We start from the raw sequence: 57,387 nt of genomic DNA on the forward strand, positions 1-57,387 counted from the left end.
TTTTTTTAAACAGCTATTGCATTGCATTTTGCCCCAAACCATACAGCAATTTTTCTGATGGGTTGGTTGAGGGTTTTTCGGAGAGCAGGGGGCAGGCGTGGCACACAGTGGTGCAGGGAATGTCCCTCCCTGCTCACGCAGCCCAAATCCAATCTGGTGACACCATTCTTGGCAGCAAGGTGGCCAGCAGGCTGGCTTGCTTGTAGGGCAATTTGCAACCACACCTGCAGAAAGGCCAGAAGAATTCCTGTTAAAGGGGGTTTTGCACCCCCTGAGGACGAGGAGGGGACAGAGAGGGGGAGCTGGCCAGGGGGCTGCAAGGAATGGTTCTCTACAAGCAAGGTGTCTGCCTTGGCAAAGGCAGCCCAGGGCAGGTCCCTCTGCTGAGCTGTGCCTTCCTCACCTCCCCGACATGAGCGTGGTCAGGGCGGTGGCAGTGCTCCCAGGTCCCTGCCCAGCCCCGCCACAGGCGAGTGTCACCGGGGACCCTGCGTCAGGACGAGCTGCTGCAGCCAGTGCTGGAGACATGGAGCCACCCCCAGCCCAGAGCAGCCTCTCTCCACACCCTGCCTGCTCTGAGGCCTTTGCCTGGGGCTGTCCCTGCCCTGCACCCCTGGGCAGAGCCTGCCCGTGGTCCACTGGGCCCATGCTGCTTGGTGTAAATGTCTGTATCACCAGCCCTCGAGAATGGGGGATGTGGGGATGCTGTTCTGCCCACCAGCCAGGGAAAAGGTGCAGAGAAAAACCCCCTTCTTGGAAACACAGTGCCCCTGGGGCTCATGCTCAGGGCTGGTACAGTGCACAAATGGTGTTCGGCCAATGAGACTGAACCAAGGGGCTGGTTACTGCACCATGAGCCAAAAAATCCCCCTCCCTACCAAGCCCCCGCACTGGTCTCAGCCCTATCCGCAGACCCCAGTGGGGTCCCATTACCCCAAGCATCCCTCCAAGGGCACCCCTGGCCCCAGCCCAGTGCAGCCCTGTGTATATACGTGGCCATAGGTTTGGGCAGTGCCCAGAAAACCTGTGCTGACTTTATCCTTTTTCTGACAGAGCTATAAATAACCCAGCTGGGCAGCGGGATGCAAAACTCTGCCGGGGCCAAAATAAGCTGAGTTGGGTCGCTGAGGAATTACAATTACCTGCTCAAGAGACTCCAAGTGCATCAGGAACTGCCCAGGCGTGAGGCCCCGCTGGCCAGACTCTAAAAAAACCTCAAATAATATTAGGGACCAAGCAAGCCAGAGACACCCGTGGGTGCCCACATCACCGGTGACACCAGGAGTGGGTATTATTAGCCCCTGTCCCAAGACGGGCTGTTTGGGGGCAGAGACTGCCACGCTTCTGTGCCCACAGCTCTAGGCACTCAGCCCTGCCCAGGCAGCCAAAAAGACTGTGGAAAATTGAGTTTCCTTTTTTTTTTTTTCCTTTTCCTTAAAACAAGAAAAACAAGTTGAAAATAAGCTCACTCCTGGCAAGCTCCAGACTCCCTGCAGCCCAGGGAAGGACTGAGCCCAGGGGCCAGCAGCATCCTGCTGGGATGCAGGGCTGGACCACTGCCCCAGGGCTGCAGCTGGAGTTTGGTGGCCAGATTAGGGGTGCTGGGTCAGTGCTGGACATGGGTCCCCGCAGCCAGCCCCATGCTGCAGCGCTGCTGGGGGGTCTGGGGAGCACAGCTAGCAGGGGCAGGATGGAGGGAGCTGGCAATCTGCTTTCATCCCACTCTCAAAAGAAACACACGGATAGTTTTCTCAGGGTTCACTGAGGAAGGAAAATAGATTTTTAAAAAGCTTAAATAAACAACTGAACTTGAAAAACACAGGCCTGATTTCCATGCACCGTTGCTGTAATTAGGCATGCAAACCAGGCAGACAGTTATGGATCAGCACTGAGAAAGAAATGACTGGGTGCAGCTCCCTCCCCACGAGCCCAGCAAGGACTCAGTGTCTGTGGAGCCGCCGGCGGAGGAGCTGAGCTGCACCCCTGGGTGCTCATCCACAGCCCCAGGGCTGTTGGGCTCGGGGTACCCCGGTGTGGCTTTGCCCAGAGCACCGCGGGGAGGGAGCAGGTGGCACCGTGCACGGGGCGTGCTGGCACCCTGGCTGCACGGTCACGCTGGCTGCAAGCACCCTCGTGTGCCCTGACCTGTTAAATCTGTTAAATCTGGCCTCCTGCCCTGCCTGGTTTGGGCTGGGACAGCTTGGGAATGAAGCCCCAAACTCCCCCATCAGTGCCCCTCACCTCTGCACCAGGCCTGGCCAGGACAGCCCGCTGAGGCTGGTCTCTGCGAAGGGACTGGGATGTGGGGATGGGCACCAGGCTCTGCCAGGACAGCAGCTGGAAGGAGAAGCAGCATCTGGAGGGCTTCGCCCCGCAGCGATGTGTCCTTGCTCCCTGCAACCAGAACGGAGACCTGGCCCCACAGCACTGGGATTTCAGGGTGCGAGCTGAGCAGCGGACACAGGCTGGCAACAAAAGAAGACAGAGGGAATGAATTGCTACGGCTTTGATTTGTGAGCACAGCTCAGGCCAGCACAAACCCATTCCCAGAGAGGCCCTGGGAACCTCCCGGAGGAGTGGGGCTGGGAGCTGCCTGCCTGTCCCTGCCTGAGCCAGTCCCTGCGGGAGGGGCTCAGCCCTGCCAGAGCCAGGCAAGGGTGCAGGGGAGCAGCGCGGGGGCTTTAGCCCTTCGCACACCCACTCTGCACAGGGATGCTCAGCATGGGCCTCGCCTGCCAGACCCGTGTGGGGCTGATGTGAGGCCCCTGGCACACCGTTTGTGGGGGACTGTCCATCCCAGCCCTGCACACAGGGGCTGCCAGGAGTTGCCTGCCTGACTGGGAGCAAAGGGAGCAGCCCTCGCCACTGCCCCCCCCGCTGAGCCCCAAACCAGCACCCAGCAAGGGAGCTCACAGGGTCTCCCACACACAGGATGAGGCACCACAGGGGCAGAAGAAAAGATACTTCATTAAAGCCACTCCAGCATATGGATTTGCTTTTTGCCCTGGGGTGCACAACCAGGAGCGTGGCTCCGGGAGAGGAGTCCGTCCCCCCCGACCATGGCTCCCAGGGAAGCTGGGGACGCAGCCAGGGTTTGTCCCCCCACCACCGCCCAGCGTCACCAGCGCCCCGGGCTGCCTTTGCGGGTGTGCATGGTCACCATCCCCTCACACCCCACTGACAGCTGACACGTGTGCGTGCACGCAGCCCCCCGGGGGGAGTGGGCAGGTTTGAAGGGCTCTTTGTTCCCTCGTGTAATTATACCCGAGCGGGGGAATAGAAACGTGCTGAAAACCCCTCGCTGGACCTTTCTGACAGGAGCCGGGGCGCTCGGCTGCACAGTGGCCCCATTGTTCCCTCCCGCATGCCTGGGGCAGCCGGCCCACCTCCCACCTCCTGCACCCCCCGCTTCCCCAAAATAACCAGCCTGTGATTAAAAACCGGGTCTTTTCCCTCTGCAACATCAATACTGGGCAAAACGCCCCGAGGGTCCCCCCTGCCCAGGGCCGGCAGGGCGAGCTGGCAGCAAGGGCAGTGCCCGCAGGTGAGCTGGTGCCTTTGGGCACTGGGGGCACCCCCAGCACCCCAGGCCCTCACGCCAGCCTGGCTGGGCAGAGCCATGGGGACATCTGCACTTGTGTCCATCCCTGCCCGTGCCAAACCCCATGGAGATCTGGGGACACCCAGTCCTTGCCCTGCCCCTTGCAGAAACGCTCCCGCCCTCAGGATGCAGAGCAGCAATGGACTTGTGGCTGCAGCAAACTGGTTTCCAACAATGAACTGGGTGTTGGTGGTATGGCTGCTCACCGGGGCAGTGGCAGGGGACAGCATGCCAGCCTGCTCCTCATGCTGGTCCTGGCAGGTTGCCTTTCAAATTTAGGCAGCCCCAAGCTCTCGCTCTGCTTTCAGGCTGTGCTTCTCCCCAAGCCTGCTGCAAGGAGATGTGCTCAAAGGGGGCCCGGCCATCATCTTCCTGGTAGCCCCAGGAAAGGATCAAGGAGAGGACCAGGGTTTTGGATCACCTTTGCCAAGGATGGATTGCAAAACAAACCTGCAATGAGTCCAACAGCTTCAGTAGCCTTGGTGGCCAGATCTTGCACAAGCATTGCCCAGGCTAAGGACAGGCAGGGACTGGCTGCTGGCAGATGCTCAGCATCCTGCACATCTCGCTGTCTTGGCCACACAGGCGAGCACCTGGGACAAGGGGCCACCAGACACAGGGGAGCATCCCATCCCTGCAGCCAAATGGAGATGCACCCACAGGGCTCAGGAGAGCCCCACTCGGCTTCCCTCCCGTGGCAAAGCACACACCGGGGAGGCTGAGCCGAGCCACCATCCCTGCCCCGGAGATCCCCAGGAGTTGGGGCTCCACACCGAGCCACCACCGCCCCCTGCCCTGAGGCTGGGGGTGCTACTGGGAGCCAGGCTGGCTCCACCACACCCTCTGCGATGCTCAGAGCAGCTCTCGCAGGTCCGGGCTTGCCAGTGACTCTGGGGACACGGCACCCAGAGCTGCGAATGCAACAGCTCATCGCAGTGTGCTGGTACCAGGCCAGGACAAGCGGGGGGGGGCTGGGGGAGCTGCGGGGGCTGCCAGCACCCACTGCCCCACAGCCCAGCGGGACCCCCATGCTGGGTGGTGGGTTCCTCCATGAAGCAGGCTGGCTGGACCCCCAAGTCCCTCTCTGAGCAGGGCAGCCCTGGCCGCCCCGTGCTCGGCACAGCCGTGGGTGGATTTTCTCGGCTGAGCTCCCAGACGGGCAGGAGCTGCTCCCCCCTTCCCCACCATCGAGCTCTGCCTCCTCTCACTGCATCAGTCAGGCACACCTTTGCCGCAGTGACCCCGTGTTATTAAGTTTAATCTGTTCCCAAGACAAATGCATCGTTACAGCTTTTCCCACCCACACTTTTCCCAAGCCACCAATATTTTAGCATGGCAGGAGAAATTCCTGCCCCTTCTGATTTCCATACAGGGACAGGGGATCTGCATCTTCATCTGCTCTGCTGGGGAAAGAGAGAAGGGAAGGGCCCATCCCCGTGGCGCTGGGGCAGGAGGGGGGTGCTGGTGACCCGGGTCTCTCCCTGCGTGGGCTGCAGTGTGAAGGCACAGCATGGTCTGATCATCTCCAGACGCAAAACGAAGCGGATCCTTACATCGGGGTGCAAGGCGGGTGCTGTCAGGGAGCTGAAGCCTTTCCCAGCCCTGCTCACCCACCGTGGCTCAGGGGTGACTTGGGCACTGGGTGAGCTCCTGGGACGCAGCCCTGGGCTCCTGAAACACACAGCCCACAGGCACGTGGGGAAAACCAGGTGAGCACCTCGCCAGCCCTTGCTCAGCCTGAGCACCTCCTGCCACACAGGCACTCTGGGGGTCCCCCTTCCCCCGGGGCTCATGCTGCACCCCCCACCCTCCCCAGCTAACCAGCCGCTATGGGTGACCGTCCTTGGTCTGCTGCAGTGTCCAGCCATGTGCTGCTCCTCCCCATGGCAAAGCCTCACAAAGGCTCTTTTAATGCCTTTTGCAGGGAAATGGTATTTCCCTGTGGGTCCCAGATGCCTTTCAGAGCCCAGGCCACCTCTATAAAGCTGCCCATGAGCTTTGGCTGCAAGGAAAAGTGACATAGCTAATGCTTCTATAATGCTTTCTCTGAATCCTCCATGAAAGGAGCACAAACCTCGGCTGGGGAGCACCCCGGGGAAGCACTTGCTCCTGTCTGAGGGTTCAGGAGCTGGTGGCACCTCCAGGTGAAAAGCTGTGTTGGTCCCTCCTCCCTGAGCCCTTAGCTGCATTGAGGGAGGGGAGAGGGGAGGGGAGGGGAGAGGGGAGAGGGCAAAGGGGGGGGGAAATAAGGAAAAAGAAAAAAAAAAGACCGTTAGCGGCCGGCTGGGTTTCCTAACACTATTAGCATGGCTGCAATTCACAGCCCTGTGTCCGAGAGCGCTGCTTGCCGAGGAATTCCCACCCGCGGCGGGGTGCCACGGCCGGGCAGCCTGTACTTAGCAGAGACAGACACCCCCCACCCCCCCACCCCCCACCCCCCGCCCGAAGAATCCGCTGCCCGGTGGGAGCCGCGGGGGGGCGAGGGCAGAGCACGGGCAGCGGGCGGGGCCCGGCCGTGCCGGGAGGGGCTCGCCCAGGAGGTGGCAGTAGACACAAGGCGAGCGGGCGAGGACGGGCCCCGGAGCAGTGCGGGGCGGGGGGGATGTCACGCGTGGGCCGGGGGTGCTCGGCCGCGGGGCTCTGCGAGGGCTGGGGACAGGCAGGGGAGCATGGGCAGGGAGACCAGGCAGGCAGCGGCAGTGCAGAGCTGGCAGGGAACTCCCAGGACAGCGCTGCTACACCCAAAAGTGCCAGTGCTGGTCAGAAAAGCCCCCCTCCTCATCCGCGGGTGGTGGCTGCCAGCCTGCGCGGGCGATGCGGCTCCACCACACAGCCGGGAGCATCCCAGCCCTCCTGTTCCTCCGAGTCTGTCCAAAACCCAACCCCGAAGGAGGCACTTCGGTACACGCGACAGGCTTGGCCCCCCCAAAAGCACCAGAACTTTGGGCAGCACCACCTGCTCCGGAGCTGGCACGGAGCAAAATGGGACAGAGCAGGGCGAAGGAGCAGCCGAGAGGTTTGAGCCCCAACGAGAGGAACATCCCTGCAGCGATGGGTCAGCTGTGCCCAGCAATGTTAGCACCCGGCAGGGCCCAGCCCCAGGGACAAGCCGCCCCGTCACCTCCTGCACAGCCTCAGCTCCTCTGGGCAACTGGGGCCCCCCCATCCCCTGGGCTCTCCCTGCTCGCCCTGTCTGCAGCCTTGGGCACCCCACTCAGGACCCGGGGGCTGGGGGATGCTCATGAGAAATGCCGTGTCTCCAGGGAGCAGGGTGGGTGTCCTGCCCGGAGAGGCGGGTACCCTGTGCCCCTCCAGAGGGTTAGGTGTGGTGGGGACAGGCACCACTACCCCCACCACTATTGCACACCATCACCATGGCCTATTTCAGCACCTCTCTGGCACGCAGCACAGCACCCACGCCAGTGCCACGGCTCACCCTGCAAGACAAGGGACCCAAACACCCATGAACTCCATCTCAAAGCCCTCCTGGAAGCCATAAAATAAAGTGGAGCAGCTTCTTCTTCCAGCTCCTCCACTCATTCCCCAGAGCCCCTCCTGCCAGGGAGCACTGGGGAAGGGCAGACCTGCCCCTGGCCGCTCGGTCACATCAGTCCCTGGGAGGGTTCCAGCTATTTTCAAGCCAGGTAAAGCAGATCCTCAGGGTTTTGGTTTTAAAACCAGAGCAGTGCAAGAGGAGAAACAACCAAGTATCATCTCTGGGGTCAGAGCTGAAGACCAGGAATTCAGGAGGTGTTACTGCGAGTTGCCCCTCAGCTAACAGCAGATACAGGCGGGCTGGCCGGGGAGGGCAGAGGGAATGGTGACAAACCCATCCCAGGCACCGCAGCTCTGCAAGGACGGGCAGGCAGCCAGGCTTGTGCTCCGGGGATTCGCAGAGTACATTTGCAAAAACAAGGCGCTTTTACGCCGAGGGCGGTTTTGGAAAGTACACAGGATTCTTCCAACCGAGAGATGAAGCCCAGGAGAGAAAGAAAAAAAAAAACCAACCAAAAAAGACAAACATACGTTGTTCCAAGAAGCGTGTCCAAGAACCTGTCACAGCTGCACGAGGCACAAGAACATGAGGATCACAGACATACGTCACCAATTTACCGACAAACAGCGGCTCCCATGAAGGGAAGGGTCAGCCCTGGGAGCACATGGCTCCGCTTTGCTCAGTACTAGAAGCAGATTCTCAGAGGACCTTTGAGAGCACACAGTGACAGAGCAGGCAACAAAAAGGAGACCAAGTGTTTGCTACTCCCTCACCCCTGAGGGAGACTGTGTACTAGTCCCAATTTTTTCCTCCATCCCTGCTAATCTTAGCCACCTGGAGTAGCAGTTCCCACCAGGGAGAAGGGAATTAGATTTTCCTGAGGACAACAATCCATTTAAATACAGCACTTCCAAGGAGACTCAGCACTTTTCCCAGGGAGCAGTCCTGCTCTGCACACAGCCCACCCTCTCCCACATGCCCGGGGAGACAAGAGATGGGTTCTGTCCCTCAAGAGCACCAAACTGTCAGAGCAGAGGGGCTTGGAGAAGCAGCAGCTTCCTCCATGTCTTACTTAAGAGCTGCTTTAGTCCAAAACAGCATGAAATCACCTGTGGACTTGCTCCCAGGGAAGCTGAAACAGCTCTACCCCCACTTGAAGGTCCACCCCAGTTAAACAGGTTGGCTTGAAACTTGGTCGAGTGACTCTCTGCACGTTGCTCTCCTGAGGGCACACAAACGTGCTGCTGCCATCAGGGGACATGCACGAGCCCATCTCTACCTCCTTCCGACCAAAGGGCTGCAAGGGGCCAGCCCGTGCCAAGTGCTGTCACAAAACGGATCACCAGAAAAGGGGTGGACTCACCTCATTGTGCCATGCTGCACTTGCTTTACTTGCCTGAAGGAGCTTCAGTAGCTCCACAAACCCAGTGACGCTGGTCCTACAGGAGTCACTTGTGGGTCAGATGCTGAAGACAGCTCAGGAGGCGCTGACAAAGCCCCTTTGACAGGCCACCGCCAAGCCAGATCCCAGCACGCCTCCCCCGTAGGTAAACCAAGAAGTTACACAAACACAAGCTCCCTGTTACCCAGCTCTCAAAAGTAATTTCAGATCAGAAACAGTCCAAAAGCCAATTTTAGAAAGTACCAGTTTATTTGAGGGAAAAAAAAAAAATCAGTAACAGTGGAAAATCCCCAAGAGCAATTACACAAGAGAATCTAAATAACCCGAGAAGCAGACACAGCTCCTGCCTTCCTGGTAGTGCTGTCCACAGGCAGTGAAATCCTCCCTCTCCTTCCCAGTCCAGTGAACTCTGCGCAGTTTTTACAGCCTCCCAGCGCCTGCAGTTTCCCCGAACACGCTTGTACTGGGACAAAGTGAGTGAGTCAACCTGGAGGAGGACCCTTGGGAAGAGCTCTCTCGCAGCGATGGCTCCATACACAGCTCCCCTGCGTTCCCCACTTCGCCTGCCCGGCTCCCAGGAGCAGCTGCCGCTGGCTGAGGCTGAAGTTTTTTCTATCGCCTCAAGCCTACAACAACGCCTCAGTAAGGAGGTTTTGGGAGCCGAGGAGGTTTCTGAACAGCCTTCGCAACCGTCTAGTTTTGTGCTGCCTACCCAGTTACTCAGTTTGAGGACCCACACTCAGATTTTGTCTTAAACCACACCAGACTCCAAGAGCTGCAGGAGGACACGACTTGCACAAAGTATTCTGTCACCTTCCTGAAACAGAGGCGTGGGACACACACGTTACCCTTGGCTCTAGGAGCGCTGGGGGAATCGGTCTGAGTCTCAGCAGAGGTAGGAGCTATGCACATGGTATATTAAGACAGACCCACCGCAGGAGGGTCAGAGCTAGCCATCTATGTAAGCTCAGGGCTCCCAGCTGGGAGATGCCGCCGTGGCAGACTTGGAGCTACCAAAGCCAGCCTTCCGCAAGAGGCAGGTACTCGGCACCGTACCGCAGGGGACTGCAGCACAGCCAGCCCCCAAAACTAAAAGTTCTTTTCTCCATACTGCGAGCTTCCAGTGCTTGCTTCAAACAGCAACCGCAGACGGGGATCTCTGCTCCGGCTCAGACATCAAACACAGCACATCACCGACCACAGCCTGCTTCCAGGCTCGGCCCGGGACACGGCGACAGAGCCCCCGGGCTCCGGCTGCCCCCAGCTGCCTTCCCACACCCAAGCCCACTGGTGCTCCAGACACGGCACTGGACAAACAGCAGACAAACGAGACCAGGTCTCTTACACACAGTGAGGCTGCTGGAGAATTAACTCCAGCCCTTTCACTCTTAACTGTATACCTCTCCATAAAATATATAATATATAGCTCTATATGATTATAATATATTACAGTGAATATATTATATTACAGGCTAGAAATACTCTCTTCTTTTCCCTACTTCAATCATACTATGAATCCAATTTTGCATACAGATTAATCCTAGAAGTTATTGCCTTGAATTTTTAATTAAAATTCACAGAATAAAGCTTAAATAGTTTTCACAGAGACGCATTATATTAGTGTTTTACATAAAAAGGATAAAAGTTACCAAATGAGAAGAGCAGCCATTTCAGAAACTATAAATAATTCTATTTTTTGAAAAACAAAAAAAATCAAATCCTAAAAAAGTTACGGGAAAACCATAAATATCTTCACCCTCTACAGTAGCTGCTATAGAACTAGAAGAAACCTGTAACACGCTGTAGCTAACTGCTTCAGTTCAGAATATGAATCATATAAAACAAACATCTCCAGAGAAATGCCTGGCCAAAGGAAACACAAAGGGATTGAAAAAATAAATCTGAGGAAATTAAAAAAGTAGATTTTTTTTTATTATTTCAAAACAGTTTCTACAAACTTTATATAAACATTAGGTTATTTTCTTTAAAGTTTTGTTATAAAAAAGTCCTACAAGCAATTGTTAAAAAAGGTAAGAGACTGAAGGCAAGGAAAGGGTGTCATCATAGCCAAACAAAACTGGCTGTCCTGATTTCATGGACTAATGACCCTTGCCCAGGGCAACAGGAAGAGACAGAAATCTCCTGGGGAAGACATTCCCATAGGCCCTTTATGGCATTCAGGGATTTTGAGCCTCTATGGGCCTTTTACTCCCTGATAAGGCAACATCATCTGTAGTGTAAGAGATTCATAAATAGTTCTCCACAAAAATGCTTCACACATCAACAGCCTGCTGCAAGACATTTATCAGCAAGGTTTATAAAAAAGCCATCTTCCATAGAAGCAGCCAATCTGAGCACAGCACACTGGATGCAAACACATGGTGTTTGCTTCTGTACAGTCTGTTTTGTGTTTATATACCCTCTACGAAACCAAGCAGAGAATTTGGCATCTTTATTCTTTTTACACTAGCTTTAGAAAAATACACTGAGGTTTTTTTTTCAGACTCTTTGTATTTCATTGGGCCCTTGTTAGCTGAGTGGGATGGGAAGGGTCATGTAGGAAGTTTGTTTTTTCTCTAAATCGCTTTGAAATTCAATCCAAAAAAAGCATTTGTTCAGCACATCTCATCTGAGGGCACAGTGTTTCCATACAGTCTGTTTGTCCCTTGATGGGCACAAGGTGCTGCTGAACTTTAAGCATAGAACTCATTTGTAGGGGCTTTCTTGTAGATCGGTTTCTTCCCAAGGTCATAACTGCCTTCGTCCTTTTTCTTCATGCGATAGACTAAGAGGAGGATCAGGAAGACAGCAAACAGGAGCCCCACTGCTCCTCCTGCAATGAGAGCTGGGGAGGAAAAGAAGAGCACGGAATAAGGCTAAACTCCTGGACAACTCCAAACCATCAGCTGCATCTCAAAACCTGCTTCAGGAGCACCAGCCCCAGAACTGCCTCCAGAGTCAGTGTTGTCCACATGCCTGTCACCATACGTGCTGGCATTTGCAGCAACAGCAGATGTTGCTGGGAAAGGCCAGAAGTTGCTTTCAACCCAACCACAGAATAATCACATGTTCCACGTTAACCAGTTTGTGTTAATCTTCCGGTTTAGTGCAAGAAAAAAAAAATTTGACAAAAACCATCCTCCTTTTGTGGAGACAAAACAAAAAACCCACCCAAAAAGCCCCACCACAACCCACAAACAGCATCAACTCCAGGAAAATGGTATAGCTCCGCTTTGAAGGTTTTGCTGACTACTTGTGTGAGCACACTCTGGGGACTCTGTATTTCAATTAAACAGCAACACCGCATCACCCCCACCACCTCCCTCCAAAAAACACCCCAACAACCAAAAACCACAAACCCACAGAAAAACACTAATATTTTCCTCTCTCCTCACACCAAGGGTGGCCATAAGACTTCAGTGAAGTTTATCCTTCACTGTGACACCTATTCATTGCACTAAATCTTTGTTAGGTGGCTTTGCAATTCACTCTTCCAGTCACTCCTCTGCAGATCAGCAAGATGTGCCGAGGTTTGTACTCAAGACCATCAGGCCAAGTGCTTGATGAAGCATGCCTTGAGACAGACCCATCCCACATGCTGAGGGGAAGCCAGTCACTTGGTTTTGCTCTAGACAGAGGTACTTAGATTCACAACACTTGACTAAGTGTTCAGATCCCTTAGAGGGGTTGTTTGGTTCCTGTCAAGGCTCAGAAAAGGCAGGACTTGGGCAGAGGTTAGAAGGGAAACACCTGCATTTGATATGAAAGCCTATGATGTCACTGATTTATGGCTAGATATGCCTCTTGTTGAGGTAGTATCTGGGTGCAGAGCAGCTGCCACATGACTTGTGTGGCACTTAAGCCAACAGTCAGCTGGCAGGCTCAAAACCAAGCTGTTTACTACCCCAGCAAGGCAAGCAGTAGGTTCTTCTGCTGTTTAAGGACCCGAAGGCAGAAGTGACCCTGCTACAGGCAGTCACAGAGGTAATGCTTCTCACTCCTGTTGCCAGCAGGGAACTGCTCCCCAGAGAAACAGGGAACACAAGTCATTTTTATTTACAGTATTAATGATTTATCAGGACAAGGTGAGTATTACCTGTAAGGACTTCTGTTCTTTCAAAGATGCTGCTGTTGGCTGTGCTTGCCATGGAGATCTTGTTGGACAGGTTCTCTTCAACAGGTACAGCTTTGTCTGGAATGATTTCATTGTCCACCATTGTGTTTTTCTTCTCACCTTCTATCTTTCTCTCAGTATCTCCAGGGATATAGTTGTCAGATATCTACAGAATATAGACAAACCACACCCATTAGTAAAGTAGCACCCAGCCTACCTACAATTGAAAGCAGGAGGGTGTGCAGGGAAAAGAAAGTTTGCTTAGTGCATTACGAGTACACTGTTCCTGCTCATGCAGGTAGATTCCTCTTGATGCCATGTCTTGCAGGGGGAAGGGTATTTAGAAAGCTTAACAGGCAGACCAGAGTAGCTACGTGTTACTTAAAACATGCAGAGGTAACACCTACCAAAGGAGTATCCATGGTGGTCAGATACATGGCATCTTCAGAGTCTGAGTAGTCTGCAGAGAGAAGAAAAAAAAAAAAGTAAAAAAAGTAGAAGAGGACACTAAGTTTTCCTCTTATTACACGTCATTTTTCCAGAACTCAAACACTTCCCGCAATACCAGCAACTGCGGTCAAACTAGGACTCTCGTTTTCTGCTGACTACAATTTCTTCTTATCTACTAGTATTTTCGCCACTTCATGGTTTTGATTGCACAAGCCCATGAGATGTAATCTTAAAACCAACACCCCTCGCATGGGAGGGGTCTTCAGCTGGATCCATTGGCCCCTGCTGCCGATCATCAGGAGCTGCCCTGCAGAGCAGGTCTGCTACAGCTTGCTAAACTAATGCCAACGGAGGGCAATGCTCTCACCACCCATCCCTAAAGGATAGTTCGCCAACCCTCTGGTTACCAGATCTGCCCAAACATGTCAGGCACCGATTTCAGCACTTGTTCTTTCCCTTTTAGAGAACAAATGTTCACATAAAGGGGACATGGAGCTACAGAAACTGGTTTGGGCAGGGAGCTTTGCATGTCACAGTTCACCTGAACACCAGTTAGTCCTTTACCTTGTTTGGCCTCAGCTGAGATACTAACTTTAAGACTTTTAACACTACCTCAGCAATAGATTTTTTTTTAAATTATTATTTTTATTTAAGTTTCTCAGTTCTTTGGAGTTCAACGGGGAAGAGATCCAGCCAGTGCAATGCCTTTTCACTTGCAGCAAGACAAGCTTGGCTGGACTCCGTCTGTCCTGCCAAGTGATTCAACATCACAGTACAACCACTTTCACTGTTCTTATCTGTGAGTGACTACGATTCACACGGCTTTCTCATCTCCACCTGACACTGCAGTTCCCCCCGGAGCTCTGGCTGTGCACTTAGCCCATCACTCATGGGCTGGTGCTGGAAGAAATTTCACAGCATCAACTGAGGGAGATACATTTTTCCCCTTCCCTAACTTACCTCCAGACCCAGATGCATCATCTACATCTAACCCATCAGAAGTAACATGAGGCCTGAATTCGCCAATGTCTTCATCATCTGGCAAGGCTCCAGAGGCAGGGTAGTCAAGCCATCGAGCGTCCATGGTCTCGGTTTCTCTCACCTGTAAACGGGGGTGGAGAAGCGTTAAGTATCAGGCAACTCCTCAAAAACATTTCATAAAAGGTCAGGAGTTCAGAGCCTGTGCTCAGCACATTGCTTCCATCAGAAGAATATTAAATGCTGAACTTCCTCTCTACCAAAAGCATTATCTTCATCAGCCTGGAAATAGCTGAATTCCCCTAGAATTTCTCAGAACAGAAGTGAGCCAGCCTGGGAGGGGAATTTCCTGAGGGCTACAGATTCAGGAGGTTCACTTGAACCCACAGGGTGAAAATAACACCACAGGATCTTGGTCAGGGGTTTGTAGCAAAAGCATTCGGAAAAGCAATACCTTCAGTCTGTGATAAGGGGGGATTTGGAAGGACTTGCTGTTCCCAGAGAAAAAGCCTAGCACCTATAGGTCAGTTTTTAGCATAGCACCAAAGCCTCACGCCAAGGCAATTTGTTGCCGCTTGTATTGAGAACAAACCTATTTTATCACCCAAGGGTGAAAAACTGGTATGTCAGTTCAGCTGAACTGCAGTGCAATATAGCGCGATGTTCAAGAGCACTTGCTATCAGTAATGACTCGCCTGGAGGAAGAGCTTCCCCTGCCTCACCTCTTTAAACACACGTAAACAAACAAGTCAGTAAAATGAAGTCCTCGATCCTATAGCCGGATGACTGCACTTACAGACACATTAGCAAAATGGCAGAAGAGCCTCCCAGAGAATCAGCTGTTTGGCCACAATGGCAATTTACACACCAGAGCTCGTTTGCACTTGGACCTTCAAGGAGTCACAAGCCCAAACCTCCTGCCCTCACCAAGGTTATGCCATTTTTCCAGAACTATTTCGCCTCACGCCACAGCCCTGGGGCCAGCCCCGGCGAGGGTACCACAGGTATGAGCTCTTGGGTTGCTCAACACCAGCCCACAGATTCCAGCAGCTCCAGATGCTTCCACAGCCATGAAGTCATCACATGGCGGGGGACTTGACCCCTTCCCCCTATGGCCAGAAGCACAATGTAGATGGATGGGTCCCATAGCCAGGGGCTAAGCTGTCAACATTTTTTCATACTGTCCCCACAGCAGTCTTTCTGAAGGTTTATCTACCCAGGAAAGCATTTTTAAAACACCCCTTTACTCCACAGTCCTGCACATCTGAGGGCTCTTCTTGATGTACAGGTTTTCCACAAGCTACACCCTCACAGGGGGTGAAGATCAGAGATTGGTGGGGACAGTGAGAGCTGGGTGGCACCACCTGAGCCCCAGGACTTGCTGCTTCATCGGGGCAGCAGCAAGAGCCCAGGCAGCTGGGATCAGCCTTCCTGCACACCCAGGCAAGGCCCATCCTACAGCCTGGTGGTGACACCAGCTGATGAATTACATCCGCTATTGATCTCAGAAGTGAAGGCCAACAATCAGCCACAAGCCATGTGTCAGCTTCCTCTGCCCACAGCCACAGCCCTGCTTCCAGCCCAGACTTCCCTGCCCATTAGCATACTGGTTTTGCCACAAACAAGGCCTTGTGGTCAGGACAAGATGTTTCTCATTTTGCATAAGAAGCAGTGGCTACTAGATGTGCTTTTCATTAGCTTATTGAGGCATCTTTGGTTTCCCCAGCAACTCTGCTGGAGGACAACCAAATGAACAGCCTAGCACGAAGTGCTGAGGCCAGCTCTCCTCCTAGACCCTCCGTCTCTGCTCTGCCCAAGCCTGGCATTAGGTGATGGGAAGGGGGCTGGGGAGGAAGGCCAGCTGGGAAGAAATCCCATCCCGGCCTGGAACCAGGCATTCCTAACGATATGGATCACTCGCTGCAAGGCAAATTCATTTCAAGATACGTGAAACTCCAAAGCCAGACCTGCAATGGAAACTGCTGCCAGCGTGCAGTAGCTGTTCCCAGAACAGCTTCTGGCCATTTCATGAAGGGGCAGGAAGAGCCCAATCCTGCCTGAGCTAGGGCACCAGGGCTGGGGGGCACGTTCGCTGCAGATCTGTGTAACCCGGCTGCTGTGCCAGGGCAGATCAATGCTGGCAAGAGCCCTGTGCCGAGCCGCACCCCTGTGCCAGCTCACGCCGTACTTCATTATGAATCATGGCCAGCTAATGTCCTAATGAGGGCAGCTCAAGAAAACCTGTGCTTAAACCACTGAGTGGCTGGACAGCAGGCTGGCCTTATCAGATCAGCCCAGCCGTGAGCAAAGCAGTGGCAGCCAGCCACAGTGATTAGTACATACTGTGGAACGCACCAGGTTTAGCTATCAGAAAACCCTATTTAAATCAGGACAGACAGTGTTTACAAGCCAGAGGACATAACAAGGAAATTACTGACTCACAAGCGTAAATAAGATTATATGGGAGCGTTCCCTGAACTCACTCTGCATCATCCTCTTGAGCAAGGACAGGGAAGTTCCTGGAAGCCACGAGAGCTGCTCAGAACCATATGGGAAAACTTTTCTTGGGGGCAGCAAGCCTCATTTTACAGATTCACCTGCCAGGGAACTTAGAGGGCTGCAGGGCACCTCCACACTTGCCCTCCAGGTTTCAAGCCATGTTCTCCTAGGGAGCAAGCTCCTACTGGGAGCTGGGGCATGGGCAGCCCGGGAAGAGTTAACACTGGAGTGCTCACAGGGCAGGTCTGGAGCAGGCACATTCCTCACATACACACCTTTAAGAGGGCACACAGGCACTTTCACAGAATTAAAAGCAAGGGCTTTAGGCTTCCCAAGTGCCACATACAGAGCTCGTGGAGTACTGCTTAAAGAATACATCCCTTTCCAAGAGGATTCAGTCCTCCCTACAGCTCCACTGCCAGGCGAAGAGGCACCACGGAAGATGCCTGGGCTTCCTCTCAGCTTGCAGGCTGCAGCCAAGAGGAAAAAGCCAGGAGACTGCTGCAGGACAACGCACAGCCCTTGCCAAGTCGTCTCTGGCCACATTCAGCTTAACACCTTCTGCAACTGCCAACTGGAGAAGGGCACCAGCACTGCTCGGAGTCTGCTTTCCACCACCTGTTATCCCAGCACTGGAGCCAGGCCAGGGACTTGCTGGGAGAGTTGGACTGGGCGGCTGCACAACCCCACCTCGCCTCGGCAGCTGAAGTCGAACCCTGCTATTAATATGTTCCTCTCTAGGAGAGGTCTGTATGGAAATCAACCTTTTCTGCAGGGGTCTAGTTCCAGGGTTTCTTCCTCATGTTAAGCAGCTTTATCCCCAGTAAGCAGCAAGGGAGATTAACCAAAGTGCTGGGCACCAGAAGCTTTTCCTGCCTGCCAGTGGCAAAAAAAATAAGTTTATTCCCTGCCAGACAACCAGCACGTCAGGCACGTGAACTATGAGCGTCATTCCTGGAAAAGCCGGGCACAGAGGTCTCGTGTTTGAGCCTGAGACAGGCTGCACTGCTGGATGAAGCCAGACACTGTTTGCTCAGTTCAGGCACAGGAATCGCACCCCAGGCAGGGGCTGGCAGCCCTGCTGTGCTCCATCCCTAGCCCACACCACTCCATTTTGTGCTTCTGGGGCCTTCACTTACAGGCCCAGCATACCACTAGTCTCTTCTCAAAGCAAGAACATTTATTTGTTGAGGCACCAAGCAAAGTTTCTGTCCAATGTGTGAATTTCCCCAGCCGCTGGCTAGTTCCGGGAAATAACAAACCCAGGCAGCTTGCCTGCCCCAGCCCACACGTCCTCACCACAGCCTTTGCAAACCCTTTCAAAAAAACCCCAAATGGTGTTTTGGGGCAGAGACAAAGTTTTCCAGACATGGAACTGGCTTTTACGGCTGTCCCTTGTCTCTGATCAAACACACCAGAGTTCATCAAAAGCTTCTTTGAAGGGTCACAGCCAACAAGCTGCAGAGGGAGTCAGACCTGCAGAGACTTGGGCATCCAAAGCGCAGGGAGCTCTTTATCAAGTTTATAACTTTGGCATGGAGACCCAACACTCGTTCCTGCCCCTGTGTCTCCCTCCCCAGCACTGTGTACACAAATCTAGGAGTAAACAGGAACAAGGTGAAAGTCAATCTTTCCTAGACAAAAGCACATGGAGCTGGGCCAGCCTGGGAGGTGGCAGAAGAGAGGGAAGAGGTGCAGACATATTAACTCTTTGTAGGTGGCATGAACAGATACAATGCACATCTAGATCAGCTTAACAAGAAAGGGCTCCTGGCCTCAGAGCCTGGTTATTAAGAGATCATTCTTGCAAAACCACCAGCCTGGCCCTTGCACTGTCCTGCATCATGAACCGAAGAGCACCAGATCCAAGGGGGCCTTTCCATTGCGAGGATGCCAAGCTCTCTAAACCACCCAGCCCAAGACAGGGGATTTCCATACAGTTCACTTCCACCAAGCTCTTGCACAAGCACACAAATCAGGAAGGTTTTAAAGCTCATACAAAGCATGCAAAGAGCGGGGGTTAGGAGCTGAGCTCACCCCCTCGAAGCACGCTAGCCCCCCAAAAGCAGGAAAGCAGAGGAGCCATGCAGTGCTGGAAACAGGCCGGCTCAGATCAGTGCGAGTCAGCCAAATGGAGCTGACCTCCAAGGGAGGTAGGCGTGCAGCAAGGTAATAGGCAAAGACAGCTCAGCTCTATCTTCCCATCTTAATAAGCATTAGAAGAAAGTTATTGGAAGTGACATGAGCTTCCGGCAGAGGCAGATCCTGCCAAACTATTAAGGGAAGGGTCTATATTTCCCCCCCAAAACACCCTTTACTTGCTCCCCTCCCTCCATGCTCCAGCTCTGTGTAGGGGAAAAAAAAAAAAGTCACTTTTGCCCTGAGAGCAAAACAAATAGCAGTATTCCAAACTATGTCACACCTAACTCCTTCAACACATCAGCCACAGTTAAAGAAAAAAATCCACTTGTGCCAGCTCCTTGTGCCCACACTTGGAGGGTACCGTTCTACCTCTCATTCCTGGTCAGTCTGTCCCACATAATTCGCAGCACACATGGCCTGCACTGGCCTCTGTGCCGAGGGACAGAAGTTAAGCAGCTCCCATCCAGGCACATGTGTGTACTCAGTTGCATGACAGGCTCACCCCAAGGCTTCCAGACATGGTTAAACACTACTGTGCCTTTGCTCAACACTCTTCAAGCAGTCCTAGAGCAGGACCACAGGCACAATGGCTTTGGGCAAAGCCAGCCTTGCCCATCTCCTCTGACAGCCACCATACAAGTGCACTCCCATCACAGAGAGCCACAAAGGTAAATCTGTAACACCTCTGAGGACTAAGGCGGAAATCAGAGACAGAAGTACAGGCCAGGGCTGGCAAGTAGCTCCTGGCTTGCAGCAGGGGATAGCGCTGCATCTCCAGTACCCCAGATCAGTTATTGCATGCTATCTCTTTGTGCCTCTTACCAAAGGGGGGGGAAAAAAAATTATTTTTTTTTTTGAACTGTGCTCAGTAATACTGGCAAGTCTTGCTTAATAAGATAGAGCCAGAGCAACACATAGGCTGACAAACTGTTCAGCTAGTAAAAGTGTCACTCATTCAAGGTGACTTAAGAGAAGCATCCCCAGTCCCTGTCCAACCAGGCATCTGTCTCCCTGCAGCCACATAACCAGTCCTGTGTGCTCACACTCAGCAGCCCACACGCTACGTGGGGGCAGAGGTGCAGCAATGCACGTCCAGCACTAACACAGCCTCGGCCTGGGTCACTCCCCCACCTGCCCCCACTCCCTGTGTGATTCTTTAAACTGTGTCGCCGCAAGCAGCTCTCCTGGGGGCTCATGCAGCAGCAGAGGCATAATCCCAGTGACAAACTGTAATCCTGGGCTCTGGAGAGCAACCCGCTGTCACCGGTGCCTCTGCTGCAGTAGGCATGAATCCTCCCAGGCTCTGCTTGCTCAAAATAGGCTTCCCTACACTTGCAAAGTCAAACCTCAGTTACCTTTTAACTTGCATGCGTTTGCTTACACACAGCCTGCTCTCTTCAGACCACACCGTATACGCGTGCCTTTCAGGCTTTGCCTTAGAAGCAAGCAGGAGGAGGACGGAGAGATTACAAAGGAATGAATTCTTGTTTGACTGCTCTTGCCTGATTATCAACCAAGAGCAAAGCCACAAAGATCGAGTCCTTTGCCACACAGGCACATGCTGGGATCTGTTTACTGCAACGGTGGCAAAATAGCTGCTCTAAATACTCAATGCCCAGCTCCAGAGACCTACAGAGATGAGTGGGAAGGAGAGGACTGCTCCCCCCTCCAGCTAGAGATAAAGCTCAGCAGGCAGCTGCAGATGGCTGTGTGTCAATCACTTGCCCTGAAGCAAATAAAGATAAGGTTTAGAGGAAAACTGCAGGAGGGAAAAGCAGGAGTTCTCATGTGACTCCAGAGGAAAACAACTGCTATAGAGACATTTCACACCCCTGAAAGGTTCTCCCGGACACGGGCAGTGATACACACCTAGTTCATAAAAAGACTCTATTTTTTATGGTATTTACAAACCTGATCACAGGCATTTTATACACTTCACTGCCCAGGGCTCAGTTCAGAAGTTGGAGAAATCTATGCAAGGTTCAAAAAGGAATTCAGTTTTTCCGGCTCATGACTCAGAGTTGCCCTACTCTATATCAGAAGGCTCCTATTGCATCCTTGTCTGGGGAAGAAAAAAAAAAAAGATATAAAGGCCCCAGCAAAGCAGCTTTTCCATCAAGGCTGATTTCTCATGCTAATACTTCAGGCTTGGGATATTTCACATATCGTATTTCCCCATCATGCCGGGGAGCGGCCTGCCCTCACTGCCCTCTCCTAGAATACAGCTACACCCCAGTACTTCCCTGGACACGCACACAAACAGAATTTCCAGCAAGAAACATGTGACATGCATTTTCGGGATCTTTATGCTCCCTCATGCCAGACTGTTAGCAAAATTAAGCCAGGCAGACACCCAACTTCAAAGGGTGCCTTTCCTAGCTGGCTCACCATGCAGCTAATCTCAGCTTGTTTGTACAGTCAAGATTCCCAACGCTGCGCCCTACAAATGCTTCCCTTCCCACAATCCACTTTAATCTAATCAGCAGTAGTAGCCCAAAGATTTAGGTTTAGCCCAGGCGGTAGAGCTCTGCCAGCACAGTTATGCTATTTAAAGTTTTGCTCTGTTGGCAAAGCTACCAGCAAAAAATTGTAGAAGAGGAAGTTATCAGCACAAAAGCACTCAAGACAGCATGGCTGTACCACTCTGCTATCAGGCTATACCCGTGTAAGCATTTATACAAACAAACATTTCAACAGCAGGGATTTTCCTAGTTCACTACAGCAGCAGAGGCTGGGCTTTCGGTGCATGGGGGGGGGGGGTTGGCTTTGGTTTTTAATAAGAGATATTCCCGACTTGTGCAGAGGTTGCCTTGGCTTGAGCCCAGAAAGCAGCAGACCCAGCATGTGCTATCGGGGATAACGCAGCTGTACTTTAGGAAACCTGTCACTCCCAGGAGCATTTTCCTCTCTCGAAGAGCTCCAGACTCCCAGCCAGGCTTCCTCCTCTCTCCAAGCAGGGAGTGAACAGCTGGCAGCAGTCTTCCAGCCATCCCTGACCACATCTCTGCACCCACACTGTCACAGCCAGGAGCAGGGGGACCCAGCTATTGGTTTGGTCACTCCTTCCTTGGCTCTGCAGAGCCTGCACTCAGCTGGACTAGCAAGTCGTTTAGTAACCAACACGCAAGACCAGGTCCTCGCACTCAGCCTCGGGAGATTCAGAAGTAGTGCCAAGAACAGCCCTCACATAAATAGTCTCCTGCAAGATCCTGGCTTCAGGGTCTGCTCTGCTGCACACTGTGGATTTGTAACAAATATTTATCTTGCTGGGGAACAGAGTCTTCCAAGCAAAAGCTCCTGACATCAGTAAGGACTATATTTCCATTTGGGGGAGAGTAGAAGTTTCTCTGTTTTTAAGGGGGGACACTAGTCCACAAAAGACGCTTCTGCCACCCTCCTAGCACCACACTGGCCAGGATCCGTCCCTCCACCTACAAGTCCCAGTCCTCTCCAGGCCAGCACAGCAGCACCACCAGGCACCCTCCTCCCAGACATGCTCTTCTCAGCCACCTCACCTTATGCACTGAGACTTCTGGCTACTGTACCATCAAGCCATTTCGGTTGCAAGTCCAAGGCTGGCACTTTCACAGTCATTAATGAACATTAACTTTTCTTTTTATTGCTGTAGTTTGACTGTAATGGCAGCTAAAGGGCAGGAGGCAGAGTTAGCCTCACAGCAAGGTAAGTGGGGCAAGGCCACATCGCTTTGTATTCATGTTTTACAGCAGACAGCAGCACAGTTTTAGTTGGACTGTGCTGGAGACACCTTTTCCCCATAGAGCAACATCAGAAGAGAGAAATCCTTCCCATGGCAGGCTTTGCTTTCCCTGACAGAACACAATTTGTTTAAGCAAGAAGAAACCTTGTTTTTGCTTGACATCACACTAGCTGCTTGGGTAACAGTGTTACAGGTCTCCCAGTCTCCTTCCCACCCCAAGGAGTGTCTCTCTGAGATTTTAATTAACTGCTTTGATTTTTAAGCTATCCCAATAATTTGTCTAACAGCAGCCTCTTGGCATTTTATAAGCAGTCTCAGCCTCAAAGGATTTAAGGATAAAATTGATAACAGTGCATACTTACAGCAAAAATAAGACTTTTACAAGCGTATTTTAAGTCAGCCAGCCTTTAGAAATTGAGAGGGACACAGCTATATCTTGCGTGTTTTCCCCTCCTACGCTGACATTTTCTCCAGATTCGAAATTAAGTATTTAACCCCATCTTTTGAGACTTTCCACTCCTTTAGCTTGCTTTGAATGCTTTCAGTCATTTCAGACAATACTGCTGCTTTCCTCTCTCCCTCATACAACTCTCATTTCCAACTGTATCTGTCTGAAAACACAGCAACCACGGAGCTGCCAGAGCAAGCTAGTGGCTGCTCAAGACAAGGCCATTTTCTGATCTACCTTTGCCATCACCAACTCAGCTACTGGCAGCAGCCATATGTCAGAGCCCAACAGCTTTTTTGCCCACCATAGGCATAACCCAAAGCAGATCAGACGAGAGGCAGCAGCGAAGGTGCCTCTGCCAAGCAGCGCTAGTTTTGCTTGTCACCCCTTTTCTAACCTCATAAGAAGAGATCCCCTCTGTGCTGCAGTGCCTCGGAAGTCCGAGTCATTGCTTTGGGTAAGGGGCCAGGGCCGTTACTCAGAGAGTGACAGCAGAGCTGTGAGGCCAGGCAAGTGCCAGAAACCCTGAGTCAGAGCATGGCTGCTGAGAGTCAGGGCTGACGGATACACAGCAGAGCTGGTCAGAGGCAGCAGCATTTACTGGACAACTTCAGGCACACGCTTAAAGACAAAAAAAACCAGAAGTCTGAACTAACCTATGATAAGAGCTTTTGTAGGATCTTTTATGGACCCTCGGTGCAGTAGGTTATTACAAGTTAAACTCTGTAACTAGGCTGCCCTGACTATTCAGAGCCACCAAGCCCAGTCTCATCACAAGAGCCTCATTCTAGTGCAAATCATTTGAATCCTTAATCTAAAGCATTTGCATTCCACCGCGTCTCAAACAAACAGCCACACATGCTCCACAACAGCAGCCCGGAGGTCAGGCGTGTGCAGGGTTTGTCCCCACCGGTTTTGTAGTGCTTCAACTGCATTATCGTCTAGTTTGAGGCTGCAAAAGCAGCACAGCCCTGCTGTTGTTACAGGGCATAAAGGAACAAGCTGTACTGAGTGGAGAGGAAGAATGCAGCTGCAAGGATCTAAGAGCAGGCTGAAGCGGATAAATGTTAACTCAAGAGCAAGGAAGCGTTTTGAAGGATGGACGCTCCGCTTTGTCTAGCCAAAGTGATAGCTGGGGATTTCTGTGGGATCAGCGAGCCACAATAACTTAATCAAGTAATCTTACAAGTCAACTTAAGTCATTTACACTGCAGACCATAGAACCACAGTTATCATGCCTCCCTTCTTGGTATGGTTACAATTAATGAATTTTTTTTTTTTTTTTAAAGTTAAAGACAAAGTCTATCTGAGGGAGAACAGCTTCACATGCACAAAATGCCACACAACCTAGTCTTAACTTACAGCCAAATGGAATCAGGCAGCCAGCACATTTTCAACAGAACATTTACCAGCACCAGAGTCAGAAGGGAGGGAGAAGTAGCTTCAAGAGTTGTGCTGAAGTCTGCATGACGAGCAGCCAGCCAGAATGCCTCCTCTCCATCATCACTCAAAGTCAAATTAGCAGCTTCCAGCTTGTGGTGGAAGTGGGACACAAGCATATCAAGAAGGCAGTAAGCCACCCCAGGAAAACCATGGCAAGGTCACATTAGGCTCCACTTCGGGCAGCAAATGGCCTCCCCACCCCAACCATTCAAACAGCTCAAGGCAACAGTAAAGCCATTAAGGGAGGCTTGGAGGGGAGGGGAGAGGGGAAGAACTTAAGAAAAAAAACGTTTTCACTGTTGTTGGACTGGATACAGGCCTTTGCAGGACCTCCAAGTGCCAAGGCTTTGGGAGACAATAGAAGGGGCAGGAAAGAGAGCAATCGCTTGGCTAACAGCCTGAACTTCCTAGAGTGAATGAGTCTCTGGTATCGTGAGTCTGAAAAGTACCAAGTTCAGCCCCAATCTGCCTCTTGCATAAGCTGCTTGGAAAACTGAACCACAAGAAAGTGCTCTCCAGCGTAGGAGCTGGCAGGCACTTAGGACAGATGAGAACTGGGCAGCAGCACTGTTTCCCTGGCTGTGCCCCAAGCACTGGGGGGGGTTACTGCTCCCACCCTGGGGGTACCTCCACATCCAGTACAGACAAGGTGCTGGGCTGCAGCAGGACCGTGCACCCCTGAACTCCCACCCCAGGAGTTGTCCATGGAGTTCCACAAGGTACAAGGTGCTAGAGAGGCTATTTCTTTCTACACCTTACAGGCGTTTCATCCCGACAACCAGCTCTAGGTTTGGCTACCAGAAGTCAGGGGCTCCTTCCCTTCGGGACTAAGGGACATCACCTCAGACTCTGTTAATTTTGCTGCTCTGTGTTTTAGGGAGGCTGCAGCAAAGCAAGGATTTGCTCTACATGTTCAGCTGCCCCGTGAGTTTGCCAAGTCAGAAGGTAAAGTAAAACGTGCAGATAGCAATGTCTTGATTTGATTGGGAGGGACAGATGAGAAACTGGGCAAAGAGCAGAAAGAACAGGCCTCGGGGATCAATGGCAGCAGGACAAGCCAAACCGGTTTTAACATTAATAATGCTGCACTACTTTCCAAACACAGCTATCATCAACAAGACACCAGCTTTGCCAATCAGGAGGCCTCCAAGCATGATTGCTTTAAACCAGCAAACAGAGCCCACAAACAGCACAAAGCCTCCCCCCTCTCCCCGAGCCAGCAGCTTCTGGGTTGGATTTCTGCTTGTCTACGCTGCTAGGGATGCACAAACGATGCGGTGCTGCAAGCAGACTTTTTCTGCATACTTCAAGGCAGAAAAGTAGGACAGCTGCAACAAACTTGCAGCCCATTAGCACTGCTACGGCCCTGCCGAGCTCAGGGCTCTCGGAGCCCTCTTGCAGCTCAAACATCAGAGCAGCAAACGCCTGAAGCTGGCGGATCCCTCTGCGGGGGGGGGGGGGGGGGGGGGGGGAGCGCTCCTTGCGTCCCTCCTGTGCTGCCAGGGGCACTTTTAGATGCTAAAAGCGCAGGGAGAGCCCAACAATGCTACTCTGCCCAAGCAAGGCAGACGTCAAGTCCTTCGTCAAGTCCACTGATCCCAGTGTCTTGGCTGCACTGGTGGTTTTCTGCCCAGCCCCAGCTGCAGGTCCCTAAAGCATCTTCTGCATAACGTCACCCTTGCACAGCACAAGCAGAGGGGAGCATCCTGCCCACACCGCCTTTGCGTTCTAAAGCGCCCAACCGCAGAGGGCTGGGGACCACGGGGAAACATCAGGCTTCAGCTCCAGCCTCCCCCCACCCCACAGAAACCAGACGATGCTCTCGCACAAAGCTGCCGTAACACAACCCACCCACTGCCTACACCAACGTCACACTTCGGCACTGCAGTAAAATTCCCCACCCTCTTACACATCCAAGATTGCTTCACACAGAGAAATCCCATCTACACCAGAGATCCACGCAAGGAGAAAGGAGCCAAGGCATTTTTGTTTGTACAGGCTTGGGGAAATATTCAAGCACCAAATCACTCTCAAAACCCATGCTCTTACATAAGCACAGAAATACAGTCCCCATCTTGTTAAGAAACAGCTACCCGTCTTCACCCTGCCCGCACAGAAAAACCAAAAGCCACATGCTGTGCAGCCCTGCACTTTTTGGCAGTGCTATTACAAAAAAAATAATATAGGAGGAGCGCCAGCAGAACTTTCCCAAACAGTGTGTCATCCTCGTCTCCTCCCCAGCAGCCTGTAACCCAAACAATTTGTTTGGATAAGGCTTTATAGCAGGCCAGTGTTACTTCTCAAGCATACACTCCATCTTAGGTAGCTTAAAAGATACAGACAAATACTCCGTCCAAGTTCTATATAAGGATTTACAGAATACATCTGTGCAAAATTTGTTGTCTTTGCAGAAATCCAATGCTTGCAGACCACTCAATTCTCCAGGGTCACCAAGTTGCATTTCATACCAAACATGGTCAATGGAACTTCCAGATGCTGTCTATCCCAAAGGTTTGCCCTACTAGTTTTGGCCAGCTCTCAAACGAGCAATTCGCATGCTTAATAGCAGGGATAAAGACACCAGATTAGAGTAAAGTGGATTTGGGCTGGTTGGTTTTAGCAGAGAGTAGCTGACAATTGCTACAGATGCTCTCTGTGGGAGTTTCCTACTCTACAACCAGCAACCCCCCAACCCCGTGTCCCTATTATAGAGCAACTGAGCAGCAGAGTCTTATTAGTTCCAATCTGCCCACTCAGCCTTCAGTCCAGAGCCAAGCAGCGTGGACAATTAAACCTAGTTTTGAGAACCCCCGATCTCCTGCAGTTACCTTAATTTCAGCTGCTTTCAGACTAGCAGAGGAATCTGCCCTGACCGCACTATCAGCAAACTGTATACACACACACAAACCCAAACAAACAGCAGGGAAGGCAGAATCCCAAAATCTCTGCTTCACCACGAAGATCCCACATGTGCCCATCTTGAAGCATCCAAACCGTTTCACCTCATTATATATTTAAGAGGCTCTTAAACCCTCCGTGGCAATGCATCACTTTTCACTCCCCTGTGGAAGTGAGGAAGGTTTGATACGCACAGGCACAACACACCAGCACAACCAAACCCAGGTAAGAATGGGAAGCCAGCGCTGCACGTGTCTGACCCATCACACATTCACAGTAAAAGAGGGGTTAAATGACTTGAGTCCAGGACCAGCAGTTGGAGATCAAAGTTGTAATAGAGAGCAGTTCATTTCTATCACGTACCCCTGTACCGCTTTGATTTCCCCAGCCCTGATTACAGAAGAGCAAGACGAGGAAGAAGAAGAATCAAGAAAAGAAGCAAGACCCCCCCTCACCAGGGCATGGGGGCAGACAGGTGAGAGGCGGCACAGCCGCCGGGCAGGCAGGGACAGGGCGACAGGTCTACACGGGCACGGCTGGGCCAGGACAACGCTGCTTTGGCACCAAACGGAGGAAGCAGCGCCACAGCCAGGAAGGCGCAGGGGAACCGGAGGAGGGAGGGGGAACGGCCCCGTTGCCATTAACCCGCTTTGCCCCCCCTTCCCCGGAGACGGACAAATGGCCGGGGGCAGATCCCTGGGGGGCAGCGGTGCCATCAGCTCTCAGGCTACCGACCAGCGGCCGAGACCCACGGCCCGGCGGGGAGCAGCCGGGTTACCCACCCCCCGGCACCGGGAGCGCCCTTCCCCACCGGGGCGCGCAGGCGGGGGGACACCCTCTGCTCCGCTCCCCGGAGCCCGGCGGGACTCACCGACTCGGCGGCGGCGACTCGCAGGAGGAGGCCGAGCAGCAGGGCGGCGCGGAGCGCCGGCGGGACGCGGGGCAGCGGCATGGCTCGGTGGGGCGGTACGGCACGGCACGGCACGGCACGGCACGGCACGGCACGGCACGGCACGGCACGGCACGGCACGGTACTGCGCGATGCGGTTCGGCAGAACGGGCTGTGGGCGCCTCTCGCCGCCGCCGCGCTTATAGGGACGGCGCAGCCCCGCGGGGGCGGAGCGTCGATGCCGCCCGCCCCCCTCGGGGAAAGCCCACGGCCCCGCCCCGCATCCCCGTATGGCGGCGGGCTGCCGGGGGGCTGCCCCGCACCGGCACGGGCAGCTCCGGTCTCGCCGCGGGAGGCCGGGCACCGGGCGGCTCGGCCGGGCCGATTCCCGAAGCGGTTCAGCCCCACTGCGGAGCCCGGGCCCGGCTGGGGCTGTGCGGGGCCTGCGCTGGTGGGGATGTGCCCCCCTGAGAGCCGGTGGGGCGGGGGGCACTTACTGATGGGGAGAGGGAAGGGGTTGGGGAGGGGAAAAAAGGGGGGAAAGGGGGGGAAAAAAGGGGGGGGAAGGGGGAAGAGGAGCGGGAAGAGGGGAAAAGGAGGGGGGAGGAAAAGGGAAGGGGGAAAAAGGGGGAAGGGGAAAAGAAGGGGGAAGGGGAGAAAAATGGGAAGGGGGACAAAGAGGGGGAAGGAGGAAAACGGGAAGGGAGGGAAAAGGGGGGGAAAAGGGGGGGAAGGGGGAGAAAAAGGGGGAACAGGGAGAAAAAGGGGGGACAGAAGGGAAAGGGGGGGGGAAGGGGAAAGGGAAAGGGGGGGGGAGAAGAGAAAGGGAAAGTGGGGGGGAAGTGGGCACACAGCATCCGCTTTTGCAGCATTCCACAGGTGACAGTCTGACATTTACAGAAAACCGAGAATGACTCTGCGACCCGCGGCATGTCATCACCGCGGTTATCAGGCAGGGTGTTGCATCACAGTTCTTGTTGAAGATGGAAAGCGAAACTGCTCCGTCTGTTTTCTCTGTAAGTGGCAAGTGCAAAAAACCCACACAGATAAAGAAGGGAAAAAACCTGAAGGCACAGTTTAACTATTTCAATTTTGGTTCCTTCATTAACAACTTTGCCTGGCCATGAGAATTTCCTTGAAAGCTCTCATTTCAGCCCCTTAACAACCTGAGGTGCACCTGAACTACCATACCAGTATGCCCTCTGTGTCAGTCCTTCGTTCATGCCACAGTCACATCAGTTTGCACTTGGGCTCTAGTTTGTAGAGCATAAAATATTTTTTTAACAGGGAAGCAACACACGTGTGCCGGGATCCCATCTGCCAGGTATGGATGCACACTCTGCCAGATCTGGTTCTCAGCCTGCTCCAGCACTACAAAGCTACCCTGAGAGAACTTGTGGCCTTCCCCCTGTCCCACCTTTAGCATGCTAACCCTCAAACCAAAGATCCCTAAGGTGAAGCAGCCTTCCCAACTGCCCATTCCTTTGGGAATAAATAGGTACAGAGGGTGCGAGCTGAGGTCAAGAGTTTGTTAGGACTGTGCCTGCACACATGACCACTGGCATCATATGAAGTAACAAGGAGCACTGCTCGGAGTTGAAAAAAAATGAAGATCTGAAGACAGCATATGTCCAGGTAAGGGTAGGAACCAGTGGTGGAGTTTCCTGTAGCACATGACCCTCTGTGCTCAGGACAGTGATGTATCACTAATCCTCTAGTTCACCTCAAGCATCCAAGGATGCGAGGGAGGGATCTGCGCTGTGGGATGGGTTACTACCCTTCCTCATTATCCTCACTTCATCACACAGAGGAGCTGATGAAAGTCACTCCTGGTGCAGCCAGGGAGCCCAGCTCCAGTGAGTCTCCAGTCCAGCAGAGGTGGGCAGCAGAAGATGGAGAGGAACAAGAGCACAGGGGCTGGGTTGAATGTGCAAAGACTGGTCCATACCATGACAACATCTGCCGGCCAGGAGACAGTCTCGGTGGCACAAGGTGGCCAGAAGCACTCCAGTCCTCTCTAACCATCTAAACGGCATCTATATTTGTGTGCGTGTGGCCACGACCCCTCTACACCTTCCTTCCAGGCAAAACAGCCACCACAAAGATGCTTTCAAAGCCAGCTGTCTGTAATGTGGCTACAAACACTGCTAACCTGCCTGCTAACTTCCTCTGGCAGCAAGCACAACACACCATACTCCTGGTTGTCATACCCCTCAACACCCTTCCCCCTCCACCAAAAAGTCACCATTTTCCCTCCTGGGGAAGTTCTGCTTTGACAGAACAGAGAGGAGCCAGTCTGCCTACCTGGCCCAGGGACCACACACATTGTCCATCAAAGTCACACCTGCACACACAATCCTTCAAGCAAACTGATAGAACTCTTGGGCTTCTGGAAAGAGAAGAGAAAATTAAACTCGACCCTAATGTATTTTCCAACCTTGAGAACAAATTTATGTAACTTTACTGATGACATTTTCAAAGTGCACTATGTAGATCCACCTCCCTCACACAAACTTTCCACGACTGTATCTCAAGAGAATTCATATGAAAGGAAATGCAGCCACAAAATCGTAATATGGTTCTGTTACCCATGACATAGAGCAGCCTGCTTCCTTTTGCACTTCAAATATCTCCTCTCAAAATGCTGACATTCTCCTGTCTCTGGAATGATGCAGAAAAATTGTGGGTATATGACACTCACTGAGAACGACAGGACAAATGGGCCCAGAGAGAAAAAAAGCACAATTGAAATGTACTTCCTGAAACCTCACTACAAGTGAGAGAAGCTGAAGAAAAATAAACCACGTGTTGAGCCACACATTTGTTCTGGGCGATGAATTCTCACACTCAAGGTGTGTCAGTTCCCTTCTCCATTTAAAAATTACAGTTGGCAGAGAAATAATATGAGCTGGCCACCATTGTTCCTAACCCAGTGTTCAACAGTGAACAGTTACCTAACTCTTGCATTGAAAATAAAAATAAACACCTGCCAGTTCCCAATACACAACACAAACATGCTGGAAGTGGAAGGGAGTGTCCAAATACAATGCACTTGGAGGGTGAGGGGAATCACATTTTTACATGACACATCAAGAAATGTGTAGATAATCTTGAGAAGGCCACACGCAGAGCCCTTTAGACAATTCTAGATCATAAATGCTACTGCCGTGGCCAGGAAAAGAGATTATTCAGCCAAGCTCAGCACAGTTCCTACAGGTAGATTTTAAAATTAATTTAGAGCAGGATTCTCAAGCACAAAAAACCTTAAGTAGCGTTTTAAAAAATCTCAACTCCCAAAGTCTGTTCATTACACGGAGCTCTTTGGAAAAACAAACCTGCACACTGCGGGGGTAGAGGAAGAGGAGCGACTGGAAACTCTCACCCCACATTTTGAACAACTTAATGCCAGGTAATTCTGGAAAAGTATAATCTTGGCCTTACTGTCCCTTTAGCAAAGGCCACCTTAGCACAAACCCTACCTGCCTGACAAGAGGGAAACAGACGCCAGCAAAGATCAGTTCAGACAGCACTGCCCTCCGTACACCGGCTGGTAAAATATGGATCACCTAAACAAACAGCTTCATGTTTTAGGCAATGATTCCTGAGGAGGAAAAACAATACCATCCTATACAGATATTTCTTATGGAAAGAACCCCTGGCTACACAGGGCATTCTTTTTCCATACACCTGATAAAGAGGAGACCATGATAGTTGCATGTGATCTGGGTACATTCTCGGGGCATCTGCTACGTCCTGGGCATATTGCCACTTCTTCTTCCACCTGCTGCTCTTCACAACATGCAGGTGTCACGCACAGAGCAGTCAGCTGGTTAAAAAAGGACATTCTAACCAGGAGCCAGGCAAGCAGCACGTACTATGACACCCTAGAAAGCATGATCTCTGTGTTTCGACATCCTTTTCCCCTTTAACACATCTTTCCTTCACAGCTGTCTCTGATTTTCGTTTGAAGTAAAGAGGAAGAAAAGGAAAATTGAGAATGTCACTTAATTCTCCAATAATGTTTGCTTTCCAGATCTACTTTAAATCCTTCCCACAGAGCAGGAGTGTGGGGCGAGGCTCCCCATGGGGAGAACACCCTCTCCTCCAGGAGAAGGACACAGTCTCCAAAGCTGGAGCAGCCTGGAGAGGAGAGAGAGCCGAATTCAGGAGCGCAGACGAACAGACATGACCATGCAACATGCTGTCACGAAGTCAGCCAGGAATTGAATTCACAAACTGGTCTGCAGCTGACTCGCAGCACAGATGTCTGTGCCATAGCACTTCACTGTGTCCACACTGGTACGCTGCCTGCCCAAGGCCGGACAGAGCCTCAGCTCACACATCTGACACGACTGGTGCCATGCTGATGCCTTCAATTACGGGGCAGCAACCAAGCAGGGAGGAGTCTCAAATTCAGAAGGAATTCAAGTCGGCATCTCCCAAAACACCAGCTCATATCTTGTGATCCCAAGGACTATTGGATAAATCAGAAATATTGTTGCTGATGACTTTGGCTGTGGAAAGACACCCAGCAATATACCAACAGTCCTACCTTACACTAGCTTGGAGTTTTAGTCGGCTATGACTAAAGAACCAAAATTTTTGCTGGCAAAGGAAAGTCAGTCCTACAAAGCTTGAACAGGAAAGAGGGAAGTGAAAATTAATATCTAAGCTGTGGCTTGCATGTCTCTGAGAGCTAAGCACAGTAGATTTCAGGAAAGGAAACCAATTTCTACCAAGAGTTAAGAGAGGAAGTGTTGAGTCTCGCAATTTATGCTCAGCAATGTGCTGGCAGCAGACAGCCCTGACAGGGCTGGGATTTTCCCGTGTTCATTTCTGCACTAAGGCTGGTAAGCTTCTGCAAAGATAAATTCTCCAAAGACCCAAGTCAGAACTCAGCAGCAGTGGCCCACAATCCTTTCTACGAGCAGCAGGTCCAGGAACAGGGAGAAAAATGTGTCAAACCTGCCTCAGCACATTGACATCCACAGGACGAGGAAGGGAAAACATGCAGCATAGGGAACTTCCCATATGGGGACATGGAAAAAACGTCATGAGAGAATGTCAGAGATCATAATCTGAGTTCCCATAGCCAGAATATTCCACACCCATGACTGACATGAGTCTACCACCTCCCATAAAAGCTGGGGTCCCCTTTTGTCCTCCTCCTCTCTTTTCCACGTGACAAGAGCTCTGTGGCAACTCCCCCGTCCACCGGAGCAGTCCGGGGGTGCCTCCTCTCCTTCTTCCAGCAGAGACCTTATCTCCAAAACGCTGGGTCGTCCTACGCGGCCTTGGGGATTTTAGTATTCATATAGTGACAATTCCCTTATCTGAAGCCAAGCAAGCAGGACAGCTTATTGAAGCCACTAAATGAGCTCCAGCAGCCAAGAGCAGAACACAGAAGAGGTACGACTGAGCATGAGGGACTCTGGCACCTCGCCATTTCATGAAGCATAGAAAGAAACAACCACATATCAGAAAAAACCTCCCAAAAGAAGCCAAGCCCTACACATAGCCAGCCCTGTCACGGAAAGGTGCTGCCAGGGCATACCAGGGCTCAAAACAACATCTCGGTGCCCTATGGCCTAAAGCTAAAATGAGTACAGCTGGGCAGCAGCTACCAACAGTCTTGGCACCTACAGGCGTTGGCCTAGCGATAAAAGGAAATATCCCGTGACAATCATTTCTTGCATGTTCGGCATCTGTGTCTTTTTAGCAAGGGCCGCTCAGCCAAATTACTGAATGCACTGAAACAAACCCAGATCGGCACCGTGCAGACGGGGCAAGCCCAGAGCACACCAGCATGAGAACGAGCCGGGTGCTGGTCACCGGGCAGACAGCGCACGGCCATAACCCGCTGCTCCCGTATAATAAACCAAATACGTGCTGTGGGCTCCCGGGAGGCGCTTCCCCTCCGCAGGCCGCCCGGGCTGCGCTCCGGGTGCTGAAGGGCGGTACCTCAGCCCTTGCCCGCGGCCCGAGCGGTCCCGGCAAGGCACCGCCACCGGCCCCGTGAACCGGCGGGCTCAGCTCCCCGGGGCCGGGCGCTTACCTGCCTCGCAGCGGGGGCGGAAAGCAGCGGCACCCCCCGCCGTGGTGACCCCCGGCCGCGGGGCCCGGGCCCGCCATGTCGCGGCCAGCGCGGGGTCAGAGGGCGGGGGTCGGGGCCAGGGGTCAGCGCCGCGTCCTCCGCCGCGCCAGGGGGCGCTGCCGTGCGGCGGCCGCCACTTCCGGCGCGCGGTGGCGGGCGGGCGATGGCGGCGCAGTTCCGCAGCTACGTGTGGGACCCGGCGCTGATCGTGGCGCAGATGGTCTTGCTGCAGGCGGGCTACTACAGCTCGCTCGGGCTCTGGCTCGCCCTCCTCGGCACCCTGGGCAGGACCGGGCCCTCCCTCCACCAGGTCTTCAGCGACGAGGTGAGGGCGCGGGCCCGCCCGGGCCCCGGGGAGCCGCTGTGGGCACAGGCCCCCGGGGCGGGCGCGGGGGGCGGCTCTCTCGGGGGCTTCTCTGGGGGAGGCAGACCCCGCTCCCCGCGTCGGCATTGCCCCGCCGTAGGTAGCACCCCGGGATAGAGGCGGGCCTCCCCCACCCCATGTAGCTGCCCCCCAGTATTTACAGACCTGCCGTAGGTGCCCCTGGTGTGGAGGCAGGCCCCTCCCTTTGATAGGTGTTCCCCCGGTATAGACACAGCGCCTCGCTGTATAGGTGGTACACCCGTCTAGAGACAGACACCCTGTATAGGTACCTCCAGTATAAAAACAACTCCCCCCATAGAGGTAACCCCAGTATGGAGACACACACACGCTCCATGCCTCATTTAGATGGTACTCGTCAGTATAGGAACAAACCTGTCCCTTTTCTATAGGTACCCCCAGACAGAGAGACAGACCTCTTAGGACTGCCGTAACGGCTCAGGCCCCTCTCATAGATCATAATCAGCGCAGGGCTGTGCCGATGATAACGAGATTACGTGCTGGGGGCTGTGATTTGTGCCACGGTTTCCTACTAATAGTCCCATGTAGATTTTAGGCTTCTCAACCCCGCCGGGGAGGCTCTCCATGATGGCTTTCATCCTCAATGCGCTCACCTGGTAAGTTGGCAACTAGCTGGAGCACCTGTGTCTTGTTCTTTCTTAATATTAAACTTGAAGAGAATTCAGCATGACATACTGCCTCTCTTAAAAGATCTGCCAAAAGCGTTGTGCCTGATTGAGCATGTCTGCTGAGAGCAGTTGGGAACTGCTGACTCCTGACTTTCTAGAGCCTGGATAAGTCATTTCACTTCACTGCCTCAGTTTCCCACCTGGGAATGAGATTTGCTTCTGTGAGAGATATTACTGAAAGTTAGAATTAATGGATCTCAGCAAACACTGATCTATAAAGAGGAATGTATTTTTCCCCTGCCACTGGGCAAAGATTACTGGGGGAGATAGTTTAAAAATTCCTGCCTGGCTCTCTGCACTAAAAGCTCATTTCCCTGCTGTCATATAATTAAAAAGTGGTAAGCATGTAAGTCTTGCTGCAGCAGCCAGGAGAGGGGTCAGAAACATCCTTAAAACACTTTAAAAGTTTTAAAATAGCTAAACAATCAGCACTGACAGCTGCTGCTAGCTCTCACTGCATCTCCTTTGCCATAGGCATGGTGTGGTTTGTTTATTGATCTCTGTCTTTATTTTGCAGTGCTCTGGGCTTGCTGTACTTCATCCGCCGAGGAAAGCAGTGCCTGGATTTCACAGTCACGGTTCACTTCTTCCACCTTCTGGGCTGCTGGATTTATAACTCGCACTTTCCCTCGACCCTGACGTGGTGGCTGGTGCACATCGTGTGCACCGCGCTGATGGCTGCGATCGGGGAGTACCTCTGCATGAGGATAGAACTCAGAGAAATCCCCCTCAACTCTGCACCCAAATCCAACGTATAGACTCGCTCTGGTAACAACATGCTGCATTATGTCGTTGTTTCCAGCACAAGTGCATCTAATGCCTGAGAATCATCACTGAAGAAGCACAGCAGGTCTGTTTAGACTTTTTTTTTTTGGACCTTGGTGACTGCATGAGTGTGAGCATCTCCTCTGGCATCAGCCAGCAACAGGGGAGGAGCAGATGTTTATTTTGTTAACACAAAGCATTTAATATGACTGTATGGCGAGCGTGCTCTTAAAGTCTTCACTCATGAGACTGTTAAAAGCCAGGTAGCAAAACTTGATACGTGAGGAGCATCTGGAATTTAACAAATGTGAGAGTGCCCTGTATGGGTAACGCAGTAGTCAGTTCTTCTTGCAGGAGCTGGCACAGTGAGCAGTGGGGCTGGGAGCTGCTGCTACTGATCTGTAACTTGTTTGGGCTTTGGTTGGAAAAGGAAGTCAAGGAGGTGAATGGACAGAGAGAGAAAATAGTTGTACTTACCTGAATCACCAGCTGAGACCCTAAATAACCTGTAACGTTAGGTGGGTTTGTTTGCTGTTTCCATGTTTAATACATAGAGATGTCAGACAGCAGTTTGCTGAAGAAATCTTTTGTAATAATAAAATGTTATGTTGCTGTGAGCGTGTTACGGTTCTCCTGGGAAGCTGAGTGCTTCAGGAAATACCATGAGTGTCTGTATCATGGCAACAGAAGGATACAGCCAGAGAACACGTGGCTGTAAGACGCCCACTGTCTATGGCACATAAAATTTCCTACAATAAATATTTCATACCTCTGCTCTGAAATGAAGGCATCAGTGAGTGCTGTCTTGGGAAGTCAGCCAGCATAAACCTCGCTTCAGGAGGAGCGTCAGCAGCCCAGGGTCTCCACAGGTTCAGCCCGAGGCTGGAGCTGTCCCGTGGAAGCCTGCAAAGGTGTCCTGGAGCCATGCTGCTCTTCCCACTTGTCCGGGTCTTCCTGTCAGGTTTCAGAAGTCTAGCAACAGATCTGGTCTGGTAGAGGTGATGTTTAATTCAGTGAGAGACTCCTGCTTATTTCTCAAAATAACAGGATGTGCCTTTGTTTAGAGGCACTTCAAATAAACATCACCCGTGGGCAGGCAGGGACAACACCTTACTGCTCAGGGGCCAAAGCCAGATGGTTCTTCAGATCCCACAGCCCAGGCAAGCAGACCTGCATTCTGCCTGGCTTCTGCTGAGAGATGGCCAGTTTGTGCGAGCCCAAACAAGGGCAAAGCCAGTTCTAAAGGCAGATTTTTGTCCTGTGCAGCATCTTGCTGCAGTAACTTTCCTTTGTATGTTAATATTTGTAAGTGTTGATTTGCATAAATTATTTGCTAATTCAGTTTGTTGAAAAGCAGTGGGATGATTTGAGATGCAAAAGTTGATAAAGTCTTTGAAGCTGCTCTTTTGACTTTTGTTACTAGGGGAGCTGTATTTCAGTTCCCGCTCATATTCAGATACTACAGATTGGGGCAGGATGACATCCTGATGTTTTAAATACTTGGCAGGTCTGCCACAGAGGAGGATTGCTGGTTATGTTTAGCCAGAGCTTTATATTCTGAGATTTTGCCAGGACCTCTTCCTGACGAAAAACCCCTTTAAGCAGTTTTAAACAGCAGCAGTCTTTCAGAGGGAAGAGTTTACACAAGTTTTTTTCTGGGCAGGAGCCAACACTTGCTGGAGGGCCACCCAGAGGTCACTTCCGAGGGCTTCCCCCGCAACTCTGCTGTGCAGTCAGCAAGACAGTTCATCCCTTCTCAAAATCTCCTTGTTTCTCATATAATAAAGATACTTGCCTTTCTTCCAGTCACCTTCAGCCTAGATATAAACTGGTCTTCCAGCAGGTGCCAGTATCTCCTTCGGAAAAGAGCAGCCAGTGTGCTGCGACTGGGATCAGGGGCACAGCAGAAGGCACACTGCCTCGGGGCTGACAAACACCGGCTTGGTGTCAGTCGGATTTTAAGACTTTCAGGGTCATTTTGTCCTCTCCTGCTTTTTGTTGCTATTACTGAGAAAGAACATCCCAATCCTGCACAGGGAAAGTTTGCAGGCTTAATTCAAGGCTTAACAGCACACCGAAGCACAGTGTGAACTCCTGTGTTCTTCAGGGGTGGTCTTAAGGAAAATGTGAGCTAGAAGACTAATTACAGTGAATGTGAGAGAGCAGAGGGAAAGCCACATTCATCCCATTTCTTAAAGGAGAATGGGCAGCTAATCCCAGTGTTGCTGTGAGACTGTATTAAAGAGGTGCTATCTTTGTTCCCCCTGTAAGAACAGAGATGAACACTTTGGGTCGAGGAACACTTACCTCCTTATTTTCTGAATACATGAGACATGCTGCAGCTGCTTCAGCAGCCTCCCTTGCTGAGCAGGGTGAAGTCCGAGTACAGCTTCGTATCTAGAGACACTCAGAGCAGGACCACAAGAAAACTCCTTGGCAAATGTGGATTTAACACACTGTGTGGGACATCCAACGAGCTGCCCTCTATCACTATGAAGCGTGCTGTAGGATTAGAAATTCTTTCTGAAAGTCTGCTGACTTTGCCTTTGAGGACTGAATCTGTATATTAATTTTTTCTTTTTTAAAGGAAATCTACTGTAATTGTCCTAGTCGTAGGGGAAGTTCTGCTAAAAATGAAATTGATTGATTGAGGAGGGAACCTCTGAAACTCATCACTCCCATACTGTGGGACCTAATTTTCACTCACATGCGTTCAGTCATATTTAGGAGCACCTTTGGCTTTAAAAAAAAATCTGCTGCTTCATACTGGAATGATGGCAGATGGTCTTCGTTTCTTAATGAATCTTTGGGTTTTGTGTTGCAGTAGAGTTGAGGGATTTGCTTCCAGGGAAGATATGCCTCAACACCTGCTCTTCTTAGAGACTGTGGTAGTACACCAATGGTTTTGCAAAAAGAAGAATTCTTGGAGATCTCTGCTGATACTTTTGCATTCCCCTTCCCCAGAGCTGTTTAAAAGTAGGAAATTTTAACAGAAATTTTAACAGAGGGGAAGATGCTAAATCCAAAAAGAAGCTAAGGGTTGTGGGACTTTGGGTGATTGTGCTTATTTGTTTTCCTAAAGGCATTGAACACTCATTGTAAATAAAGAGCAGGTACAGGATCTGGATCCAAAAGACTCTGGCCTTGGTGGTACACAATACCCACCTGCTTCATCTTTCCCCAGCTACAAACCACAGGCAGGAGAAGAGATAACAGGGAGGGGAAGCAGGATCAAACAGCGTATGCTGCTGTTGGAGCAGAATCAGAAGAAAAACCAAAGCAGCTGAGTGCTTCGCTCCAGGTTCTGCAGTGCTCTGGTTTGCCCTTTCTCCACTACTACTCTTAAGGCTTTGTGCCTGAGATGCCGAGTCTGTGAGTAGCAACTCTGTTGTCTGTAGAAAGCCTAGGTGCCTCACACTGAAGTGCTGTCTGAACACCAGCTGCTCCTCCCTGACTTATTTCTTGGAATTTGTCTCAATTTATTTGTTCCCTCCTGCTGCTGCAGGAGCAGAGTGTTAGGTGATAGGGAAGGTAGGAGGAAGAATGTGTGAATGCCGAAGGAGAGCAGCGTGACCCATCATTAAAAAGCCCGACACCACTGTTGGTAAAAAGATCCTTTGCTGTAGGAGAAGCTTGCCCACGTGCCTGTAATGCATCCAGTGGGATCTCTGGCGCTAGCAGGGCCCCAGATCCCCTCCTCACAGTGTAAAGCACATTTTCAGGTTTGGGGACACCGTTTCAGAACCTCCCGATCCATTTACGGCTGGTGGTATCTACTGCTGTGCCTACCCCCACGGCAGGCAGCGCTCAGACCATCACTGCAAGGTCCTTGTTCAGTATTTCTCAGCACCATGAGGAGCCGTGAGCTTCCCCAGCTCCGCACCCGGCTGTCCTTTGCTGTTAGCAGCTGCCTGCCCCTACTGAAGACAAAGCAAGTGCCCTGATAAGGGGCGAACAAGCTGTGGAAACAGCCAAAGTGATCTGTGACAGATCTAGGAAAGTTGGGCTGAAATACCTCATTAGTTGAAGACGGAAATTTCAGATCTGAAGAATGACAGCTGAGTCCCATTATTAGAACATGGAGTTTACCACCATGTCCGACTGTTGAGCCCTAGTTTAGAGTATGATGAAGACCAGCTCCTTTCCCATTCCAGAGTGGCAGCGCCGCATGGGGAATGCATTGGAAGCGGAAGAAAGTCCCGTCAGGACTGACTGTGCTTCCCCTCAGCGAGGAGCTGCCCCGCGACCCTCCTGGGAAACAGGTCACAAACCCATGCTGGGTCACCACAGCTCCTATGGCCCTGGCCGGCCAGGCAGGGCACAGAGCTTCATTAGCACCCTTAAAACACAGAATTGCATCATACTGCCCAGAAATACTGGTGAGTTTTTCTAACATACCCAGAAATCACTTGCAAGCACCTCTCTATTGCTAACACTTTCATGCTTGTACTGAAGCTGCAGAAGTAACAATGCTCTGAGCCACAAAGGGGACAAGAAGAGACTGTGCTATCAAACAGGAGGCGGGACAAATAATTTCTACCATGCTGTAGGCTCTACAACAAACTTTAATACTCTGGATTACACACTGCCACCCACAGAGCTGCTTACAGGTACCTTTGGAGAAAGCTTTAAAGTGTAAGAGTTGCTATAAATCCTTTTTGTCATGCTAGCTCAACAGTCCCTCTTCCCCTAAATATTTTTGCCCTCTATTTCCTTAGGAAAGGGATTTACACATAACACAGGAGTTACTCAGGATCCAGATGTGTGCAAGAGGTCATGCACCTGTGGTTATTCTTCAGCAGGGGTTTCACCATGTCATTAAAGAAAAAAGGCCAGTACAGGGCAGTAAGGTCTCCTTTCTGCCTTCGACAGGACATACACCATCCCCTGCCCCTTGTTTTCAGTGCCCAAATCAAAAATCTGGAGAGCTGATCTGGTGGAAAGAGTCAGCAAAGGAGATTTCCTTCCAGTAGCCATAGAAGAGTGCAAAGGAATCCAGCATTCATGACCAATTTATCATTTTTCCCCAAATCCTCTGCCCTGTATCTACAAGTTCCCAATTCTGCAGTCAGCCAGATCTGTGCCTGTGCCTTGAGGCAGAAGGGGATGGGTGTTACTCCACATTACAGAGAAACAGCAAAACGCAGAAGATGCTGCTGAGCTCTTCCATGTCTCATAGGCAGAGGATGGAGCCAAGTGTTCACTGAGCACCCCACAGTGTATTCCTCAAAGGTTTGGAAAAATTATCAGATGTCACAACACATGCAGCCACCACCTTTGTTGTGATACTTACAGAGCTGCAGTTTCTAAGTTCAGCCAAGTGACGATGAGGGGGATGCCAAGGATGGAAACGTTGGGAACATGGATCCAGGCAAAGCTTTGGGCCGTGCTGGGGCTGCAGAGGTCGAACAAGCTGCCTTGAAATTTGATTTTTCGAGACTCCCTTCTCAGCATCTCCCAGACGGCCGCTGCTTCCTTCTGGCACTCCCAGAGCGCTGTCAGGGCACACGTGTGGAATTCATCCCAGTACCTGCAGCCAGGGGAGACACCGCATGTCAGACCCTTCGCACAGCACCAAGGAGCTGGGCAGAGCCCTGCTGCCCCGAGCCTGCCCTCTGAGCAGCAGCAACCTCAGCGTTTTGTCACCCCCTCCATTGTCTATCAGAGCATCTTGGCTAAAACTCCAAACAAACATCAAAACACACTGAAATTATTTCATGCTTTTTTTTTTTTTTTTTCCCCTTTCTCTGGAAGTCAATAAAATCCATTATTTTCCATCAACAACTGTTTCCCTTCAGCACCGAGCACCCTGAGTGTCTAAACTAGACTGCAAACAAAGGCCCAGCACATTTCATTCATAGCTTTCTCCAAGCTGAGTCAAGGGCAAAATGCGAGCACAAAGCAAGGGGAAGGACAACGGCTCCTGCAGACCATCGCAGCTTTATAATTAAGGTATGGGCAGGGGCAGGAGGAGTTATTCTCTGTGTTCTCATTAGACACTTCTCCACGTATCTGCTGGATATTGCCCTGCGTGAGTAGAAGCCATTCAGTGGAAAGAGGCTCTTGGGGAGCACCAGGGAAAAACAACAAGACGGGCAAAAGTAACCCCCAGTCCTGCGGGAACAAACCAGGAGCTGCTTGCTGAAGACCCCTTGGCTGCCTCCCCTGGGGATGGCAACGTGGATTTTTTTTTTTTCAGATCCAGAGCTAGAACCAGGCAGGGAAAAACGGCAGAAACACGGCTGAAAAAAGCAGTGCCCGAGAAGACTCTCCTGGGAGGGCTGTGGTGAACACCACCCCACCAGTCTGGTATGCTGGGGCCAGCACCACGCAGGATGGCCCCACACTGCATTTATCCAGAGCAGTATCCAGCCTGCCAAGGCTTTGTCTCCTCCCTGAGCTCCCTCCTTGCCTCTGGTGAAGGAGTGCGGTGGCTCTGAAGAAGCTGGGTGGGTGCCCACAGGTGTCAAGCTGGGCAGGGAGGGGTGGGCTCCAGCTCTCCAGGGACCAGGACAGCAGGTACCAGGCTGGGCCACGTTCCCCACCCAGCATAGGGAGGATGAGAATGGACATCCCTGTCTGATTCTTTTTTTCACTGCTGAGTACCTGAGGATAGTAGGGCATTAGACTCCATATCAACCTCCCCAAAGGCTCCTGTAGGTGCTGTGATGGGGAGGGCACCCACAGCCTGGCAGGTTGCTGCACACACACTAGTCCCGACACACCTGAATTCACAGGCGAGGTCTCTGTTTTGTAGGTACAAACCCACAAAATAAAACAGCAGGAGCCTGAAAGTCTCAGCAAATGCCATGAGCCATCCTCTCCTCTGGAAGTGGCTCCTCTCCAAAACAAAATCTTCCCCAAGGGACAGATAAGTCTCTATGTCACACTTGCCATTAACCTTCCCCCCATGACTTCTTTCAAAGAGAGCTTCTTTTACCTGAAAAGAGCTTCACAAAAGCGTTTCATATTGCAGCTCTTTGGAGCAATGCATGTCCTGGCACCAATGCTGGGGCAAGGCAGGGACCAGCTGTGGGCAGCACCCCACTGGGTCCTATCTGGCTCCCCGGCCTCTGGCAGCCCACAGCACCCCGAGGCAGCACCCTCCTGCCCTCCCCTCCACCCCAGCTTTGCTGTCCCACATTAACTGGGGCTGGGCACCACCTCCAGGCCATAGTTTACCTGCAAACCCAGGACCCCCAAGAGGACAGGAGCAATCACTCTGCCACCTCCCCCATCCCACCAGGACACCAGGGACATGTGCCACCCCTCGGGAAGGCGATGCAGCCTGGCTGGCTGAGCAGGGACCCTGCACGTGGGAAAGGGGCAGCTTGGTTTTGTCCAAGTGCCCTGTGCTGGAGATGACACCTTGTGCAGTCAGGCAGATCCCAGCACTCTACTTAGTTTTCCTACCGGGGCTTACGTCAGAACGCCAGCTGTGAGGGAGTTCATTAAACCGAGTCATTGTGGCAGAATAAATGTCCCCAGATAATGAGAAAAGCTGGTGCCAACGCAGGTAACCTTCCACGCTCGCTCCTGAGCTGCAGCAGCACCAGAAGGCAGCTCTGCCAGGTGAGAGTTAAACCTGGCCCATGTCTTCAGGCAAAGGATGGCTGGGGGAAGGCAGAGGGGGATGACAGCTCCTGCCTGGTTCTGCTTTCAGCTGGGATGGCAATTCCCAATGTTTCACCCTTCACAGCCTCCATCTGCTCAGCCAGGCAGGTTGCCATCAAGCGACTTGCCCACGCCGGCTCTGGGGCAGCACCGCGCATGCTGAGCCAAGACACCACCAGCCCCATGCCGGCTCCCAGCTCTGCGTCTGTCCCTCACCCACGCTCCCAGAGAGGGGACTACAGCACCAGGAAAGTAGACAGCAGTGGAGGAAGTTGAGGGTTAAAGGCCAGTAATGCAGAAATATTTCCTGGCAGGAAGCTGAGGCCTCATCAATCTCTTCCTCCAGCCATGGCAAGCCCGGCTAGCTGTGCACTGGGACCAGCAGCAGAAGCTGGCATGGGCCAGAAGGTGCAGAGCCCCAGCCCCACAGGCAGGGAAGATCCCAGGACCTGTCCGGTGATGCCTGGTTAGTGCCCCAGAGTCTGTCAAAAAGCCTCAACTCACACATTTCATGGGAGCTTCAGCAAAGGAATCACTCCTCCAGCAGTCAACCACAGCATGTGCTGGGTTGCATGCTTGGTGGTTTTCTAATACCAAGAAGCCACATTTTAGAAAAAAAAAAAGTATATATTGCAGCCCAAACCAGAGCAGCTCCCATTTCAACCCAGCCTTCAGCCATGTCCCAGAGAGGATGTTTGTCCTGAGCTAGGCTGTCCTGTGGAGAAGGGGGAATAAAGACTAGATCACAGCAACCTCCCATCGGCATGTTTGCTGGCAGGGGAATGCATGGAAGAAATAAATGAATTTTTAAAAAGTAGGGGGTAGTTACTTTTCCATTCTCCTCAAGCAAGAGTTTTGTTGAAGCATTTTCTGCTTCTAACAACCACCAAAGTTAGATATTTCAGCTGGGGCAGGCAGGAGGGCTGGGGACCCTCCACTTGCCTCGGTGGCAACACCAGCCCCTCATACCGGCTTGCTCAGAGCCCGACCTGCCTCCGCTGACTGCCCTGTCCCAGCTGTCCCCTGCCCTGCCATGGCCCCATCCATTGCCGGCCAGCACCTCGGAGCATGCTGGCACCTCAGAGCCGGTCCCAGAGCCTGCACCCCATTGCTAAGGGCGATGCCTTACCCTCCCAGCCCACGGTGGTTCTCAGCAGCTTGGAAAGCCTGACCCGCAGGGCACTCAGCCCTCCACCTTGCCCTGGCAGGTTTCCACGACCCCAAGGCACGTTGGTTTTCCTTTAATTGCTGTCTACAGTTCTTTAGAACTCCTTTCCACTTCCCACAACTCACTGCCAGGGACACAGAGCAGTCTCCATCTCTCTCTCAAATATTTTATTTCCACCTTTCACTTGCCCTCCCCACCTTGCTGCTTCTGCTTGTCTACTTTTTAAGCAGACCTTTCCCCAAACCTGCCCAACACCACCCCTCGTTACCCAACTCTTTTCCCATGATTTCTCTTCTGCTAAAGGCAATGGCCACTCAACACCGCCCTCCTGCGACACTTGCTACAAACTCACCAAAATCAGGGGTGGGGTAAATTCAAGCCAGAAGGACGAAGGGTCTCAGAGGGAGAAGATGGGTCTTGGTGGCAGAAGGCTTGCTTTGGGCAGCTGAATCTGACTCAAGGCTGGGTGCAGCCTGCTCTCTGCAGCACTGGAGCCTGGAGCAGCCCAGCCACGTGCGAGTCGCTGCCTGAAACCTGGGTGTCCAGGGGAGCCTTTCCCGGGGGGCAGAGGGGTTGGGTCCCACCAGCCCCACTCCTCCCAGCTGCAGGTGTGCAGGGGGTCGCAGGACAAGTCCTGGGGGTGGGAGCTATTGTCAAGGGCTGGGAATACAAACTCCAGCCGGAGCCAAGCTGCAGATGGATGGATGGATGGATGGATGGATGGATGGATGGATGGATGGATGGATCTCAGTGGGTCTGCCTGAAATCGGAGCGAAGTGGGGAGCATGTGTGTGTGTGCGCACACCGGTGGGATCCAGGAGCGCAGGAGAAGAGTTCAGAGAGCAGCACCCAGCACAGGGGCAATGCCAAAAAGCCCCACTGGCTGTGCACCACTGTAAACCCCCCCCAACCCTCCCTCCTCCGGGGACAGGCCCCACGGGATGGGACATGCAGGGGGTCCTGATGTGGGGCCATACTCACCCACAGACTCGGGGCAACCCCTGCAGCTCGATGCCATCCGCCTCCTCGTACGTGGCCATGTTTTCCCCCAGCTTGAGGACGCAGTCCGAGAAGCCTTGGTAAATGTCAGTGCAGGCAGTGCCCGATGCCAGCAGCCCGGCCAGGTGCCCTGCCAGCCACCGAGGGGGTCGGTGTGAGCACCACGACCTTTGGGGATGGAGCCCACCACCCAGGCTCGGCGAGCTCCCCCTTCCACGCAGGACGCACACAAACCACACACCATCTCTCGCCCGTGCTCAGCCCTGCCTGCGTTTGCAGAGAGCCTGAAAGAGCCGCTCTGCCAGGGCAGGGAGCCGATGCGGGGGCAGTTGGGGCGCCCCGCACGCAGCAGCAGCACCCCCGGCGCGGGGCGGAGGGCAGGGACAGGCGGGGGGGGGGGGGGGCGGGCATGGCCAGCTCAGCACCGGCAGCCAGGAGCCACCAGGAAGAGACACACGGCACCGACTTGGGGAGGAGGGAGGGGACCCCGCATCACCTCCCGCCTGGACACCCCAGACGCCACGTGGGAAGCCGCCCCTCCCCAGCCCGGGCACCCCAAAAAACCCGACCCCCCCGCCCCGGGCAGCCTTACCCATGGCGAGGAGCAGCACGGCCGCGCCCCGCCGCTGCCCCATCCCGCCGCCGGCTCCGCGGCTCCGCCCGAGCTCCAGCTCCAGCCCCGCTGCCCGTCCCGCTGCCCGTCCCGCTGCCCGTACCCCCATGGCCGGCAGCGCTCCCCGCCCGCCTCCGCGGGGAGGGCGCCCGGCCCCGGCCGCCGCTAATGAGCAGCTTTGGCCGCGGCTGATGAAGGAGGGGCTGGGCCGTGGCTAACGAGTGCCCGGGGGCAGCCCCGAGCCCGCACTCCGCACCCCCGGCCCCATCGCGCCCCGCAGCCCCTTGGCCCCTCGACCCCCGGAGCTCGCAGCGTGCCATCCCCCCGGGACTCCCTGCCAGCACCCAGGGCTCCCCACCCGCTGCACCCCACATCCAGGGACCCTGCACCCCCCGCACCCACAGCACCCTGTCACCAGCACCCTCCCCCCCGCAGGCCGCGCTGCCCACTCCGCGCGTCACCCCCCGAGTGGGGCCGGGCCGGGCCGGGGCCTGCAGCAGGAATGCGCTTTGCCTCGGGTTGAGTCTCCTGCAACGCCCAGGGGAAAGCAAAGCAGGACGTGAAGCAAAGCCCCGAGTGTGTGGAACTTCAAAGCTGCAAACATGGGCACCGACAGCTACAAAACCTCCCCTCATCCTGGCACCAGCCATCCCCAAGGCTCTCATGGCACTCAGGGAACGAGTTGGGATTTTACATCTCTACGGCTAGATCCTGGCTCTTGCCCCACAAGTCCTTTTTCTTTTCCTCAAGCATGAACGGAAGCAGAGGGTTTCCTGGCTGCTTTGATGTCATCACTACTGGCCTTGCCCACATCAGAACTCACTCTTTGCTGGTGACAGCTTTGCTCTTGGGGACACCACTCTCCAGCAGCCCATGAACCCCGCTGGTGCCCAGTGCCGTGAGCGCCGTCAGTGGGACCCGCTCTGTGCACAGGTACCCCCTGCCCCCGGGGCGGCCGTGCCAGCACCCCCAGCCGCCTCCAGCCCCGGGAACCCAGAGCAAGTGGAAAGCACAACCCTGCCAACGCCGCCTGTACCCAAAGCAAACGCAAAGAGAGCTTGGGGCTGAAAAATGTAAAGAAATCTATTTACATAACAACAGCTAACAAAATAAACTACATAACATATATACATCTTTCCTTCAGTCCCAACAGCGTGAAAAACATAAAGAAATCTATTTACAAAACAACAGAGAACAAAACAAACTACATAACTTATATACAGATTTCCTTCAGCCCCGCCAGCGTGTCCATGTGCCCTGCAAGAAAAGGAAGCGGCACGGTCAATTCAGGTAGACTGCTGATGGTCATGGTATTTGCCACAGCCCTGGGACACGCTGGGGAGAGCAGGACTCTGCCACCAGCGCTAAGCCCCGGCTGGGCTTAGGGTTAGACTTGGGTTGCCTGGCCCTAAGGAATCGCTCGCTTCCCAAAGCAGACAGGTGCTCAGGGCAGCGCGGCAGTGGCGGTTCTGCCACCAGGAGGAGGGGACCGAGTGCTCCTGCAGCAGGGCCCACCCACCCCAGCCCCAGCCCCAGCCCCAGCCCCAGCCCCAGACTGGCAGCAGGCAGCCCACCCTCACTGCGGGCAGGGAATGGGGAGCACGTGCCTGTGTTGCTGCTGGCGGGTCGATCTGCATTTCCACCTCCCTGTCCATCTCCTCTTCCACCTCCATCGCTTCCTCCCCCTGCTCTTCCACTTCCATCTCCTCCGCCGCTTCCCTGCTGCTGTCTGGTGTTCCCGCAGCCTCAAGCACAAGGTTCCACACCCTACGTCAAAAGCCAAGCAGAAAAGTCCATTGGTGGTGCCCCGGCCAGCCGAGCGCAGCTGTGGGACAGGAGGCTCGGCACCCCTGCCCCCTCTCACTGCCCAGGGAGAGCCGTGGGGTGATGGGGCGCTGGGCACGTCCCCAGCAGGAGCTGGCTGGAGGCTGGGCGGCTCCTTGGCCGCTGGCACCCACCGGTCCAGATGGATCAGGACCTGCAGCTGGTGGACCTTGTGCTTCTTCTGCTTCAGCAGCTTGGGAAGCGGCGAGGGCTTGACAATCTGCGGGAGGAGAGAGGACAGGGGTGAGTGGCCCTGCTCCCTGCCCCGCGGGGCGCTGGGCACAGACCCCAGCCCCACCACGCACAGACCCCATTCCCGCGCCTCACTCGGCGCCCAGAAGCTCCTTACCCTGTGCAGGGAGCTCTTGCTCTCTGTGCTGCTCTGCGGGCAGGGCTCAGCTCTCATGGTGTAGCCTGGAAAGGGGCAGAGGAGGCACCGGCTCAGGCTCTGGGCAGAGCCCAGCTGGGCCTGGTGAGCATCCCTCCGGCACAAGCCCTGGACTCCCCCGAGGATGTGTCCCCCCAGGCAGGGATGCTCGATTTCAGCAGGGCATGAGCGGCCCAGAAGGGCTTCTCCCAGCCCGGGGCCTTGCAGGGTTGGCTGCAGAGTGCGAGCCAAGCTCCCAGACCCCCGAGCTCCCCAGAGAGGGGTCCCCACCCCGCACCATCCCCGCACTGCCTGCTCCAGCCTGCCCGGGCAGTGACAGGGTGCCCACCTCTCTGGAGCGCGCCCGCAGCTCTGGCAGCACAAGTGTCCTCTTCTTCTGGGCCTTCAGGTGCCACCGAGTTGGCAGCACCCGGGTGGGGAATGAGGCACTGGGAGCAGGGGACAAGGGCTGGGGTTGTTCCTGTGAGACGTCAGGACCAGGGGAGAAGGTCTGGGCTGGGAGCAGGGCAGAGGGGCTGCTGGCAGGGCAGAGGGTTGCTTGGTCTGTGCCCGTTGCCAGGCACCGGAACCCACAGCTGGTACACGGGCCGTGACATCCCACGGTTCTAATCACATCAGAGCTGCAGTGCCAGCTGTGCAGGGGGGGTGAGAACACCTTAAGGGGCTGCAACTTCACGGGGTACATGGGGGAATTTTTACGTTAGCCCTCGAGATGAATTAGACACACTTCTGTGCTGAAATATAGAAGTGAATGGCTGAAACACAGAACTGACTGAACAGTGCGTTGGGCGCAGTCCTGCCGCCATCAGTGGTCCTTCAAGGAGTCTGCAGAGCTGCGTCACGAGCAGATCCCTTGTACCCACTTGCCCCAGCACCCGTCCCTGAGCGGTTGCATGGCGGGGCCTCAGCCCGGCCGTGGGTCCATCCCCCAGCCCAGCTCTGCTGCCCCAAGGTGGCCCCTGAGCGCTCCCAGCCCAGGATGGCTGCAGGACTAAGCTGGGGCTGTTTCTGCTTCTCATCCCCAAGGGAAACCCCACTCCCTCGCAGGCAGTCCTGCTCTTTCTGCCACCCTGCTGCCAGCCAGCTCTCGTGCTTTGAGCCCAGAGGGCAACTGAGCGCCACGCAGCAACTGAGCGCCACGCAGCAACTGAGCGCCACGCAGCCCTTCGCTCGCCTCTTCCCTGCAGCGCTGGGAAGGAGAAAATCAGTCAAAAGGCTCAAGAATCGAGAGAAGGACAGAGAGGGGTGGCTCGCCCGTTATGGTCATGGGCAAAAGACGGACCCGTTAGAGGAAGAAAAGAAAACACCATCACTTTAATTCAAACACTAACAAAACCAACACGTGACAGACAGAGTGGGGCAGTGAGAAGCGTTACCACAGCTCGAAAACACCTCCCCCCTGCCCTCCCTTCTTCCCGGGCCCAGTTTTGTTCCTGATGTCTCTACCTCCTCGTGGCAGGTGCACCCGCCCGATGAAAATCGGGCTTCTTGGCTGCTGAAATGTAGCGGCTATTGATTTCCTTTCCCTGCACCCTTGTTCTCAGGGCTTGATGGTACCTGGGGCCCTGGGCCCACAGGAGCCGGTATGGACCAGAGATCAGATCCGGCCTGGGCGTAAATGGAGTCCCCGGGGCTGCCATTTTGAGCTAGTCCCCCCCGGAGCAGCACGCTGCTGTCAAGGACTCTCTCCTTGGGCCAGGACGCCGCCCAGGGAAACTCCTTGGGGTTTCTGTGGGTCGGGACGCTGCCCTGAGAAGTTCCTCGAGGTTGGGAGCCCTCATTTGTTAGGGGAGTGACAGAGCGGTTTGGGCTGTCGTCAAACCCAAGGCAGTGGTGATGGTTTTGTTCTCCTCTCACGGACGCTGGAATCAACAAGCTGTTGAATGTTTGCGGGGTGCTAGTTAATTGTGCTGATAACATTTTTAACTTTAGGCTGTTGTTTGTTTATTGGAGAGCCTCTGCAACACTCCTCTCCCCAGCGGCCTGCGGGGGGGCAGGGAACGGGGGGTTCTCGGCCGGGGCGCCGCTCTCTCCTCCCGGGGCGGGAAGCACTGCCCTGCTCCCCGAGGCGTCCCTCTCACGGGAGACAGTCCTCCAGGAACTCTCTGCGCCGTGAGTCCTCCCCACGGGATACATTCTTCTGGAGATGCAGGGACCTGGGTCACCCCTGGTGCTGCAGTCCTGCCAGCGCCGAACTGCAGGGGCGGGGGCTGCTTCTTCCCACAGGGTCCCGGGGCTCCTCCACAGGCTGCAGACGGATCTCTGCTGCTGCAGGGACCCCCCTGGGTGGCAGCGGGGTGGCCCTGCCCTCTTGCCCTCCGTGCCTGGTCACTGCTCGGTCACAGGTTCCCACTGCTGAGCAGTTCCCATCTGCATTTCCCCTTCAGGGATCAGCCTGGGAGGGTGACACAGCCCCAGGCTCAGCTGGGAGTGGGCTTCCCCCTCGTGAGCCCAGCACCCAGCCCTGCAGTCCCGAGGGGGCAGCTTCGGGCACCCCCCTGTGCCTGGCCGGGCCCAGGGAAGGGGGCAGGGGACAGCCCAGGACACCGGGGTGGGCAGAGGGCACCTGCCAGCCCGCCCCCCACTCCCCACCGCCTCATCTTGACGGCCGTGCGGATGCACCGAGCGGCTCCCAGCTGCACAGGGGCCAGAGCATAGGGCCAGCTCCGGGGGTCGAGGACCATCTCCTTCGTTCTGGCATTGGCCCACGAGCAGCCGGCGAGCCGACCCGAGCACTGCCCGTGTCCTCCAGTATGGATGCGGCCATGGGGGCGGAATTCAGCCCTGTCTGGCCTCTGGATGCAGGAGGCGGTCGGACATGGCTGCGCTGCCACGTGCTCCAGCTGGGCACGTCACGCCACGGGGTGAGCCCCTGCGAGACCCCGCGCCCAGCACGCACCGACGGCTGCCGAGGGAAGGACACGGTGTGCTGCCGTCAGCACGCGGCGAGCACGGCCTGGGTGAAGCGTGAGCTAAAAAAGCTCGGGGGGGTTGAACTCAGACACCCCCTGTGCGTGTGCGGGCGCACTTGCTGCACGCAGCAGCGTCCCTCCCTCCCCGATGGCATTTTCCTACTGGACACCACCCACTCTGCACCAGAACGGAGAGCAGATGCCCCCGTGCAACCCTCCTGCCTCCAAAAGCCCTTTAGACACCCCTTTCTATCTCAGCCCGCTTCGTAGCCGAGCTAGTCAAGGGGAAGCAAGCAAGAGATCGCAGGACTTCAGTAACCTTCTCCTATCCCACCCAGACTTGGCTCCTGCCATTTTTTGTACCTCCTGGCAGGAATGCTTTGGAGGAGGCAAGTGGCAGCCCATGAACCCCGCTGGTGCCCAGTGCCGTGAGCGCCGTCAGTGGGACCCGCTCTGTGCACAGGTACCCCCTGCCCCCGGGGCGGCCGTGCCAGCACCCCCAGCCGCCTCCAGCCCCGGGAACCCAGAGCAAGTGGAAAGCACAACCCTGCCAACGCCGCCTGTACCCAAAGCAAACGCAAAGAGAGCCTGGGACTGAAAAATGTAAAGAAATCTATTTACAAAACAACAGCTAACAAAATAAACTACATAACATATATACATCTTTCCTTCAGTCCCAACAGCGTGAAAAACATAAAGAAATCTATTTACAAAACAACAGAGAACAAAACAAACTACATAACTTATATACAGATTTCCTTCAGCCCCGCCAGCGTGTCCATGTGCCCTGCAAGAAAAGGAAGCGGCACGGTCAATTCAGGTAGACTGCTGATGGTCATGGTATTTGCCACAGCCCTGGGACACGCTGGGGAGAGCAGGACTCTGCCACCAGCGCTAAGCCCCGGCTGGGCTTAGGGTTAGACTTGGGCTGCCTGGCCCTAAGGAATCGCTCACTTCCCAAAGCGGATGGGAGCTCAGGGCAGCGCGGTGGTGGCAGTTCTGCCACCAGGACGAGGGGACCGAGCACTGTGTCCCTGCAGCGGGGCCCACCCACAGCAGTCCCATCCCCAGATTGGCAGCAGGCAGCCCACCCTCACTGCGGGCAGGGAATGGGGAGCACGTGCCTGTGTTGCTGCTGGCGGGTCGATCTGCATTTCCACCTCCCTGTCCATCTCCTCTTCCACCTCCATTGCTTCCTCCCCCTGCTCTTCCACTTCCATCTCCTCCGCCGCTTCCCTGCTGCTGTCTGGTGTTCCCGCAGCCTCAAGCACAAGGTTCCACACCCTACGTCAAAAGCCAAGCAGAAAAGTCCATTGGTGGTGCCCCAGCCAGCCGAGTGCAGCTGTGGGACAGGAGGCTCGGCACCCCTGCCCCCTCTCACTGCCCAGGGAGAGCCGTGGGGTGATGGGGCGCTGGGCACGTCCCCAGCAGGAGCTGGCTGGAGGCTGGGTGGCTCCTTGGCCACTGGCACCCACCGGTCCAGATGGATCAGGACCTGCAGCTGGTGGACCTTGTGCTTCTTCTGCTTCAGCAGCTTGGGAAGCGGCGAGGGCTTGACAATCTGCGGGAGGAGAGAGGACAGGGATGAGTGGCCCTGCTCCCTGCCCCGCGGGGCGCTGGGCACAGACCCAGGCCCCACCACGCACAGACCCCATTCCCGCGCCTCACTCGGCGCCCAGAAGCTCCTTACCCTGTGCAGGGAGCTCTTGCTCTCTGTGCTGCTCTGCGGGCAGGGCTCAGCTCTCATGGTGTAGCCTGGAAAGGGGCAGAGGAGGCACCGGCTCAGGCTCTGGGCAGAGCCCAGCTGGGCCTGGTGAGCATCCCTCCGGCACAAGCCCTGGACTCCCCCGAGGATGTGTCCCCCCAGGCAGGGATGCTCGATTTCAGCAGGGCATGAGCAGCCCAGAAGGGCTTCTCCCAGCCCGGGGCCTTGCAGGGTTGGCTGCAGAGTGTGAGCCAAGCTCCCGGCCCCCCGAGCTCCCCAGAGAGGGGTCCCCACCCCGCACCATCCCTGCACTGCCTGCTCCAGCCTGCCCGGGCAGTGACAGGGTGCCCACCTCTCTGGAGCGCGCCCGCAGCTCTGGCAGCACAAGTGTCCTCTTCTTCTGGGCCTTCAGGTGCCACCGAGTTGGCAGCACCCGGGTGGGGAATGAGGCACTGGGAGCAGGGGACAAGGGCTGGGGTTGTTCCTGTGAGACGTCAGGACCAGGGGAGAAGGTCTGGGCTGGGAGCAGGGCAGAGGGGCTGCTGGCAGGGCAGAGGGTTGCTTGGTCTGTGCCCGTTGCCAGGCACCGGAACCCACAGCTGGTACACGGGCCGTGACATCCCACGGTTCTAATCACATCAGAGCTGCAGTGCCAGCTGTGCAGGGGGGGTGAGAACACCTTAAGGGGCTGCAACTTCACGGGGTACATGGGGGAATTTTTACGTTAGCCCTCGAGATGAATTAGACACACTTCTGTGCTGAAATATAGAAGTGAATGGCTGAAACACAGAACTGACTGAACAGTGCGTTGGGCGCAGTCCTGCCGCCATCAGTGGTCCTTCAAGGAGTCTGCAGAGCTGCGTCACGAGCAGATCCCTTGTACCCACTTGCCCCAGCACCCGTCCCTGAGCGGTTGCATGGCGGGGCCTCAGCCCGGCCGTGGGTCCATCCCCCAGCCCAGCTCTGCTGCCCCAAGGTGGCCCCTGAGCGCTCCCAGCCCAGGATGGCTGCAGGACTAAGCTGGGGCTGTTTCTGCTTCTCATCCCCAAGGGAAACCCCACTCCCTCGCAGGCAGTCCTGCTCTTTCTGCCACCCTGCTGCCAGCCAGCTCTCGTGCTTTGAGCCCAGAGGGCAACTGAGCGCCACGCAGCCCTTCGCTCGCCTCTTCCCTGCAGCGCTGGGAAGGAGAAAATCAGTCAAAAGGCTCAAGAATCAAGAGAAGGACAGAGAGGGGTGGCTCGCCCGTTATGGTCATGGGCAAAAGACGGACCCGTTAGAGGAAGAAAAGAAAACACCATCACTTTAATTCAAACACTAACAAAACCAACACGTGACAGACAGAGTGGGGCAGTGAGAAGCGTTACCACAGCTCGAAAACACCTCCCCCCTGCCCTCCCTTCTTCCCGGGCCCAGTTTTGTTCCTGATGTCTCTACCTCCTCGTAGCAGGTGCACCCGCCCGATGAAAATCGGGCTTCTTGGCTGCTGAAATGTAGCGGCTATTGATTTCCTTTCCCTGCACCCTTGTTCTCAGGGCTTGATGGTACCTGGGGCCCTGGGCCCACAGGAGCCAGTATGGACCAGAGATCAGATCCGGCCTGGGCATAAATGGAGTCCCCGGGGCAGCCATTTTGAGCTAGTCCCCCCTGGAGCAGCACGCTGCTGTCAAGGACTCTCTCCTTGGGCCAGGACGCCGCCCAGGGAAACTCCTTGGGGTTCCTGTGGGTCGGGACGCTGCCCTGAGAAGTTCCTCGAGGTTGGGAGCCCTCATTTGTTAGGGGAGTGACAGAGCGGTTTGGGCTGTCGTCAAACCCGAGGCAGTGGTGATGGTTTTGTTCTCCTCTCACAGACACTGGAATCAACAAGCTGTTGAATGTTTGCGGGGTGCTAGTTAATTGTGCTGATAACACATTTTTAACTTTTGGCTGTTGTTTGTGTATTGGAGAGCCTCTGCAACACTCCTCTCCCCAGCGGCCTGCGGGGGGGGCAGGGAACGGGGGGTTCTCGGCCGGGGCGCCGCTCTCTCCTCCCGGGGCGGGAAGCACTGCCCTGCTCCCCGAGGCGTCCCTCTCACGGGAGACAGTCCTCCAGGAACTCTCTGCGCCGTGAGTCCTCCCCACGGGATACATTCTTCTGGAGATGCAGGGACCTGGGTCACCCCTGGTGCTGCAGTCCTGCCAGCGCCGAACTGCAGGGGCGGGGGCTGCTTCTTCCCACAGGGTCCCGGGGCTCCTCCACAGGCTGCAGACGGATCTCTGCTGCTGCAGGGACCCCCCTGGGTGGCAGCGGGGTGGCCCTGCCCTCTTGCCCTCCGTGCCTGGTCACTGCTCGGTCACAGGTTCCCACTGCTGAGCAGTTCCCATCTGCATTTCCCCTTCAGGGATCAGCCTGGGAGGGTGACACAGCCCCAGGCTCAGCTGGGAGTGGGCTTCCCCCTCGTGAGCCCAGCACCCAGCCCTGCAGTCCCGAGGGGGCAGCTTCGGGCACCCCCCTGTGCCTGGCCGGGCCCAGGGAAGGGGGCAGGGGACAGCCCAGGACACCGGGGTGGGCAGAGGGCACCTGCCAGCCCGCCCCCCACTCCCCACCGCCTCATCTTGACGGCCGTGCGGATGCACCGAGCGGCTCCCAGCTGCACAGGGGCCAGAGCATAGGGCCAGCTCCGGGGGTCGAGGACCATCTCCTTCGTTCTGGCATTGGCCCACGAGCAGCCGGCGAGCCGACCCGAGCACTGCCCGTGTCCTCCAGTATGGATGCGGCCATGGGGGCGGAATTCAGCCCTGTCTGGCCTCTGGATGCAGGAGGCGGTCGGACATGGCTGCGCTGCCACGTGCTCCAGCTGGGCACGTCACGCCACGGGGTGAGCCCCTGCGAGACCCCGCGCCCAGCACGCACCGACGGCTGCCGAGGGAAGGACACGGTGTGCTGCCGTCAGCACGCGGCGAGCACGGCCTGGGTGAAGCGTGAGCTAAAAAAGCTCGGGGGGGTTGAACTCAGACATCCCCCTGTGCGTGTGCGGGCGCACTTGCTGCACGCAGCAGCGTCCCTCCCTCCCCGATGGCATTTTCCTACTGGACACCACCCACTCTGCACCAGAACGGAGAGCAGATGCCCCCGTGCAACCCTCCTGCCTCCAAAAGCCCTTTAGACACCCCTTTCTATCTCAGCCCGCTTCGTAGCCGAGCTAGTCAAGGGGAAGCAAGCAAGAGATCGCAGGACTTCAGTAACCTTCTCCTATCCCACCCAGACTTGGCTCCTGCCATTTTTTGTACCTCCTGGCAGGAATGCTTTGGAGGAGGCAAGTGGCAGCCCATGAACCCCGCTGGTGCCCAGTGCCGTGAGCGCCGTCAGTGGGACCCACTCTGTGCACAGGTACCCCCTGCCCCCGGGGCGGCCGTGCCAGCACCCCCAGCCGCCTCCAGCCCCGGGAACCCAGAGCAAGTGGAAAGCACAACCCTGCCAACGCCGCCTGTACCCAAAGCAAACGCAAAGAGAGCCTGGGACTGAAAAATGTAAAGAAATCTATTTACAAAACAACAGCTAACAAAATAAACTACATAACATATATACATCTTTCCTTCAGTCCCAACAGCGTGAAAAACATAAAGAAATCTATTTACAAAACAACAGAGAACAAAACAAACTACATAACTTATATACAGATTTCCTTCAGCCCCGCCAGCGTGTCCATGTGCCCTGCAAGAAAAGGAAGCGGCACGGTCAATTCAGGTAGACTGCTGATGGTCATGGTATTTGCCACAGCCCTGGGACACGCTGGGGAGAGCAGGACTCTGCCACCAGCGCTAAGCCCCGGCTGGGCTTAGGGTTAGACTTGGGCTGCCTGGCCCTAAGGAATCGCTCACTTCCCAAAGCGGATGGGAGCTCAGGGCAGCGCGGTGGTGGCAGTTCTGCCACCAGGACGAGGGGACCGAGCACTGTGTCCCTGCAGCGGGGCCCACCCACAGCAGTCCCATCCCCAGATTGGCAGCAGGCAGCCCACCCTCACTGCGGGCAGGGAATGGGGAGCACGTGCCTGTGTTGCTGCTGGCGGGTCGATCTGCATTTCCACCTCCCTGTCCATCTCCTCCTCAACCTCCATCTGCTCTTCCCCCTGTTCCTCCACCTCCATCTCCTCTGCCGCTTCCCTGCTGCTGCCTGGTG

At 54.4% G+C, this 57,387-nt stretch overlaps 3 protein-coding genes and 1 long non-coding RNA gene across 4 annotated transcripts; 2 read left to right on the forward strand and 2 right to left on the reverse strand.

The window, feature by feature from the left end:
- Nucleotides 1–8,729: 8,729 nt before the first annotated feature.
- SDC4 (syndecan 4) lies at nucleotides 8,730–28,251 on the reverse strand. Its single transcript, XM_074843091.1, has 5 exons — nucleotides 28,061–28,251; nucleotides 14,024–14,165; nucleotides 13,021–13,073; nucleotides 12,596–12,779; nucleotides 8,730–11,344 (listed from the first exon to the last, which is right to left on the reverse strand). Exons 1-5 carry the CDS (start codon nucleotides 28,139–28,141, stop codon nucleotides 11,193–11,195), a joined length of 612 nt encoding a protein of 203 aa, XP_074699192.1. The 5' UTR covers nucleotides 28,142–28,251; the 3' UTR covers nucleotides 8,730–11,192.
- A 1,111-nt stretch (nucleotides 28,252–29,362) lies between these two features.
- On the forward strand, nucleotides 29,363–30,148 carry LOC141931212 (uncharacterized). The gene is made up of 2 exons (XR_012625525.1): nucleotides 29,363–29,713; nucleotides 29,887–30,148. It is a non-coding gene; the product is annotated as an uncharacterized LOC141931212 (long non-coding RNA).
- Nucleotides 30,149–34,324: 4,176 nt separating this feature from the next.
- On the forward strand, nucleotides 34,325–36,790 carry SYS1 (SYS1 golgi trafficking protein). Its single transcript, XM_074843252.1, has 3 exons — nucleotides 34,325–34,497; nucleotides 35,104–35,171; nucleotides 35,761–36,790. The coding sequence occupies exons 1-3, from the start codon at nucleotides 34,336–34,338 to the stop codon at nucleotides 35,999–36,001; spliced, it is 471 nt and encodes a 156-aa protein (XP_074699353.1). The 5' UTR covers nucleotides 34,325–34,335; the 3' UTR covers nucleotides 36,002–36,790.
- A 3,763-nt stretch (nucleotides 36,791–40,553) lies between these two features.
- On the reverse strand, nucleotides 40,554–46,490 carry LOC141931294 (neuritin-like). Its single transcript, XM_074843253.1, has 3 exons — nucleotides 46,382–46,490; nucleotides 45,772–45,919; nucleotides 40,554–41,538 (listed from the first exon to the last, which is right to left on the reverse strand). Exons 1-3 carry the CDS (start codon nucleotides 46,422–46,424, stop codon nucleotides 41,298–41,300), a joined length of 432 nt encoding a protein of 143 aa, XP_074699354.1. The 5' UTR covers nucleotides 46,425–46,490; the 3' UTR covers nucleotides 40,554–41,297.
- Between the last annotated feature and the right edge of the window lie 10,897 nt (nucleotides 46,491–57,387).

Source organism: Strix aluco, chromosome 17 (assembly GCF_031877795.1).
Source record: "Strix aluco isolate bStrAlu1 chromosome 17, bStrAlu1.hap1, whole genome shotgun sequence".
Taxonomy (NCBI): domain Eukaryota; kingdom Metazoa; phylum Chordata; class Aves; order Strigiformes; family Strigidae; genus Strix; species Strix aluco.

Coding starts and splice junctions, on each gene's coding strand:
- SDC4 (XM_074843091.1), bottom strand. CDS start 28,141: ATGCCGCTGCCCCGCGTCCCGCCGGCGCTCCGCGCCGCCCTGCTGCTC. Junction 14,166..28,060: donor GAGTCGCCGCCGCCGAGTCG/GTGAGTCCCGCC, acceptor CCCCGTTTACAG/GTGAGAGAAACCGAGACCAT. Junction 11,345..12,595: donor AAGAACAGAAGTCCTTACAG/GTAATACTCACC, acceptor TTTCCTCCCCAG/CTCTCATTGCAGGAGGAGCA.
- SYS1 (XM_074843252.1), top strand. CDS start 34,336: ATGGCGGCGCAGTTCCGCAGCTACGTGTGGGACCCGGCGCTGATCGTG. Junction 34,498..35,103: donor ACCAGGTCTTCAGCGACGAG/GTGAGGGCGCGG, acceptor AGTCCCATGTAG/ATTTTAGGCTTCTCAACCCC. Junction 35,172..35,760: donor ATCCTCAATGCGCTCACCTG/GTAAGTTGGCAA, acceptor TTTATTTTGCAG/TGCTCTGGGCTTGCTGTACT.
- LOC141931294 (XM_074843253.1), bottom strand. CDS start 46,424: ATGGGGCAGCGGCGGGGCGCGGCCGTGCTGCTCCTCGCCATGG. Junction 45,920..46,381: donor CGTGCTGCTCCTCGCCATGG/GTAAGGCTGCCC, acceptor GGTGGCTGGCAG/GGCACCTGGCCGGGCTGCTG. Junction 41,539..45,771: donor GGGTTGCCCCGAGTCTGTGG/GTGAGTATGGCC, acceptor CCCTGGCTGCAG/GTACTGGGATGAATTCCACA.